This window comes from Schistocerca nitens, chromosome 6, assembly GCF_023898315.1.
Source record: "Schistocerca nitens isolate TAMUIC-IGC-003100 chromosome 6, iqSchNite1.1, whole genome shotgun sequence".
Lineage (NCBI taxonomy): Eukaryota > Metazoa > Arthropoda > Insecta > Orthoptera > Acrididae > Schistocerca > Schistocerca nitens.
Window position 1 is genome coordinate 751,745,612 of NC_064619.1, and position 72,089 is coordinate 751,817,700.

A 72,089-nucleotide genomic window follows, 5' to 3' on the forward strand; every position below is an offset into this window, starting at 1 on the left:
TATTTACCGATATTCCAGATTTGAAACAATTTCTGAGGCTCACTGTACGAAACTAGCTGGCTGACTCTCAGATCACAAAAAATGGCAAATTGCACAAATCTGAAGTTATCGTGAACAAATAAAGATTATCTCTGTCATTCTTATTATTAAAGCAGTATCGCGATGGTCTCGGGCGAACCCCTCGTCGTCGACGTGACACTGGGCCCGACAGTGAGGTGGAGAGCGTCAGACGGGGCAGGCGAGTTCTGCAGCGTGGCGGGGCGGGGCGCGGCACTCACCCGCCGCTCGTCTTCGGTGGAGAGTGGATCGCAGGTGCCGTAAGAATCCTCGCTGAACCTCCACATCTGAAACCAAAAACAGAGTCAGCAAACAGAGTTCGAAACAGTACGCAGCAGTCGGACGAAATGAGCGGGACATCCCGGCATATGCCGTGATGTGTCCGGAGCTCGTCTGCCGAATTATATGTGATGCAGTAAAGTCTTCTCGTACCTTCCCCGCACTCCCCATCACCTCTCGTAGTGCTCTGTGCCGAATGTAGTTCCGTACCGACAGACCTCTGAGGTTTTCGGTCGGAGCATTCACTTTAATCGTACACGGTGAAGCACTGGAGAGGGATGTCAAATCAGTCGGGTTCTACATTAACGGGCAGAAGTGACCTCTGCAGGCTACATTTGTAAAAAGTACACTAACCACAAATTATTACTAGCACTAATCTCCTCATGCTGGTGACTGTGGGAATTATTTGTGGATTATTTGCCACATACACTCCTGGAAATGGAAAAAAGAACACATTGACACCGGTGTGTCAGACCCACCATACTTGCTCCGGACACTGCGAGAGGGCTGTACAAGCAATGATCACACGCACGGCACAGCGGACACACCAGGAACCGCGGTGTTGGCCGTCCTGCCTCGGGCATGGATGTGTGTGATGTCCTTAGGTTAGTTAGGTTTAAGTAGTTCTAAGTTCTAGGGGACTTATGACCACAGCAGTTGAGTCCCATAGTGCTCAGAGCCATCTGAACCATCTGTTGGCCGTCGAATGGCGCTAGCTGCGCAGCATTTGTGCACCGCCGCCGTCAGTGTCAGCTAGTTTGCCGTGGCATACGGAGCTCCATCGCAGTCTTTAACACTGGTAGCATGCCGCGACAGCGTGGACGTGAACCGTATGTGCAGTTGACGGACTTTGAGCGAGGGCGGGAGGCCGGGTGGACGTACCGCCGAATTGCTCAACACGTGGGGCGTGAGGTCGCCACAGTACATCGATGTTGTCGCCAGTGGTCGGCGGAAGGTGCACGTGCCCGTCGACCTGGGACCGGACCGCAGCGACGCACGGATGCACGCCAAGACCGTAGGATCCTACGCAGTGCCGTAGGGGACCGCACCGCCACTTCCCAGCAAATTAGGGACACTGTTGCTCCTGGGGTATCGGCGAGGACCATTCGCAACCGTCTCCATGAAGCTGGGCTACGGTCCCGCACACCGTTAGGCCGTCTTCCGCTCACGCCCCAACATCGTGCAGCCCGCCTCCAGTGGTGTCGCGACAGGCGTGAATGGAGGGACGAATGGAGACGTGTCGTCTTCAGCGATGAGAGTCGCTTCTGCCTTGGTGCCAATGATGGTCGTATGCGTGTTTGGCGCCGTGCAGGTGAGCGCCACAATCAGGACTGCATACGACCGAGGCACACAGGGCCAACACCCGGCATCATGGTGTGGGGAGCGATCTCCTACACTGGCCGTACACCACTGGTGATCGTCGAGGGGACACTGAATAGTGCACGGTACATCCAAACCGTCATCGAACCCATCGTTCTACCATTCCTAGACCGGCAAGGGAACTTGCTGTTCCAACAGGACAATGCACGTCCGCATGTATCCCGTGCCACCCAACGTGCTCTAGAAGGTGTAAGTCAACTACCCTGGCCAGCAAGATCTCCGGATCTGTCCCCCATTGAGCATGTTTGGGACTGGATGAAGCGTCGTCTCACGCAGTCTGCACGTCCAGCACGAACGCTGGTCCAACTGAGGCGCCAGGTGGAAATGGCATGGCAAGCCGTTCCACAGGACTACATCCAGCATCTCTACGATCGTCTCCATGGGAGAATAGCAGCCTGCATTGCTGCGAAAGGTGGATATACACTGTACTAGTGCCGACATTGTGCATGCTCTGTTGCCTGTGTCTATGTGCCTGTGGTTCTGTCAGTGTGATCATGTGATGTATCTGACCCCAGGAATGTGGCAATAAAGTTTCCCCTTCCTGGGACAATGAATTCACGGTGTTCTTATTTCAATTTCCGGGAGTGTATATAATATTACGACGCAAGATAATTAAGACATTGTTAAAGAGCATCTGTGGATTTCGCGTCATGTAGAGCGAACAATTTTACTTAGCAACGGTGCAAACTGACGGCCCGGCCCCTCTGTCATCCAGCAGCAGCGGTACTGGAGTACTGGAGGCAGCCGCTAGGGACGCGCTCGTGGCGACACTGTCATCCGCTGCCTCCGTACGGAAGTGACAAAGTACTTTGACCACATTTCAACTACGCAGCTGCCAGTATGTGGACATTTTGGCTGTCAAACCTTTGACAAGAATTTATTCTACTAGCTGTGCGACATCTGATACTTACAATTTCCTCCTCGAGGAATGTCTCGTGGGGGCTCTGAACGTGACCCGGTTGTGTGCTGGTCTGAAAACATAAAATAATTCTTATCAGTTAAAAACGATGTAAAAAATGTTTGTGAAGTTATCTACTGAGATAAGCCACAAATAATTAAAACTTGTGACACACACAGGAGTCGAAAATTTATTTAGTGCTTTTCGAGAGCAGCCACATCGACTGTTACATTATAAACTTCCACCGTCACCGGTTCTGCTGTTTTTCCTTCTGAATCCGTGCCACCTAGGAGCAGAACATAACAGGATGTGGAACGAGTTCAGAAATACATGAAGAGAAGCAGTGGAAATTGTAGAAACTAAAGGTGAGCTGCGGTCCCCCGGCGGCTCTGTTCCCCCGGTGGAAGTACTCGTATACGGCACTCGAGCCAGGCCCAGAAGTGTGCTCGGACAGCTCGACAGTCAAGCTGGGTGCTCGTGATTGGCACAGAATCTGGGCTTGTGTCTCGTATGTTATTCTATCTGTATACTGACCCAGCAGTTATGATACACTCCTGGAAATTGAAATAAGAACACCGTGAATTCATTGTCCCAAGAAGGGGAAACTTTATTGACACATTCCTGGGGTCAGATACATCACATGATCACACTGACAGAACCACAGGCACATAGACACAGGCAACAGAGCGTGCACAATGTCGGCACTAGTACAGTGTATATCCACCTTTCGCAGCAATGCAGGCTGCTATTCTCCCCTGGAGACGATCGTAGAGATGCTGGATGTAGTCCTGTGGAACGGCTTGCCATGCCATTTCCACCTGGCGCCTCAGTTGGACCAGCGTTCGTGCTGGACGTGCAGACTGCGTGAGACGACGCTTCATCCAGTCCCAAACATGCTCAATGGGGGACATATCCGGAGATCTTGCTGGCCAGGGTAGTTGACTTACACCTTCTAGAGCACGTTGGGTGGCACGGGATACATGCGGACGTGCATTGTCCTGTTGGAACAGCAATTACCTTTGCCGGTCTAGGAATGGTAGAACGATGGGTTCGATGACGGTTTGGATGTACCGTGCACTATTCAGTGTCCCCTCGACGATCACCAGTGGTGTACGGCCAGTGTAGGAGATCGCTCCCCACACCATGATGCCGGGTGTAGGCCCTGTGTGCCTCGGTCGTATGCAGTCCTGATTGTGGAGCTCACCTGCACGGCGCCAAACACGCATACGACCATCATTGGCACCAAGGCAGAAGCGACTCTCATCGCTGAAGACGACACGTCTCCATTCGTCCCTCCATTCACGCCTGTCGCGACACCACTGGAGGCGGGCTGCACGATGTTGGGGCGTGAGCGGAAGACGGCCTAACGGTGTGCGGGACCGTAGCCCAGCTTCATGGAGACGGTTGCGAATGGTCCTCGCCGATACCCCAGGAGCAACAGTGTCCCTAATTTGCTGGGAAGTGGCGGTGCGGTCCCCTACGGCACTGCGTAGGATCCTACGGTCTTGGCGTACATCCGTGCGTCGCTGCGGTCCGGTCCCAGGTCGACGGGCACGTGCACCTTCCGCCGACCCGACCACTGGCGACAACATCGATGTACTGTGGAGACCTCACGCCCCACGTGTTGAGCAATTCGGCGGTACGTCCACCCGGCCTCCCGCATGCCCACTATACGCCCTCGCTCAAAGTCCGTCAACTGCACATACGGTTCACGTCCACGCTGTCGCGGCATGCTACCAGTGTTAAAGACTGCGATGGAGCTCCGTATGCCACGGCAAACTGGCTGACACTGACGGCGGCGGTGCACAAATGCTGCGCAGCTAGCGCCATTCGACGGCCAACACCGCGGTTCCTGGTGTGTCCGCTGTGCCGTGCGTGTGATCATTGCTTGTACAGCCCTCTCGCAGTGTCCGGAGCAAGTATGGTGGGTCTGACACACCGGTGTCAATGTGTTCTTTTTTCCATTTCCAGGAGTGTATTTAACTAACATCATTGTAAATGTTTCTGAAGTTTACACATTTTTGTTAACCCAAATGACCTGCAGTCGTATCTAGTTTGGAGGAATGAGGATCTACTGTACTACTGGTATTACGTATTAGTCAGTCCTATTCATCCAAATTGCATTAGGTACATTCAAATGTTGTTCCACATCACTTTTAATGGTATTACTATCAACTGACTGCTATATGTGAAACTGAAATTATCATCATCCATTCAGTATCTGTGGTGCAAAAATTACTGTAAGAGATGATCCGAAGGCCCTAATCTGATCAGGTAAACCAAGTAAACAAAATGTCAAAAATAATAGCAGAATGGAGGTTAGTCTCAAGGTTGCCAGAAGTTTCCGAAAGCAAAATTCACTAATTTCCAGATGCAGTTTTACCGTTCTACCCTGAAGGATGAGTTAACAGACATGTTGACAAAAAGAGGTAAGGAACATGTTATTAACTCTAATTCAGAATGAACAGGAAGTCACTGTCTTCTTTACGGGATTTACAATCTGAAGGGTGATGTAGCACAATGACCACGTTCGGTCAGAAATGTGCAAAGTAGGAAGTAGATTATAGCAGAGTGAGCCGCAAGAGAGCACAGACCTCCGGCCGGGTGAGGTGCAAGTGTTTATTATATACGCCGCAATTCACAAATTGCCCGAGTGAGCACAGCCCATTAGCGTGTAAATAACTAGCCACTTTACCTCTGAAATTAACTAGAGTTAGTATTGCAGCAGTACCACCTGGGTACCATAGCTTTTTGGCCTTCAGTTCATTAGCTCGCACGTAACTGGACCTCGTCCATCTAGCTATCTGGCTTATTCAACTTCTTCACATTGCTTTCATTTGAAAGCCTGACCATATCGATCTCGAGCATTGCAATAGTCCACAATGGTTCTATTGTTAACTTCGATGTTGAAGATACCGTCAGCTGATTTCAGGTCATCATATAGCTGACAAGTAGTTACCGATGACTTCATTTCTCGGTTAACTGTCATATACCCTTTATTAATGGAAAAACTATCCTCTACAAAGGTTCGACTGTGGCTCCGAATGAGAATCTTTTGAAGAAAGCTATATAAATGCTGACATGTGGTATCACCATCCAATAAGTCACTCCAAAAGTGATTGATTCTTATCTCATTTATCTTGTAGCTCTCACAGAAATTCAAAAATTCTTGATTACCAGGAAGTTGTGCAAATTCTTTCTCAACTTTATCACAGTCCCTAGCACTCACCCAATTCTGTGCAGACAATTTCTGCGAGGTATTTGAGTGTCTACTCTCATTAGTTCTCAAGCTACTATTTCTTGTAGCTGGATCGAAAAAGATTATGTTCCCTCATATGCTATACTACAAAGGTGACTTCAGTAAGAGGCTTGCTCAATGTCTTTCGCAGTCACTTTCATCTTTCTCAGATCAGACTGTACAGAATGGCGGAAGTTAACTTCTTTAGCAGGAATAAGACCAGTTCCATCATCAAGTTTTATATCACATACCGATTTTGCAGCACATAAGTCATCAAGATTAAGTACTTTTAGACACTGTATCGGCAAGTATAGAAGACAAAGCACTGTAAAGGAAAGGAGCCATAAGCGCCGCACATTGGAAGTATCTCAAAAAGGGCCCGACATACCTGAGGGCCTGACCTACCCTGAAGCAAAACCAAAAAAATGTTTTTAACTGGCAGCAGAGGATCTGTGAGGGACTTCAACATCGTTCACCAGCTGTAAGTACCTATTTTAATCTAATGCTCCATTACTTTGTCTGTGTAAGTCTTTAGAAAGAGAATGCCTTTACACCCCAATCGACCACATCCTCGTTTGCCAGCCTGCGCACGGAGCAAAACTTTTTAGGAAACGGCAGATTTTCAAGTTTATTAAATCTCTTACAGTGACCATTCAGACATAACGACATATGTTCAGACATAATGACCTTTCTAAACTCTGAGAAGCTCATCTGCAGAAACCAGCACGGTTTTAGGAAACAGCGGTCATGCGAGACCCAGCTGGTTCTCTTTGTGCACGATATACAACAAGCTCTAGATACCGGCTCCCAGGTTGATGCCATATTCCTCGACTTTAGAAATGTGTTCGACTCAGTTCCGTACTGTCGCTTGCTCCAAAAAGTGCACGCTTACAGTCTATCCGATGGCATATGCGGTTGGATAGAAAGCTTTCTAGCAGACAGAGAGCATTATGTCGTCCTGAATGGGGAGACTTCAACATAAACAAGCGTAAGATCAGGTGTGCCCCAGGGCAGTGATTTACATAAACGGTGGCATTGGACTGTTTGCGATAATGCTGTAGTCTACAGGAAAGTAGTATCACATGAAAGTTGTGAACAAATCAATGAGGATTTGCAGAAAATAAATGCGTGGTGTAATGACTGGCAGTGTAACCTACTGCGTATAACAAGACGGAAATCCCCATTAATGTACGAGTACAATATAAATGCCCAGTCTTTGGAAGCGGTAACATCCGTCAAGTATCTGGGTGTGACTATACTAAATAATCTGAAATGGAATGATCAGATTATACAAATAACGGGCAATGCGATATCTAGATTGCAGTTTATTGGTAGAATCCTGAAGCGATGCAGTCCTTCAGCAGAGGAAATTGTTCGCAATACTTGAGTTCGTCCAGTATTAGAGTATTGTTCGTCTGTGTCGGACCCTTACCAGTTGGGTCTGATTCAAGAGATTGAGAAGGCCCAAAGAAGAGCGGGAAGATTCGTGACTGGTACATTAAGCCATCGCGAGAGTGTTACAAATCTCATAGAAAGTTTGAAGTGGGACACACTTGCTGATACACGTTGCGCTAAACGGAAAGGGCTGCTCACTAAATTTCGAAATCCGATCTTTGTCGAGGATGTAGATCATGTATTATTACCACCAACTTTCAAATCGCGCAATGATCAACATTCATAGATAAGGGAAATTAGAGCCGTACTGAGGCGTTCAGATAATCGTTTTTCGCTCGCATGATCCGCGAGTGGATCAGAGGGGGGGAAATATGACTTTGGCACAAATTGTGCCCTCCGCCACACATCGCTTGGTGGCTAGAGGAGTAGATATGTAGACAATCAGCTCTTCTTGCAGTTACATTCTTTAACACATTACAAATCGATCTCAGAGAAGGTACAATGCCCCAGATAGTCTTTAATGTTGCATTCTTGAAATAGGCGCACTGTATGGAGACCGGAAGATCTCATATTAATAAAATCTGAGATGCACTGTCCCCAAGAATACTCTTCACATGAAGATGCAAGTCCTTCAAGAATGCCTAGTTGACGTCTGGACAAACCATTGACATTTGAAGCATGTTGGTAAGGTTCAGGTCATAAGATTTTTTCTTAAAACTGTTCAAAATATCAGCAGCAGTGGTATGGCCCAAAAATGCAATGAAAAGTAGTGCATTTCAACCTATTTGTTTATTCTGTAACAACAGTTGAGAGGAAAATCTATTTGCTGCAACTGAGTTACCTCGCTACGGGTCTCATCAAATGAGATTACAAGCAGAATTTCCCCTTCGAGACCTATGAGAACATTTTTTTAAAGTATGGATCTAACCTATAAATCATATAACAATGTCTCGGTCCACTGGAGTTGCACTGACTAGTTAAATTATCGTTCAGGAACACGACCTGAAACAAAGCAGTCTGCTTGCCCGTTGAGGAAAAGAACACGCAGTTTCCAATGGCCAGCAGAGTCCGTAATATTTCCAGCGTCGTAACGTTTTCCGGGACCAGGTACTTTGCGATACAAGTGTTAGCCAATGCGACGTTAGTGGCAGTTCAAATGGTTCAAATGGCTCTGAGCACTATGGGACTTAACATCTGTGGTCATCAGTCCCTTAGAACTTAGAACTACTTAAACCTAACTAACCTAAGGACAGCACACAACACCCAGTCATCACGAGTCAGAGAAAATCCCTGACCCCGCCGGGAATCGAACCCGGGAACCCGGGCGTGGGAAGCGAGAACGCTACCGCACGACCACGAGCTGTGGACTTAGTGGCAGTGGTGGAGACGGTACAGGGCTGCACTTGCTGGGAAGATGAAAAACGAATGGTAAACTGCGAGATCCCCGATTCACGAGTCGCCGCCATCTAACTGAGAGTGAACGGATTGTCTTTGTCACGTGCAGTTATCCCACCAGATGACAGGGACCACGATCCGGAAGTACCAGCAGCCTGAAGACAATCGAACATTCTAATAAGACAATACCATCATCTGTGTGATACTATCGAGCAAAGAACAGTGGTTGCCAATAGGTGGTATGCACGTGACCAAGGAGAGACTAATAAAACGGATCCCTTTGTCGAATGAAACCGACCTCATCCTCTAAAAAGGAAGTGAGAAGAACAAAAACACCGGGATATGGGGGCAGCAGGGTGTACCTCGCCACTCCTCTGTCACTGCACAACTAGTGGAAAATTTCCATAATGAGTGCCAAAACTTTACACTCGAAAAGGAAAAGGTAGGTTACATCGAACTGCTCAAGAGTAGGACGAGAGTGCGAAAGTACGATGATCACTATGGCGTGCCACCTCATTGGCAAGGATTTCCAGCTCACCCAACATTCCTGTTCTCCTCTCTTACTTCTTAAAGCACACGGCGTCATCAAACTGGCAGGTAAAGACAACGCAATTGTCCAGAAAATAAAATTCCATTAAGGTAAATGAGGGTATACAAAGCGCTAGATAAGAATAAAAACCCACTCTCAACTGGTTTAAGAAACTTAAGACCGTGAGAGGCCAAGCACATACAGAGTAATGTGAGGTGACAACCTCACTCAAAACACATCCCCAAAAGGTGACCTAGGTGTCATGTTACACAGTCAGCCTCTAAGAGTGTACGTGTCACTTAACGATCGCAGCACTCCATTTCCAAAAGTTTGACAAAAAAGATGAATTTTGCTGTCTTCTTGACTGCTACGTCTGCCTCAGAATGCTGAAGAGAGCCATCTTCCCCATGCTGGTGAGTGTGACAGACTTGCTGTACAGTGTGCAATACACCTGGAACTCTGTCATCTCGTTGGTCTCGGTACCCTCAAACCTCCAATCATTCTGCACTGGATTTCACTTTGTCCAGTTTCACTGCAATCTACAACCTCAACAACACAAGATCTGCCAAAAGACTGAGGATGGAAGTTTTCTGTTGACAAAACTCCCACAGCAAGCAAAAGGAGGTGCACCTTGGAAGGAGAATCGAAACACGAGTGAGTGAATAAATGCCGATCATTTTGAATGGGGTGTTGCAAAAAGCCTCGCAAGGGGCAACGGCTCCGGTTCAAGTTCGGGCCTATCTCCAAATTAGCTGGCCTGACGGGTCATGAGTTTCCAGTGGATTCTCGGATACCTGCAGTCTCCACCTGTGTGTTTGTGGAGCCCCAACTTTCATACCGTACCGGCAGTTCTCGGGACTGGCCATCTGGCATGACAGCTGGGTGCAAAACGTGTGAACACTGCAGCAGGCCACTGTCAGTCAGGAAGACCACCGATCAGACCTCTGCTCGGCACACCGGTTTCCAACTATCTCACATCAGAGCTCACATCGGCTACCGTGCATGCTTTCTCAAACTATTTTAAAGAAACAATTCGGTAAAGAAAATGATTTTTCATTAGTTATAGCTGTACACGCCCAGCTTCGTGATGAAGTGCCTATAATTTCGTTAATCATCATAGTGACTGTCATATTTCACACGTGCACGAAATTTGAATTTGTTGCAGTGAAAAATAGGGATCGCTATAAATTTGTGTCTGTGCATTTTAGACCATATATTACTGCGTATGAAATTTAGCTAATGTACTGAATTTTTATTTAAACTTGAGAGGATATCAATATCTAATTCCAAACTTGAGAAAACGAATTGTATATAATAGTTCACTTCTGCTCGTGCATGTGAGAATGAAATATTCACAACCAGGGTGGCTATTCAAACTTGAAACAAATTTCCCTTGAGATTTCTAGGGATGGGACACAAGGAGCAAGACAGCATCATAACAAGTCCCTAATAAATTAACACTGAGCGTGTGTTTCGGTGAGGAGGGTAGGGAACTCTGGGAGGGGGGTGGGGGGGGGTTGTAACATGGCCAATTATTACGAGTTGTCATCTTGCATTGAAAGCATAGCTTGCCGTGGACGCGGGAGAAGAGCAGATGTCAGTTTTTACACCGACACAGCTGACACTGGCTACTGGGCCGAGGGACCCGTGTACTTTCCTAACGCTGTCTGCAATACCTTACCTTTTGCATATTTAGCAAACCAAATTCTACGAACAACACAACCACACTTTTAAAATTTCAAAACAAAAACATAAATACTTGCAAAGATATATATTTTTACCTGAGACACTGCTGGAAATGAAAAACTGACTTAGGGACTGTAATATGTTCATCTATAGTACCTACTGAAACTAAATCCAAGAGGATAGATTCATATAAAATCTTCTGGAATTTTGTTTAGATTCATTGGCACAGATAACTGACGTTAGGAAAATTACGAGGGTAATCCCAAAAGTAAGGTCTCCTATTTTTTTTATAAGTACAGAACTCTGTGTGGCAGTTGGTCACGCTGTTATGAAGAGTGCTTAACGTGCTGTGTGTAAACATGCGCACGGCGCGCTGAGGCGCTCAGTCTTGGCTTGGCAGGCGCTGAGAATGGAGTTCCCGTTGGATGTTACCGACAAGTGCGAATTGCGCGCAGTTATTCGGTTTTTGAACGCAAAGGGCACTGCGCCGATTGAAATCCATCGCCAATTGACGGAAGTGTATGGTGAGTCCTGTATGGACGTCAAAAATGTTTCTAAGTGGTGTGGAGAGTATGCAGCTGGTCGGACTCAAACTCACAATGAACAAAGGAGCAGGAGACCGTCAATTTCTGAGGAGACAGTGTAGAAGGTTGAGCAAAGCATGTGCGAAGATCAGCGGATCACCCTGGATGCTCTCTGCACGTTGGTTACTGACGTTTCCCGAAGCACCGTTCACAGAATTTTAACGCAAACATTGAACTACCGGAAGGTGTGCGCAAGATGGGTGTCACGCATGCTGAGGACCACATGCGGCAACGAGTTGATGCTTCCCGCGCATTTCTTCACCGCCTTGTAGCCGAACAGGACAACTTTCTGGACTCAATTGTCACGCGTGACGAAACCTGGGCACACGACTTTACACCTGAAACCAAGCAACAATCACGCCAGTGGCGGCATCCTTCTTCGCAGCATGGCGGCGAGCTGGTATGACATGGGCATACAAAAGCTGCCACAGTGTCTACAAAAATGCATCGACAGAAATGGTGATTATGTCAAAAAATAGCTAAATGTTCAAAATGTAAACCACTGTATAAATATACAGGTCTATATACTTATAAAAAATAGGAGACCTTTCTTTTGGGATTACCCTCGTATTATTTCATTGTGTTTAGGTTGTGTGAGAGTGTTTGAGGGACAGAGACAGTGAATGCAGGACATACGTAAAGTGAGGATGTGATGTTATATGAAAACTATGTAAATGTATGTGTGAGAAGTTGTTGTGCAATAGGGGAATTTATGATGAATGTCCGTGTGAGCTCGATTTTGTAGAAGGTAGCCACAAGGGGCATTGAGTGTTAAATTTATTATTAATTTATTTTGTCGAAAGTAGTTGTACTTTGTTTTCATTAAATTTTATTTAGTTTCGGAACTATGAGAGTTCTAGTCTAAATTACTTGTGGTAAACTGATTGGCTGACATTAGAAACACCGCGAGTAGCGAAGTGCTCAATACGATCCGACTGGATGCTTAACACACTACACAATGGGAATTCAGCACTTCCCACGCGATCGAGTAGGGCTTTGTACCCTCATCTCTACGAGTCAATATAGTATCTCGGTAGTGAACGAAGAAATTCACACGTTCGATCGGTTCTCGTGTTGTTGACGAAATGCAACTACAGTGCTGAGTATTTTGTGAAAGTTTCAGCTTTGTGGGTGGTTTATTTTAGGAAATATTCACGTACCAACATTTTGTGTCATACATAAACTCTGCGTGCCGTGTTTCGTGTAGATTACAAGACATTATGGCAAGCATTTCTTTATAAGAAGTCTACTGAACAACTGAATGTGTTACTCACAAGTAGTTGTGGGTCAGTGACTTTGGGATGTTCAACATATTGGATCGGACTAAATATGTTCCGGATCCTTTCGGGTGTGAACTTTTAAGTGACAGTCAGCAACATCGCGTAATTGATGGCGGGATATTAAATACGAACTCGATAGACATTTTCTGTGTTTTAAAGACAATAAACCAACTTAAAGGAAGTTTCAGATATTTTTTTAAACAAGTCGTGCAAGAATCCCGAATGCTCGATAGTTTAACGAACTTTCAGCTACTGCCCACAGAATGGAGTTGCGTGGCTTTTGCGTGGTAGGTACTTGGTCAAATTTTTGTGAACACTGCTTTTGTCAGCTGAACTGGTACTAGCATCATAGAGTGAAGGGGCAGACAATGATGCTATAGAAGCTGGACTTACACCCAGTACAGATACTGTGAACAGTATTAGTGGAGGGTCAGGGTACAGCAGGGAGAGAAGTCGGTGGACTACAGGAACGACGATGGAAGCATCTCAGGGCAGTGAGCTGTAGCAGATGGGCAGTAAGAGCAGTTGGCAGCCGTGGACGGTGCTGTGCGATCCCAGAAACTGGACCGCAGCTGGCGGCCTCTGGCAGACGCACTCGCAGTAACATCTCGCCGTGCTGACAACGTGGAGCGTAAGCGAAGCAGTGTTTTGCTTCGTTTGGTGTGTGTGCGTGTATGTGTGTGTGGAAAGAAAATTGTCAACATGGAGAAAAGTGATAAGCCTGTAATAAGTGAAAGGAAGGAGATTGTAGATTTTGATGATCCAGTATTTGCAGATGACTGTATGAGAGGAAATTTTAGGTTTGATGTATGTCAAATTAATGACAAGAGGTTAGCCACATTAAGTATCTGATACTTATGGAGAATTAATGAGCTGCTGTTAAGTTGGCACCAGGTCTTGTAAAGGAATCAAAAACGGTAGGATGAGAAAAATATAAGCACTCCTATTCGAGAAATAAGTGGGGAACAGACATCTGGTTCCAATGTTAAATTAGAACCATTTACTGTTTGTTACTGAAGTGAAAACAGAGCAAGCATTGGAGGCTGGTGAGCAGAAAGTTAACATAGCAACCGTGCTCGAAAACATTATGAAACAGGTGGGTCGTATTAGCAGTAGTACAGTAGAGTCCCATTAATCCGAACTAATTCGGACCGAACCTTGTTCGGATTACCGATTTGTTCGGATTAGCAAGAATTACAGTAACGCATTTCTAGAATGAAGTATACCAAGCAGATACACCATGGTAACAAATGGGAACAAGTGTGGGAACAATGGCTCACTCTCACTCCCTGTCCTTGTTGTTGTGCATGGTTGAGACCTTTGTACTGTCTGAGGTCAGTGCACTGCCAGTTGGCTCATAAAGCGCTTGGTTATGTTAGTTATCGATCGTTGGCACGGTAACAGTTGTATTGTATTTGTTCAGGTGTAAATGGAAGCATACAACGTTCACTCTCAAAGAAAAACTGAATGCTTTGAAGCGGATAGGCAATGGTGAGAATGTATCTAAACTGGCAATGGAACTGGGTGTTGGTAAAGCAACCATTTGTGATTAGAAGAAGAACCAAGTGAAGCTTGAACAGTCCTGTGCAACGTCTTCGGGAAAAACATTCGAAATTCGGCAGACTTTGAAATAGTCCCAGTACAATAAAATGGATGAAGATCTTTTCCTTTGGATTATGCAGGAAAGAGAAAGGGGAACTCCTTTGAGAGGAGCACTGGTTGAGGACAAGGCTGTTTAACCGAACAAATTAATGAATGGTGATGAGTCTTTTGGTGCGATTACGGGTTGGTTGAACAGATTCAAAAAACATCATGGAATCCGTCAGCTAACAATTACTGGAGAGAAGCTTTCTTCTGACCATGATGCAGCGAAGGAATACTTGGGTGAGTTTGAAAAAATGATAAGAGAAGGAAAGTATTCTATCTAACAAATATATATTGCTGTCGAGACTGGCCTTAATTTTAGGGCATTGCCAACAAAAAGTCTGGCATCAAGAGCAGAAGACCATGCTCCTGGTTTCAAAATGTCCAAAGATTGTGTGACTTTATTAGAGTGCAGCAACTCTGCTGGTAATGACAAGCTGCATTTAATGCTGATCGTCAAATCTGCTAGGCCCAGGGCTTTTAAAAACTGCAACATGAAGTCCCTGCCCGTATATTATCGCAGCCAGAAAAAAGCACGGATGGATGGTAAGCTGTTCAAAGAATGGTTTCACAGCCAGTTTGTTCCCTCTGTTAGATGGTTTTCTAAGGAAAATCATTTGTCTCTCCGTGCAATCCTTTTGATTGATAACGCGCCATCTCACCCGATCACTGAAGAATTATGTGATGGAGAAACTGTGGCGAAGTTTTTGCCGCCGAATGTTACACCACTTCTAGAGCTGATGGACCAGGGCGTACTGGAAACATTAAAACTGATTTACAGAAAACAATTTTTAAGAATGCTGATCCAAGGTGATAGTATTCCTTTAGTGGACAAAATAAAAAAGACCAATGTGAAGAATGTTGTTTATTGCACCGCTGAGGCATGTCAGAATATTTCAAAAAATACTCTGAGAAAATGGTGGAGAAAATTGTGGACATCTCTTGAATTTCAAGACAACCCAGCTGAAAATGAAGAGGAAAATCTACTACAAATGATAAAGACAATCCCTGGATGTGAAGAAGCTAGTAAAGGAGACGTAGATGAGTGGACGGCAGCGGATGGGGCATGTGTGGAGAACCTTACTGACGCTGATTTAATTGCTGCTGTGACTCGAGACCAGGAAGAAGTGGACTGCTGTGACCGAAGTGCCAATGAGCCAGAAAGCGACGAAGGAGAGCTGGTGTCACACAGTGACGCAGCAAAAGCCCTTGACCTCGCGCTACGTTATTTGGAGCAACATCCCACTGCTAATTTGATGTCTATGAGACGAAGGCGCAACTATGCATCATATAACAGACTGTCTTCATTACACCAAAAAACAATGACTGAGTTTTTGTTATCTAAAAAGTAGGGATGAAATGTCCGCTTTTTTTAGTACGTATGACAGCTTTTCTTTCATTGTTATGGATTGTTTAAACCTAATGTTTTCTTGCCAATTTTTCCAATACATGTTTACTGTACTGAGTAAATTAAAATAATGAGTATTTACAGCAGCTTACTGCACAGTTATCCATACTTAGATTAACATTTTTCATTTTCGTGTTAACCGAACGTTCGGATTACCAGGGTTCGGGTTAGTGGGACTCTGCTGTATTATGAATGGAGTGAGATCTGAAATAAATGGACTAAATAATGAAATTAATAGTAAATTAAGTGAACCAGGTAATGAAATAAGTAGTAAGAGTACAAAAATAAATGAACTAGGGTCTGAGGTGGATAGTAAAATAAGTGGATTAGTTTCTGAAATTAATCAAGGGTTTATACAGCAGTCAAAACAGTTGGATAATAAACTGAAAAATTTTAAAGAGGACTTTCAGGAGGAATTGAATCACTGATCTTCAGGCTTAAATGAATTTGTAACTTAACAAAAGCATAAAAGGACAAATTTGCCAAGTGAAAAACAAGACTGTAAGAATGGTATTGTAACAGTAAAAGGTGAACTAACCACCATATAAAGCAAGTTGCTGAAGGTAGTAAACAGCTAGGTCAATAGATAAGTGCTGACTTGAATACAGTACAGGCCCAATTAGATCATGTAGAAAACTATGTAATGAGAATCATAAAATTTTCGCTGATAAAATTGAGGAGGAAAGCGACAAATGTAAACTGTATGGAGGGCAAGTGTGTGCAATAATAACTGATTTATAAACTGACTTGTCAGAACTTAGTACAGCATTAAGTGGTAATCTACAAGAGAATGACATTAGATTAACAAATGTATAACAGAGAATTACTAACAACAGTGGTCATGTAATAACACATACTGTTGCAGAATCATCTGAAATTGCCTATGTTAACCACAGACATTTTTGAGATCCCAATCAGAGTGTGCATCCCAAAGAGTTCTGGAGCGATTTTGAGGATGTGTTGCCTAGGTCGTGGAATGACAAACTGAAAATAGGCTTTGTGATATCTAATCGAGTATGACAGGACGGTAAGTTTTAAATAGGCTTTCTTTGAGGAATAACGGGGAAAAAGAAAACAGATGGAAGTATTAAATAGCTTTTGGACAGATAAAAAGTTTACCATAAAGAAAGACACTATTATGAAGTTGGTGCAGACATAGGTAACTACTTTGTCTTATATGACTTCCAACTTAGAAACAGGGAAAATTATAATGGATTAGAATCCAAGTTGCCTCTGTACTGGTGAAATTCTGCACCCAGAGAGGACATTAAATGTTCAATGGTTACTCAGAACGGGTAGAGGATCTTTTGAGGGAAGAGGGAAATAATGAGAGATTATAGAGATTCTACTAAGCAAAATGCAGAGCAAGTAAACAGAATAGTTGCAGAGATCTAACAATCAGAAAGGAATGTCCAGAGGATAAGGGAGTTTTACTGGAAATAGAAATTACGACAGGAACAAAAATGACAGTTATCAAAATCAGCAATCAGCTTAGAGAGCAGAACAGCATTTCAGACAGCCGAATGAACAGAACACTATGGCTAATGGCAGAGTAGGCGATGAGGAAAACTAACAGCAGTCTGTAAGGTTACTAGCACTTGCAGACAGCCAAAACAGAAGTTTAATCCACAGTAGTGGTACAGGTACTATATACATAACAGAGGAAAAGGGCGGAAGTGAGAATATTTACTTTTCAGGGAAATGTAGTAGAATTTTGTGAAAGATTAGATGAAAATCACGAATCTAGGTACCAGTTTAGCAAGGAACAGGAGTTATCTGATGAGATTCTGGAGCAGGATCTATGTCTAACTGAGCACTGCAGTACTAAAGAGCATCCTACAGGGAATGTGGAAGAAAGCCTTGCACATGGGGAAAGTGTAGTAGGGGAGATGAAATTTTAGGCAGAACAGATGAGATTCAGTCCAATAGTGATGGAGCAGTTTCAGATGTTGAAGAAGGTGAAGTTCATTGATAGAGAGCTCATCAGATAGTGACACAGCTACAAAAGTATATGAAGCTGGGGTTATTTTGAAAATTCTGACAACGTAGATGGAAGTTCCGCAGAATCTGAGAGCCTTAGAGAAGGTGAATTTTAGGAGAAATGTTTTGACTTGTCACTGATAGACAGGTTAATTAAAACAGCCACAATTAAAGAGGAAGAAAACCCCATAAATGTGTTTTCTTTTTTGGGGGGATTATGGTTTTAGGGCGCAAAGGCTGCTACGGTCATAAGTGCCCATTCGGTGGCTTAGTAAAGGGCAAAAAACCGAAATTTAAATCAGCAGCAATGGGAGCTAAACTCAAGAAGGAGGAAACTAAAACCGGAAGGAAATCTTAGAAAATTGCTAGTGAGGGGGGGGGGTTTGTTTTCCCCGAAAAGAGCTTCAAATGACCGATGTCATCTCACTGACACTGATAAATTCAAGGACACGATCGGCTGAGCGCGTGTCATCTGCTAAAAGGGAAGATATATCAGGCGACAACTGTAAATGGGCGCATAGCGGATGAAAATGGGGGTGCTGAAGTAAAAGGTGTCTCACCATCCATGACTGAGAGCAGTGGGGACAAAATGGGGGAGGATCGCCACTTAAAAGATGTCGATGGCTAAAAACACAGTGCCCAATCTGGAGTCTAGTTAAAATTACCTCCTCCCAAGCACAGGGAAGAGGTTTTATGTCCCGTAATTTATTATCGGGAAGTGCAGGCCAATGTGTGTGCCCTAAAAGAGCAACACGACATAAAACACTCTGTACATCAGCAAAGGGAACAATATGAACAGCGGGCTGAGGAAGGGAGACAGCAGCCTTTGGCGCTTTATCGGCTGCCTCGTTTTCGTGGAAACCAACATGCCCTGTGATCCAGAGGAACGCCACAGAGATGCCCCCTGCCCCCCCCCTCCCCCGCTCCCAACTGGAGCATGTGAAGGCAGTCCTGAATCTGGTTGACCAGAGGGTAGAGGGTGGACGGGATAAAGAGCTTATATGTTGAGAAGAGGGCTGAGCGAATTTAAGAATATAATATACTATATCCGTTTATGCGACGGATGTATTGGACAGCATGGAGAACAGTGTAGAGCTCCGCAGTAAAAACTGAACACTGGTCAGGAAGCCGAAATCTAATAGGGGTGTCATCAATAATATAGGCACTCGCAACACCAAAGGTGGTTTTGGAACCGTCAGTGTAAATAAATGTGGCATCCTCCATTTGTGCGCATAGAGCAGCGGATGCTCGACGATAAACTATAGGGGGGATATTATTCTTGCGAAGCTGACAAAGGTCATGGGGAAGGCAAGTCTGGGGGTGAAGCCAAGGTGGCACCGTACGCCCTTTTGTCGAGAAAGTTTTAGGAAAGTGGAAGGAAAGGGAATGTAGCAGTTGACGGAAGCGGACTTCCAGTGGTAGTAGAGAGAAAGGGTGGCCTGCACATCCTAAATCTAAGGAGGCGTCTAAAAAAAGGACATGGATTGGATGAGCAGGCATGGAAGACAGATGACTTGCGTAACGACTCAGGACACTTCGCCGAATGGACAGAGGAGGTTCAGCAGTTTCAGTGTGAAGGCTCTCCATGGGGCTGATGTAAAAAACTCCAGACGCTAAACGCACTCCACAGTGGTGAGCAGAGTCTTGACGCCGAAAACTATATGGCCGTGCAGAGGAGTAAACTATGCTTCCATCAATTTCGAGGGCATTAAGGCACGGTATAGGTGGAGGAGGACCACTCGGTCCGCTATCCAGGAGGTACCACTCAGGACACAGGGTGTTGGATCTCAGACACTGAGACGAAAGATATGAAACATGGGTAGGCCAGCATAGTTTTCTGTCAAACAGAAGTCCCAAAAATTTGGCGACGTCCGCAAATGGAAGGTGAACAGGGCCTAGATGTAAGGAAGGTGGATAAAATTCTGTATGACGCCAAAAATTTACACAGACAATTTTACTGACAGAAAATCGGAAGCTGGTTTCAATGCTCCATGAGTGGAAGCGATCAAGACGTCCGTGAAGACATCGTTCAAGAAAGCTGGTCTGTTGAGAGCAGCAGTAGATTGTAAAATCGTCGACAGAGAGGGAGCCCAAGGCTTGGATTCATGGCAATGGCAAACAGTACAATACTTAGCATAGAGACCTGGGGCACCCTGTTTTCTTGGGAGAGAGTACAAGGGATGGTTGGTTGATTGGTTTGGGGTATAAAGGGACTAAACTACATGGTCGACAGTCCCTTTTTCCTGATTCAGGCAAGGCTCAAGGTAAAGATCACCCAACACCCTACCTAAAAAGGAAACAAACGGAACGAACAAAACATGGGGAAAACATACACCACAAGGAAAAGTGGAAGAAGATATTAAAATCATAGAGCATATGGTCTGGGCTAGCTGATCACAATAATAAAAAGAGAATGAGCCAGCCACTCTGCAACACATTAAAATGTCCACCCCAAAAAGACAAGGCGAGATGAAAACATGTAGGGAAAACACGACCACCAAGATAAACAAATGCAAAGAAAGTGTGAGAGAGTTAAAATGGAGGGAGGGTGGCGGCCTCTGAGAGAAGGCTAAATGCCCACCCTTAGATGGTATGATTAAAACCCCAATCATGAATAAAACGTAAAACTAAATCTGGTGTTGAAGCACTTTCGCCCAACACCAAAGGTAGTGTGGTGGGAAGGTTAAAAGTCCGCCGCAGAGCGGCTAAAGGTGTGCAGTCCAGTAAGATGTGGACGACAGTCATATGTGAACCACAGTGGCACCGAGGTGTGTTCTTGTGACAGAGGAGGTAGCCATGTGTTAGCCACGCATGGCCAGTGCAGTGCCGACAGAGAACCATAGAGTCCCTGCGAGAGGCCTGTAAGGAAGTCTTCCACACATTTGTAGTCTCCTTAAGGGCATGCAGTTTGTTGTGTGTACTGAGATTATGCCATTCCGTGTCCCAAACCTGAAAAACTTTGAGGTGTAATAATGATTGCAGGTCAGTTACATGGATACCGATCTCTAGAATCGGTTTCCGTGTAGCCTGTTGGCAAGTTCATTTCCAGGGATTCCGACATGACCTGGGGTCCAGACAAACACCATGGAACGACTGGACCGTTCCAGGACACAGATGGACTCCTGGATGGTCACTACCAAAGGATGGCAGGGGTTGTACTGGTCGATAGCTGTAGGCTGCTCAGGGAGTCAGTAAAGAGAAGAAACGACTCACCACAGCATGAACAGATGTGCTCAAGAGCACGAGATATAGCCACCAGCTCGGTAGTGAAAACACTGCAGCCATCGGGCAAGGAATGCTTTCCACTTAATCTGACGAAGGTGAGGAAGCGAAGTCAATCGGGCATCAAAAACCAGTTCTAAGAATTGGTATGTCTGCACTACCGTGAGTGGATCGTCATTAAGGTAAAGTTTTGGTTACGGATGAACGGTATGACGCTGACAGTGGTAGATAACACACGACTTTGCGGCCGAAAACTGGAAACCGTGGGCTAGAGCCTATGACTGCGCCTTCTGGATGGCTCCCTGTAGGCACTGCTGAGCAACACCAGTACTGGTGGAGAAGTATGAAATGCAGAGGTCTTCTGCATACAGAGAATGTGAGATGGACAGCCCTACAGCTGCTGCTAGATCATTAATGGCCACTAAAGAGAGATATACACTCAGTCCTGCTGGACCCCATTCTCCTGGATATGGGGGGAACCATGGGAGGCACCAACTTGGACACGGAAAGTACGAAGCAACAGAAAATTTTGGATAAAAATCGGGAGGAGGCCTTGGAGGCCCCACTCGTATAATCTGGCAAGGATATGATGTCACCAGGTCATATCATACACTTTTCAATAGAAAGACGGCAACCAGTTGTTGGCGTCTGGAAAAGACTGTTTGGATGACAGACTTGAGGGACACAAGATTGTCAGTGGTAGAACGACGCTGGGGGAAGCCACCCTGACATGGAGCCACTGACCACGTGGCTCCAGGACCCAACCCAATCGGCAACACACCATGCGTTCCAGCAGGTTACAAAGAACGTTGGTGAGGCTGATGGGCCGATAGATATCCGAATCAAGTGGGTTTTTACCACGTTTGAGCACTGGAATGATGGTGCTCTCCCGCCATTGCGAATGAAAGACTCCTTCACACCAGATCCAGTTGCAGATGATGAGGAGATGTCGCTTGTAGTCAGATGAGAGATGTTGAACCATCTGATTGCGGATCTGATCTGCCTCATGAGCTGTTTTTAGGCAATGTGCAAGGGCAATCAGGAGTTACCACTCTGTAATCGCGGTGTTATAGGATTCACTGTGGTGCATAGTGAACGAGAGGACTTTCCCGTCCAGACGCCATTTGCGAGTGCGAAAGGCTGTGGGGGGGGGGGGGGGTAATTCTCTGATGCAGAAGATCGAGCATAGTGTTCAGCAAAGTGCTCAGAATTGCGATTGCATTGTAAAGGTAACACGCCATTTATGTTAACACCAGGAACACCTGTTGAGGTCTGGTACCCGAAAACACGTTTCATCCTTGCCCAAACTTGGGATGGTGCGTATGGCACCCAATGGTCGAGACATCTCTCTACTAACACTCCTGATTTCATCATTCGACAAGTTGCTGAACGCGGGCACAGAGCCATTTAAAGGCTACGAGGTGCTCCAGGGAAGGATGCCACTTATGCCACTGTAGAGCTCGCCAATGCTCCTTAATTGCCTCAGCGAATTCTGGCGACCACTAAAGGACTGCCTTTCGCCGAGGGCACCCTAAAGAGTGAAGGATTATCTTTCCTGCCTCTGAAACGATTGTTGTAGTCACTTGCTCAACCATCACATCAATTTTCCCGTGTGAGGGAGATTCAACGGTGACAGCAGAGGTGAAAGTTTCCCAGGCTACCTTGTTTAAAGCCCATCTGGGCACGCGTCGTTGTGCCTGATACTGGGGCAGTGACAAGAAGATGGGGAAGTGGTCAGTACAACACAGGTCGTCATGTGCTCTCCAGTGGATAGATGGGAGAAGTCCTGGGCTGCGAATTGATAAATCAATGGCCCAGTAACTACAATGAGCCACACTGAAATGTCTGGCGGCCGCAGTACTTAAGAGGCAGAGGTGGAACTGAGACAGTAAAGTTTCGACATCTCTGCCTCGGCCAGTAAGCAGGGTGCCACACCAAAAGGGGTTATGGGTGTTAAAATCTCCCAAAAGTAGGAAAGGTTTAGGGAGTTGATCAATCAGTGCAGTTAATACATTCAAGGATACTGCACCATTTGGAGGAAGATATACATTGCAGACAGTTGTTCACTGCATCATCGTCATTCTGACAGCCACAGCTTCAAGAGGGGTTTCAAGGGGTACAGTTTCACTACAGACTGAGTTTAGGACATAAACGCAAACTCCACCTGACACTCGATTATAGTCGCTATGGTTCCTGTAGTATCCGTTATAGCCATGGAGGGCAGGGGTCTGCACTGCTGGGAACCAGGTTTCCTGGAGACCAATGCAGAAAGCAGATGTAAAGTTTAACAGTTGCTGTAGCTCAGGCAGGTGGTGGAAAAAACCGCCACAATTCCATTGGAGGATTACGTGATGGTGAGACTGGGAAGGCATCAAACATTCAATGAGGCAGTCTACGCCTCAGGGTCACCTGCTGCCACCAGATGAGTACCTGTGCGATCGACATCCATTGTGTCTGAGGGCCGAGTGGGATCTAGGTCCTCAGCAGACGCCAGAACCTCCACGTCATCCTCAGACACAGAGCTTGTAGGTACTGGTGGTGTGGCTGCCACTGCAGTGCCTTTGTTCTTGGGGGTCTTTTCCTTTTTAGGTTTCTCTCGCTGCTCCTTAGGTTTGTCCGGCTGTGAGGGCTTCACTGATTCAGTCTCAGGGACTGAGGATGAGTGTCAAGCCCTATAACCAGCTGCTTTTGGGCTCTTCAGCCACTGGTGGGTGTTATCTTTCCCACTATCAGGAACATGGGAAGGGCTCCTAGCAAGAGGAGCCAAAGAAGACTTTATCCCTGATGGTTGGAGGGGGGGGGGTGTTGCTCCTGAAGTAGGTGCGCCAGGAGCAACAGGGAGGGAAGTGGCCCCCACCATCAAGAGGGCAGGTGTAGTCTTCCATCCCTGAGAGGTGACTGGGGTTGGCGGAGCTGATAGGGGCAGAACTGTTGTAGCGGCAGCGTAAGACGATTTCATATGTGCAGGATTTAGATGTTCACATTTCCTCTTAGACTCAGCGTAGATCAGTCGGTCAAGAGTCTTTTGCTCCAAGATTTTCCTCTCTGTCTGGAGAATCCTGCAGTCAGGCAAGGAAGGCGAATGGTGCTCTCCATAGCTGACACACATGGGACGTGGGGCACATGGAGTATTGAGATGTGATGGGCATCCACAATCTCGACGTGTGACACTGGAAGTACAGCCGGAAGACATATGGCTGAACTTCCATCATTTAAAGCACTGCATTGGAGGAGGGATATAGGGCTTTACATCACACCAGTAGATGTATCACCCTCGAAGTCCAAGCTGGTTGCACTGTTAGCAACCTGATTGTCCCTCAGACTCCAGTGGACATTACGAACCAAATGTACACCTCGCCGCTCTAAACTGATGCACAGCTCATCATCAGACTGCAAAAGAACGTCCTTGTGAAATATGGTACCCTGGACCATATTTAAGCTCTTATGGGGCGTGATGGTTACAGAAACATCCCCCAGCTTGTCACAAGCGAGTAACGCCCATGACTGGGCAGAGGATGCTGTTTTGATCAAGACTAACCCAGATCTCATTTTGGACACGCCTTCCACCTCCCCAAATTTGTCCTCTAAATGCTCAAGAAAAAGCTGAGTCTTCATTGTCATAAACGATTCCCTATCAACTCTCTAACATACAAGGTACTGGCATGAATAAGAGCTGCTGCCATCCTTAGCCTGATGTTCCTCCCATGTTGTGGCCAGGGAGGAGAACGATTTGGGGCCATACTTCTGTTCATTGAATTGAGCCTGTGAATGCTTAGAGATTGCTGGTGTTTGACCACCAGCAAGAGATGATGTACTGCACTTCGTCATGTGTCATCCACCCTGGTGCCATCCACTCAGACCAGGGGCCCTCCTTATGGGCGCCACCCAGCCACAGCAAAGGCCACCTGGCAGAATGACCATTGCTGAGAGTTGTGATGCCCCAGGGTGACAGGTGTCTACTCCTCAGGATACATGGGTAGTTAAAGGCGCAGGCATCACCAGAGCCCTGTGTGGACAGGGGGCTACAAGCGACAGGGTACATGGCGGCCCTATACAACGGACTGGCTACCATGCTGGATATCAGCTGGAACCAAGCAAACAAATCCATTGTCATCATCAGCATAGAAAATGATGCTGCCCAGTTGATGGAAAAATACGCACCCAGGAGGGTGACCTCGCGCAACAGTTGGAGAATGAGCAGAAGTGCAGATGCACATCGATGAAGGATGCGATAGGTCTCAGCGTATGATGGACATGATGCATCCTGTAAGGCGTCGTTCCCAAATTGGCTCGCTCTTAGGGAAAATTTCGAAAAACGGAGGTCAAACCCTAGAGGGGTTCATCACATAAATGCTGAAACATGTGAGACTCCTTTTAGTCACCTCTTGCGACAGGCAGGAATAATTCGGGCCCCCTGATCTGCATGGGGAAAGTACGAGAGAGAGTAATGTTCACCTGCACCTTAAATGTGTGCTCTGTCATAAATTCATGGATGAAAAGGGGTAGCCGACCACGAAAGCCCCAAGAGAACAGTGTGTGGAGGATGCCCGTCCCCTAACAGGTATCGTATGCCCTCTCCAGATCAAAAAATACAGCTGTCATTTCGTATTCCCTAAGAAAATCGTTCATCATATAAGTAGTGTGAACAAGAAGATAGTCAACCGTGGAGTGATGCTTTTGGAAACCGCAATGGGCAGGTATTTAAAGGTTTTGGGACTCCAGTCACCAGGCTAAACGGCAATTCACCATACGCTCCAAAACCTTACATGCACTACTCGTGAGAGAAATGGGGCGATAGCTAGGGAGGAGATGTTTGTCCTTTCCAGGTTTCGGAACACGAGTGACGATAGCTTCCCGCCATCTTCTGGGAAAGGTTTTGTTGGTCCAAATTCGATTATAAAGGTGAAGGAGGTAATACAGACTACAGTATGATAAATACAGCAACGTTGGGACGTGGGTGCCATCCGGTCCTGGGTGGAAAAGCGAGAGGAAGAGAGTGTGTTTTGGAGTTCCCACATAGAAAAAACGGTATTACTGCTTTCGCGATTTTGAGAGGAGGAAGCAAGAGGTCGTAATTCCGCTGCTCGTTTCTTTGGGAGAAAGGCTGGTGGGTAATTTGAAGAGCTCGAAATCTCAGCAAAGTGCTAACCCAATGAGTTAGGAATTGCGACTAGGTCCACTAAGGTATCTTCCGCAACAGTTAGCCCAGAGTTTGGGGATAACGTAGATGTGCCAGATAACTGTCGAATTTGACTCCAAACTACGGATGAGGGTGTGAAGGTTTTAAAGGAGTGCGTAAAGAATTCCCAGCTTTCCTTCTTGCTGTCGCGTATGATGCAACGGCATCGCGCACGTAACTGCTTATGGCATACACAGTTGGCCAACATACAATGATGGCGGGAAATGCAAAGAGCATGTCACTGCTTGCGTATTGCATCACAGCATGCCTCGTACCACCAAGGAACTGGGGGGCACCAGGGCAAAGGGGAAGTACAAGGTGTTGAATGTTCTGCGACTGTAAAAATAACTTCTGTAACATGGGTGACCTGATCGTCGATGCGAGAATATTGGCGGCTATCAAATGTTGCTAAAAAGGAGAAAAGTGTCCAATTGGCTTGGGAAAACTACCAGCGTCTTGGGCCCATAGATGGCAGTTGTGGCTGTAATCTTAGGACACATGGAAAATGACCACTCGAATGTGTATCAGCAAGAGCAAACCACTTGAAGCGCCAAGCTAGCTGAGCAGTACCAACAGAAAGTCCAAATGAGAGTAGGTTGACGTGGAGCCAGACAAAAATGTAGGATCCCCAGTGTTGAGGCAGACAAGATCCGCTTGGTGAAAGAGGTCAATCAATAGCGAGCCTCTTGGACAATGATGCGGAGATCCCTATAGTGAGTGGTGGGCACTGAAGTCCCCAACCAGCAAGGAGGGGGATGGGAGCTGACCAAGAAGATAATGGAGATCGACTCTTGCCATTTGTGTGGAAGATGGAATATATATGGTACACGCCGGCCGCGGTGGTCTCGCAGTTCAGTCCGGAACCGCGTGACTGCTACAGTCGCACGTTCGAATCCTGCCTCAGGCATGGATGTGTGTGACGTCCTTAGGTTAGTTAGGTTTAAGTAGTTCTAAGTTCTAGGGGACTGATGACAACAGATGTTAAGTCCCATAGTGCTCAGAGCCATCTGAACCATTTTATTTATGGTACAAAGAGAGAAGTTGTATCCAGAAATGGACAGACATACAGCGACAGCTTGGAAGGAACTATGTAAAGCGATTGGGTGATAATGGATAGTATCATGGAGAAGACTCATATGTCCCCCTTGGGCCGGAGCTCCATCGACAGAGGGGAGATCAAACCAGACTGACTGGAAATGAGGGAAGACAAAGGGATCATGGGGATGTAGCTTTGTTTCCTGTTACAGAAGATGACTGGGGAATAGGACAAGTCATCCTGATAGGAGTGAATTCTACAGATATTCCAATGGATAATTGACATAGGGTGGACGGAAAAGGGAAATATCTCACCATGGTTGCCGTCAACTCAGAAATCGTTGAGAGCCAGTGACCGATGGCATGAAATGGCATTCAGCCACTTGCAGAAGATAATGATCCATAGGTTGTTCACGGACAGCTCCTGCTGCAAGTGATCGGCTGGTTGATCAGCGACACGGAAGATGGCCGAGAGTGGCTACCACTGGTTGGCGCTGCAGAAGAGACATGCCATGGTGGAGAAGGAAAGAAACTTTGTTTCTTATGAGCCTTCTTGGAAGCAGGACGTTGCGAAGAGGGAGGAGTCGATGGTTGTGAGGTTCTGGTACATAAAAAATCTTCACAAGTAGGCTCTTTTTTTGGAAGTCCAGGCATACGATTTTGGGGCCGATTTAGCAGGAGCCCATGAAGGTTGAGCCTTAGAGTGAGCGGGTGATAATGGGGGGGTGAAACCATCAATCTTTGGACTGGCCGATTTGACGACTGTGGCGCTACAGGTGAGATCGCAATCTGTGTGGCTATCTCCTGAGTAGGCCGAGGAGAGGCAACGACAGTGCTATATTTACCTGCTGGGAGCACAGTGGGCTTTCTACTGGCAAATAACTTACGAGCAGCATTCCTTCACTTGGATTTCCTGAATAATTCATTCATCTTTAAATATAGGACAATCTCTACAGGAAGCAGCGTGGTCGCCTATACAGTTGATGCTGCGAGGCGATGGGGGTGGAGAATCACCCTCATCGGCATCCCTGCCACAGGTAACGCATTTGGCCATATTGGAACATGGGTTGGTGTTATGATTAAACATCTGACACCGATAGAAACGCGTAGGGTTGGGGATGTAAGGGTGAACTGAAATTATCTCATATTCCACTTTAATGTTCAGTCAAACATCAAGAAGAGAGTGCAGGTCAGTACCAATTCCTTTTCAATGCTTTTCAATACTCGATGTACGGCCGTTACTCACTCATCAGATAGGTAATGTTTAATGTCTTCATTTGATTAGCCGTCAAGAGGTATAAATCACCCTGTGTGGTGAGTTTAACATTGGCACCAGGACAGGGAAGGTGTGTAGCAGTGCAGTTTGAAGCAATTTTTGTGTCTGTTTGTGTCTGTTTCTAACAACAAGGTGCCATTTCGTAACCAGGAACAAGACTTTATAGGACCCGAAATTGCGTCGACATCTTTCTGAATAATGAATGGGTTTATTGTCGAGAAGTCTTGGCCTTCGTCAGACCAAGAAATAACTGGGAACTTGGGCACTGAGGCAAGAATTTTCTTTGGCTGAGACTCATCTAGCTTTCTTTTGTGGACAGAAGTTGTAGAAGTAGAAGAAACCATTGCTAAAGTATCACCCATGTTTATGGGCGTCTGGGATGGGGCGCTCTTTCCTATTGAGGGCTCTCTCTGGGGTCACTCCAACCTTAGGTGATTGTCCACACCACAAGTCACACCTACCAAGGAACAGACAGAAGGACCCATCGGCACGTTCGGAAGGTCCCAGCTCTTCTAATCACACCTCCTTGGGCCTGGCCTTTACCAGGGGGGTACATATGTGTCTTACTTGTCTACCTGGAGTGGCTACATGTGGGAACACGTGGGTCAGCCTTCAGACACGCACAGGGAGGAAAGAAAGAGAAAGGGGGCCACAAAGAAAAGGAAAGAATAGATGAATTCTGAAATGCCACAGTGGAGAAAAAGATAAAGAGAAGAATCAAGGAAAAAAGAAGGACAAAGTAAGGACAGAGACTTTCTGTTATAGAGATAAAGGAAGAGGAACCATGTCCTACATTCAGATGCGTCCGTCTCCGGATGTAGGCACAAAACATACTCGCAAAGAGAGGGAGAAGGGGAAGGGAAGGGGCAGGGAGAAGGGGGGGGGGCAGGATCGTGGTCGGGGACGTGGAAAAGGAAGGTATGCAGCCTGGAAAGGAAAGTGAGCTGCACTAGCTCGGAGTCCCGTGCTTGCCAAGCACGTATCCACAAAAGAGATGTGGACCCACTGGGGGTTAATGTGTGTGTTATTTCTGTAGAAGAAGGTATAGGATTTGACAGGTCTGAGGTATTGTGGGATTTATTGAAAGAACCAGATCCTAAAACTATTGAATCATTAGGACAACTGGTAATAGAGGTAGCACTTTTTGGTGAAAAAGTTCCTTATTTACTTGATAGTGGCTCAGATGTATGAGCAGTGTCAATAAATTTTGTAGATGCTATTCCTCACTGGAAAGAAACAGTTATTATGCCCATCTCCAGGATAAACATTTTAGCAGTCACACATAACAATAAGGAAACAGTAACTAATGAGCTTATGTTACCTATAAAAATTTGGGGTGAATATCTGTACCAGAGCCTCCTTATAACTTTTGGGTTAAGTGTGGAAACGTTGGCTGGGGGCAGATTTTTTGCAAAAATACAAAGGGAAGGTCGATTTTGGGAATAAAGAGGCTGTCATTACTGTAGATGAAAAACATTTAACAGTGACATTGGGAGGAAGTATGCAAATCTGGGAGGTGAGCAATGTGATGTACCTATATGTTGCTACAGAAAAAAAGAGTATATTATAGGGTACAATGAATTTGGAGAAAGGAAGGAAACATGTTCTGATGAAATAGAAAACATGAGGATCAGAACTGAAGAGAAAGTAAAGGAGTTATCAGCTTTGTCAGAAACCCAGAAAAAGAGATGAAGTGGGTTTTAAGTAAACACAAGGGCTTATTTTTAGACCAGCCATGACTAGTCAAAGATTGTGAATCAAACAATGGAAAATCGAGGATCGAATGTAACAGTATTGTGAAAAGGATAGCTGCAACTCACCATATAGATGCTGAGTTGTAGACAGGCACAACAAAAAGACTGTCACAAATAAAGCTTTTGGCCATTAAGGCAGATGTACTCTCTCTCTCTCTCTCTGTCTCTCTCTCTCTCTCTCTCTCTCACACACACACACACACACACACACACACAACTGCAGTCTCAGGTAACTGAAATCACACTGCAAGCAGCAGCACCAGTGCATGATGGGAGTCGCGACTGGGTGGGGGTAGGGGGAGGCTAGGGTGGGGAGGGGGAGGGATAGTATGGTATGTGTGGGGAACAGTGAATTGCTGTAGGTTAGATGGAGGGCAGGGGTGAGGTGAGGAAGGGGGGGGGGGTTAAGTAGCGGAAAAGGAGAGAAGTAAAAAAAACTGAGTGTGATGGTGGAATGATAACTGTGTGCTCCAAAGGGAACAGGGAAGGAGCTGTATGGGTGAGGACAATGACTAATAAAAGTTTAGGCCAGCACATGTGTGAAACAAGCTGGGATAATTTTAATTCCCATCTTCTTTTGCCATCTGTCTCCTTAAATTCATTTTTTCAAGTTTAACTAATTACCATTAACATATGTGAATATCATCGGCATTTTCATAAAAGAGAAAGCTTGGACCTTAGTTTTAAAGAATGGAATACCAGATAATTTTGTTTCTAATTTATTTCGGCTATTCCTAGTTAGTATCTTTAGTTATAAGGTGAAATCAGTAATTGTCTCGTAACTTAAATTCTGTTGTTGACATATAAACAAATATAAATTCTGTACTAATTATAAACATTTGGAAGATGATATGCTAGTAATGTTAAAGTATCTGTTTGGCTCTAACCGGAAACATGTTAGCTAAACCAGCCCCTTATTAATTCCAAAGTAATTAACAGTTTTGTCAAAAGTATTGTTTGTGTCTCTACATTTGTTAATTTCATGGTTTAAACAAATAATTCGGCCTAATTCTGGTAGTAGAAGAAACTGTTAAAAAGGCAGAAATTTGTGATGTATTCATTTAATTTAATGAGTTAAGTTTTAATTGTAATTTCTGTAAATTTAACTTCGAACAATATGTAGTTTCAGCACCTATTATTGTTAGACTATATGAGGGCCCGATTTTTGGTCCCAAAACAGTCAGTCCATGGCTGAGTTTCAGACGAGGAACCTGTGTTACTTGGAATGACACCAATGTATCAACTTAACAGTGAAATAAGTGTTACACCAATAGAACCGTGTGTTTAAGCAATGACAGTGACTGTTCAATTTATTTGATTTGACTGTGAACTATGTGGTTATGTTATTACTGCTCGTAAATGTTCAACAGTACACTATTGTACCAATAAGAGATGGTTCGCCTGCTAACTATTAACGAGGTTTATGGAAAGGTTAAACAATAGTGCACTTGACATAAATATACAAATGTATATTATTGGGGGATTGTGCAAAGTGAAAGTAAAAGGCAGTGAAACATAACTGCTCATGTGTCGGCTACATTATTCATCGTAGTCAGCGTCCAAATTACAAACCCCCTTTTTCAGCCAGTGTAGCAACGCAGTACATCGAAACCCAGAGAAACAATCAAAATAAACAAATCAGGTGAAACCGCATCATATGCTGCCCTGCTGGCTGAGAAGCATTGTACGTAACCACAATAAGCAAAGACTCACGAGCTTTGAAAGGTGAAATCAAGAGCGGTTTACAGTGTGGTGATGATACAGCCAATCAGTAGTGAGGTTTCATGGCCACAGTAGGATAGCAGCCGATCAGCGAGCGGGTTCTATAGAAGCAGCCATTGAGTACATGAGCAGGAGAGCAGCACACAGGTGCACACAGCTGATCGAGATGAACAAGATATTTCGCCGAAAGAATTATAACTTGCGGCAGACGAAAAATTGAGATGACAATTGCAACAACAGCGGCAGCAGAGCAGCAGAAGATGAGTAATTAAAACCAAGGTAATTCATCGCAAAAGCTGTTTTGTACCATGTGATACATAATGAGTGACTTTAACGAACAAGACAGTGTGACTGAGAACAAAGTTGTAGAGGTTAAGTTGTTAAATGAACAGAAAGACCTAAGTGGGACTGGTTCTGTAGACTATTATAAATCAAACCTGAATGTAACTTTGAAAGATAGGGACAAAAGTCCTATTGTAGATGAAATGATAAAAGTATCATACATTGCGTGGTGATATGAGTGAAATGGACAAAAACGATACTGAAGTGAGTGAAATCGTTAAGGCTAAGGAGGAGGAATCTAGTAGCGAAAGTCAGCAAGGGCAAAAGTTGGTGGAAGACGAAAATTTTGGAGCAATGTTAAGGCAAATTATGAGTTGTTTGAGTGATATGAGCACGATGGAAGACATTGAAAGTAATATGAATAGGCTGGAAAGTAGTATGAAAGAAGACATTAGTAGTGTGAAAAAAAGACATTAGCAGGGGGCAAAACAAAACTGATAGCATTAGAACTGACATGGTTAGCTTAACAGCTGAATTAAAGAAAGAAACTGAAAAGGTGATTAAGGTAGTCAGCTCTGAGATTTCAGAATTAAATAAGAAGGCTGAGGCAGTAGCTAAAGATTGTGTAGAAAAGATAAAGACAGTAGTACATAACACTAATGAGAAATAAGCATTGATGAGTAGCAAATGTGTAGAAGAGAGAAAAAAGCTTTGTGATGACTGTAATAGGAAGGTGGAGGCTTCTGAAAAACAGTATTGAAAACTGGGTTAAACTTGAGATCCAAATAGATCAGATTAAAAATTATTTTGAAGCGGAGGTAGAAACCACGGGTGCAGTAGTGGTAGAGAAATAACTGGTAAAAGTAAATAAAAAATGTTGATTCACAATTGGCTGAAATAAAGCAAAAGATGGAAGAGGTACAAAATCTAAAGCATAGAGTATGTAATGTCCCAAACAGTCCCTCATTTTCAGTTGTAAGAAATTTAATAATTTTGAACCATATGGGGAAGTGCATCCACTGGATTTCATTAGGGAATTTAGTGATTTGTCTGAAACATGGAATGACAAAAAGAGGTTTTTTGAAGGGAATGCTTATGGATGGGCACCTCACATAGCTGATAGTTATACTTCGTGGCAAAGGTCGGAGAAAGCATTTTTAGATGAATATTGGTCCAAAGAGAAGCAGCAGTGAATTTTGAATGAATTTTGGGGAGGAGGTGTGGCGAAAGGTTTCTGTCAGCTTTGGATAAAAAAACTGAAATGTTTGGACAAAGAGCTAGGTAGCGAACCAAAAATTATGGGTTTAGAAACTATGTTGCCTCAGAAACTTAGAGAATTGCTTCTACCTGGTCCTTGGGGTAATATTAGTGATTTCTTAAATTATGTTGATAAATTGGAGAGGATAAAGCCGTCGTAGGGGGAATTTTGATGACAATAATCAATCAGGGAGAGAATTGCAGGTAAACAGCATGAACAGGACTACTTATAGTAGGAATTCAAGGAATGGTGGGGTGGAGGATAGACAGAATGAACACGAAAGTGGTAGGAGAAAATTAAGTAAAAGGAATGGAGGAGATGACTTTCATTCTGGACCAAGCCATTTGAACTACATAATGGTCTCACACTCGAGCAGGTAGTGATGAAGAGCCTGTAATCACAGGTAAGTGTAATTGAAAATGATAATAGTAAGACGAATGTAATTTCTAATTCTAGTCAGGAATGATAGTGTGGGTAGTAATGTTTATCCCATAAAAGGTGAAGAGGAAGTTACTATAATAAAAATTAAGTGATGAAACAGAGTGTGTTAATCTTACTCAGGACGTCTAAAGTGTCGAAATGGATGTTAAAATATTAAAAGTACATAAGGAAGTCAGGTGTTTCGCTTTGTAGTGTAATACAGGAAACTAGGATCAACTAATTAGCAAAATATTTGAGGACAGTGAAAGTGACAATTGGCCTGATTTTGACAGTAGTTGTAATGATGACAGCAGTGATGAATCAAATAGTGATGATGATGAGGTATTTGAATTTATGATGGTTGGATTTTAATGGTGGCAAATATTTATTTACTCCTTATACAAAATAGATGCATGTTTCGAGGTTTTACTGACCTTCAAAGTAGTTGAAGCGGGAACGTGTTGTATCTCCGCTTACACTCACTCACGTGCAGTGAACCGGCTTTATCGCCGCGCCCACGCACTGCCGTTACAATAAATGACAAACACCATCGGTCGCTAATGTCCGTCCGTACAGGTGCGTTGCACTGGCGGCACGGCTCCGTCACCGATCGCGGAGGCTGTACACTCCAGTGGCGGGCCGTGGCGCGGCCGCGTGCACCGAGCGAGGCAAAAGGCCACGTCACCGAGTGTTCTCCTCCCGGCGCATAACGTCCGCGAAGGAGCGAAAGACACTTCAACGGCGACTGCGTTTACGACCGCGCGTACGCATTTACGGCGGAGTCACGTTGACTCGACGCACGTGGTCCGCGGCGGAAGAACTGGGAGACGTGTGTCGCGTCGCGTCGACTAGCTCGCGCTGTCCGCCTGCTTTGTCCCCGTGCGGTCCGGTGTGCCACGCACCGTTGCCGAAATTCGGCGTAACGGTACAGCTGCCCCTACTTGTGTCGGCAGTGCCGTAGTTCAGCCCTTCGTGCGTTGGACGGTGCTGCCGCCACATAGTCACCAGCATTGTGTATAACATGTTGTCAGCGATGTGGAAATTGTAGGATAGATACTCTTAGCAGTGCCAGTTGTGTTGACAGTTCGAGCCGCACGTTCTATTGCCCGACGAATTTGTAGCAGTTCTGAAGCGAATACCGTGAAGTGTTTCCTTCAGTTTATAAATCATGTTAAACTCACGAAGGGTTAATTCAGGGGAGTGCAGTAGGTGGTACAACACTTAGCAGCTCCATCAGTCAAACAAATCAGTAACAGCTTGCACTGTACGTGCTTGAGCCGCCTTAGCCAGAAGGTCATACTGGAGTCGGTACCGATGCCTGATCCCCACAATTGTTTCACTGGAGCACTCTGTTTTTCCGTTCTGGATTTAAATCAGGCCTGTTACCAGATATCACTTACTGAGGATTCTAAGCATGTCACCACCTTTGCAACGGATTGGAATCTCTTTGAGTTCAATCGCGTTCCCTTTGGACTTGCTAGTGGGGCAGCAGCGCACTCCCAACTTTTGGATAAAGTATTGGGTGATCTAAAATTTATCTGTGTTTACAATTATTTAGGCGACGTTGTAATCTACAGGCGTAGCTTTGATCAACACTTACAACATCTGGCATTGCTTTAGATCGCTTGAGTAAGGTGGGATTGACTGTCAAAACCGATAAAATTAAGTTTTTCGTGGAGAGATTTCCTTCCTTGGGCACTTGGTTTCAGCTGATGGCATTAGGATTGATCAGGAGCGTATTGTCACCTTAAGGGCTTAAGGCGTACATGGGACACAAGCACATCTCTCCAATATTTAAACAATTAAATATTATGAGTTTACATTAACCAATGCGTAGATAGGAAATCACAGGAACAACAGAAATAGCGCATTGCTTCACTGCAATTTGCATTTATTGTAACACTTGATAACAGGCCAAGAAAATGTCGCGTGTTACACTTGACCGATAATAGCACTAGAAAAATAATAAACACCTGATTCGGTTTTCTGCACTTTAGTTAAAGTTCAACAGGTGAACACATTTTAAGTTCTCCCATAAATATAAATAAGCGCGTAGGCGCGTTAAGGAACTGGTTATGAAACAGTCACATATAACATCAAGGCAGGCACGCTCCCATGTAAAGAGAAAATAGCAAGTTTACACATTGACTAGAACATTAAAATGAATAACAGGAAAGTGTACCGTCCCGAACACCATACGGCAACAGTTAAACGCCAACAAGTTCCTCTCTTCACAATATGACATTAATGTTTCAAATGGCTCTGAGCACTATGGGACTTAACATCAGTGGGCATCAGTCCCCTAGAACTTAGAACTACTTAAACCTAACTAACCTAAGGACATCACACACATCCACGCCCGAGGCAGGATTCGAACCTGCGACCGTAGCGGTCGCACGGTTCCAGACTGAAGCGCCTAGAACCACACGGACACACCGGCCGGCGATATGACATTAAGTACAGGTAACTAGTAATAAAAAAATTTAGAATCCACCCATACATGCATAAGCAAAATTAATGACTGTTGGAAAAGCAATGAATTGTAAACTGACAAATCTATACTCAAAGGAGCCGCACTCCATCTAAACAGCCCAAAAATGGCAACTTAATGGATACCTAAACAAATTAAGAACAGCATGCCTATAGATTGACTAGAATAAAGCAATAAATAAAACATACACGGTTTCTGACGGCTGACAAACTGTGTTGGGCTATCGAGCAGTGATTAATTTAAAATAGCCACAACATACGCTAAACAGGTTAGTGGCGTATTTAAAGAGAAGCGTCGAGCAAGGACCTTGGTCAGAAGGTAATCAAAACTAGCAGGATTCCCTTACACGGCAGACGTGCCAACACAGCCGTTCATAGCCCAGAATCAACTAGCGCAACATAAATCATTGACACATTTCAGATAATATTTTAAAACAACATACTTAAATAAGAATGTTTACCACAAACCTTAATTAGTTAACAGGCTAGTTTCTATTATTGAAGCCACGCAAATGAGGTAGCAATTTAAGGTCTACAATTCTTCTTTGACATTTAACACGCGTCTTGATGAGGAAAAGGAAGAATCCAGCTACTTAATTGAAAGTCACTACTTGAATCCAGATTTGACGATGCACTAAAAATCAACCAACAGAAGTGAGAGTCAAGTTTACACTCTCTAACAGTACACGCAGAACACGAGCATAAAATGAACATTAAATAAACTGCTCCTTGTTCAGTTATTTACACACCTACGAAACAAGTAATCTTCGCCGAATTATTGTAGAAACCAGAATGCCCAGTTGCCTGCAAATAACGCAAAATAATGGTTAAAACGTCTTACTTTAAGTCTGATGACATCCGTAAGACAGGAGTTTCAGTGAACAACCAGACCTCATCCCCGTTGATCCATCTGCGACCAAGACAGTAACACTGGCTCCTTTCACAGCCTTAACGATGCATCACACCTGACACTAGTCACGCCAAACGCCAACAAAACGGCGTGGCCTCTCCTGTACAGTCGGGCCCAGACATCCGCAATCAGAGTCCCTCCTCCAGACCGACGCTCCCTTGCAAACATGGCAGGCAGCCGGCTGCAGCGCCCTATGGCTAGGGTAAGTAAACAGCAGAGCGCCAAGTGGGAATTTCAAAAGGAACGCGCTACAGACAAGGAGGAAATGCAGAGAACCAACCGTGGCATTTCGTCACTGTTGAACCTCCCCCACCAAAACCTCACAACAGGCGGTAGCAAAAGTTTACCGAATTTAAGGCTTAATCTGATTTACATGGACCTTAAGCTCTTTACCAGCCTGAGAGTTTTTAAGCAAGAGGTTGACGGGACTTAAAATGTTGTGTATACAATATGGACCGGTGAAGGGTGGTGTAAACTTCCCACCAGCCTGGATCTGGAAGGGCTTTCCAAGATTACAATTCTTAATAAAAACTGTATCCCCAACCTTTCCCTGAAAGGAGCGTCGGCCACGATTGTAACGGAGCGCCTCCCAACGATGAGCGCGATGAATATTGGCTCTAGTACTCTCCCAATTGTTCTTGATCGAGTGAATTCAGGCAAGAGATAGTTGATATGCCATAAATTGGTAAGCGGACAATTCAAAAGATAGGTTAACATCAGGTGTAGCCCTAGAAGACTGGTGGCAGGCAGAATTAAAAGAAAAGTTTAACCATGGCACTTAGATGGAGAATGGGAATGATAAGTCACAAGAGCTGTCTTCAAATTATGGTAACCCGTTCCACGAAAGAAGGCTGCTGGTAATAGGGTGTCGTGGTGAAATGATGAACCCCGTTACTAAAACAAAATTGCTTAAACTGGTGAGATGTAAAAGTGGGAGCATTATCACTGACTAATGCTTTGGATCCCAAACATTTTGGTGAGATGGTGGACAGTGAGATTAGTTGTAATTCCCCCGACTGGGGAGAAGCCGAAGAAAACAACTAAAAGCATTGACAACCACAAATATATACTTATTCCCACAGCGTGACCAGGGAAGGGGACCCACATTATCAACAAAAAATCTGTCCATGGGATTTTCTTCCCTTTTAGACTGCAAAAGCCCTGCCTGTAACCTATTATTAGATTTATTAATTTTGCAGAGTGTGCAGCTTTTTACCTGCAGAGTTGGTAGCTATTTGCCAACTTCCTAATATCCTGACTCATAGAGGGCCAAGTTAACTGTTGACTAGCCTTTGCAATGTTTGCAGCAACCCCCAAGTGAAATCCCACAGGTGAATCATGGAAATAAGCAAAAACTGGATTACCAACTGTAGAGGGAGCCAAATCTTAAACTGACCAGTCTTCCCAACCCGCTTACACAAGATGCCTCTATTTATAACGTATCCAGGAATCTGCTTTCCGGAAAGAACAGCTTCCCTAATGGCGTTCAATCTGGGATCCTCTTCCTGCTTCTCCTTGATGTTGTTAAATAATTCCGTGATATCAGAGAGCACATTGGCCACAATAACTTCCTCAGAACGGAGGGGTTCCTGTTTCTCCTCAGAAAACATCCGACTGAGGGCATCAGCGACTTGATTGTCAACGCCACGTATATGGCGAACTTTGAAACGAAAGGCCGATATACGGACTGCCCAGCGAGCCACCCCACCAGTTCTCCTGGGTCGGGCCAAAACCCAACTCAATGCCTGGTTATCAGTCTCCAGTACGAATTCCCAATGTTCTAGATAAAATTTGAACTTTTCTAGGGCAAATAAAACAGCTAAGGCTTCACATTCAGAAACTGAATACCTTACTTCCACCTCAGACAAACACCTTGAAGCATAAGCAACCGGCCGCCTATCACCATTGAATTCCTGCATAAGAACGGCGGCGTTCGCAACTCTGGATGCATCGGTTTGGACAATAAAACTTTGACTAAAGTCAGGAACAACAAGAACCGGAGGATTGGTAAGAGCAGTTTTAATTGCTTCGAAAGCTGCCTGATGACTCTCGTCCCCTTGAAACACTTGGTTCTTGCCACGCCGTCAATTAAGGGGAGCAGCTAATTGCGCAAAATTAGGTACAAATTTAAGGAAATAATTGGCCATTCCAACAAATCTAGCAATCTCTTTCTTATTACGTGGCGGGCGAAAACGTCTTAAGCTGACAGTACGCTCCTGATCGATCCTAACGCCATCAGCCAAGACCAAGTGCCTAAGGAAGGAAATCTGTCCACGACATAATTTAATTTTATCGGGTTTGACAGTCAATACCGACTCAATCAAGTGATCTAAAACCAACACCAGGTGTTGTAAGTGTTGATCAAAGCTACGACTGTAGACTACAACGTCGTCTAAATAATTATAAACACAGATAAATTTTAAATCACCCAACAAATTCTCCGAAAGACGGGAGAGCACTGTTGCCCCAGTAGCTAGTCCAAAGGGAACGCGACTGAACTCAAAGAGATTCCAATCCATTGCAAACGCGGTAACAGGCTTAGAATCCTCAGTAAGTGGTATTTGGTAACAGGCCTAATTTAAATCCAGAACGGAAAAATAGAGTGCTCCAGTGAACCAAGTGAAATAATTGTGAAGATCAGGCAACGGTACCGACTCCAATATGACCTCGTTAAGGCGGCGGTAATCGACGACAGGTCGATAGTCTTTACCATGCTCCTTAGAGACCAAGAATATAGGCGAAGCATATAGGGAAGCAGACAGTTTGATAACCCCATTATTCAACATCTCATTGATTTTTCGATGTAAAGTCTGCAGCTTGGGAAGTGACAGGTGGTAATGGGCATGTCGGGCTGGAACATCATCTATCAAACAAATTTTGTAACAGGTACGATCGGTAACCCCCAAACGAGTAGTCAAAACGTGGGGAGACCGTTGTAATAATTGGAGCAAACGAGATGCTTGCACATCAGATAGATGACCAACATCAAACTGCGAAACGATATTATTAACGGCCTTAAGTGGAACAGATTTCGACAAGAACAGAATTCAAATTTCTATGCAGGACGAAACGCAAAGCTGAAGATATTACTCGCAAAATCGAGCACCAGACCAACCTTGCGAACAAAGTCACAGCCCAACAACAAACTAACTGAAAGGTTCTTAGTTACAAGCAAACGATTAGGCCAAGAAAAATCGCCTGCTCCAATGTTCCTCTCTAACTCCTCACCAGAGGTAACTTCTGTTCCGTTCACTGCCCGACATCCCTGCATGGAAGGAGACAAAGGGGGAAACCTGCATAGGGTACGATATTCAAGATATCAATCATAATCAAGCAACGAAACGGCGCTGCCAGAATCCAACAGGGCACAAACGGGTTCATTATTATGCGTGGTACGCAAACGGGGAAGCCGTGAAACCGATACAGATCTAATATGCGCACAGCCCTTGGGTGGACCATCCTTGCAAACGTTGTCTCTTCTCTTCTGATGTCATTTACTAGAACGAACTGCTCGCTGATGTGGACAGTTCCAAGCCAAATGACCGGTAACCCTACAATTAAAACATCAACGCTGCGCAGGAGAAGGAATAACTCCTTGCTTAGGCTCCATTACTACAGATGTCGATCTTTCATCCGATGAGCTTGCACAATTGTGTTCATCGGCAAAATGAAGCGCCTCAATAGAACTAGCAAGCTGAAACAACTCGGTATATGAGATCGTCTCATGAACAAACTGTTTCCGTAATCAATCCTCGGTCTCATCCCTTGGACTATGACTAGGACGGAGTCACGTGGTACCTTCATATCAAGAGCCCTTACCGCCATCTGAACCCGTTATATATATTCGGAGAGTTTCTCATCAAACCCCTGACTCGCCAATAATATTAGCTCTCTAAATGCTGCCGAACCCTTGGTGAAAGTTTACGCTTAATGATCAAGTTTCTTAATTCACCCAAGGTAGCCTGTCCGCATAAGGCCTCAGAAAGAATTTCACTAAGAAGCCCCTTACATAACGGATACAAAAGATGTAGCAAAACCACCTGGGGAAACTGCAGGGCACTAGTATGTACTTCCAGATTAACCGTAAACCACAAAACCGTTCGAACTTGACTTAAGTCATCAATCATTAACTGTGAAATCCCTAGCAACAACTTTACAATAGGATTGGGCTATTTGGAAAACACCTCCGATCCCTGACCCTTAAACTCTTGATTACTATTGTTACACAGGGAAGCCAAACTCTCATCATCTTCATCATGAACATCATACAATCCTAATACACTGGCCTTAATGTACAGTTCCTTTACTCTTTTGGTAAGTTGGCTAACCAATCCCTGCTGTTTTTCATTCAAAGACAATAACTGTAAGTCCTGTAAACGAGAGTGCCAATGGCACAATTGGGCGGCACCCATCCCCTCTGTCTCGAGGTAACACTAGTTCCATGAAGAAAGGTAATACTCTGGTTTAATTCATTGACAGCACTACTAATGACATGTAGGGCGTTTCTGACCTGCCCAGTGAGTTCACTGGAAACGACTACTGGACTGTTCAATGCACCACGCTACCAAATGACCAAATTCGCCACCTTACCCTGCGCATGCTGCTAACGAATGAGCAATTCGTAAACTAACTGATCCTTCTTTAAGAAGGTCAGACTGGGACAATCATGTTGCCCCATCAAGACACACGTCAAATTTACAAGTGACTGTAAAACATAGAAAACGTATCAAATTGAAAATCTGTACAGTAAATGAAAGACAGTGAAGCAAATGTAAACCTCCCCCCTTAACTAGGAAGGAAACAACCCCGCTCTGCTACCATCGGAACACACGCGCCTCCCTCCAATATTTAAACAATTAAATATTATGAGTTTACATTAACCAGTGCGTAGGTAGAAAATCACAGGAACAACAGAAATAGCGCATTGCTTCACTGCAATTTGAATTTATTGTAACACTTGATAACAGGCCAAGAAAAGGTCGCGTGTTACATTTGACAGATAACAGCACTAGAACAATAATAAATACCTGATTCAGTTTTCTGCACTTTAGCTAAAGTTCAACAGAGGAACACATTTTAGGTTCTCCATTAATATAAATATGCGCGTAGGCGCGTTAAGGAACTGGTTATGAAACAGTCACATATAACATCAAGGCAGGCATGCTCCATGTAAAGAGAAAATGGCAAGTTTACACATTGACTAGAACATTAAAATGATTAACAGGGAAGTGTACTGTCCCCAACACCTTACGGCAACTGTTCCTCTCTTCACAATATGACATTAAATACAGCTAACTAGTCATAAAAAAATTTCGAATCCACCCATATGCGCATAAACATAATTAAAAACTGGTGGCAAAGCAATAAATTGTAAATTGTCAAATCTATACTCAACGGAGCCGCACTCCATCTAAACAGCACAAAAACGGCAGCTTAATGGATACTTAGAGTAACAAATTAAGAACAGCATGCCTATAGATTGACTAGAAAAAGCAATAAATAAAACATACACGGTTTCTGACGGCTGACAAACTGTGTTGGGCTATTGAGCAGTGATTAATTTAAAATAGACACAACATACGGTAAACAGGTTAGTGGCGTATTTAAAGACAAGCGTCGAGCAAGGACCTTGGTCAGAAGGTAATCAAAACTAGCAGGATTCCCTTACACGGCAGACGTGCCAACACAGCCGTTCATACCCCAGAATTAACTAGATCAACATAAATCATTGACACATTTCAGATAATATTTTAAAACAACATACTTAAATAAGAGTGTTTACCACAAACCTTAATTAGTTAACAGGCTAGTCTCTGTTATTGAAGCCACGCAAATGAGGTAGCAATTTAAGGTCTACAATTCTTCTTTGCCATTTAACACGCGTCTTGATGAGGAAAAGGAAGAATCCAGCTATTTAAAAGTCACTACTTGAATCCAGATTTGACGATGCGCTAAAAATCAACCAACAGAAGTGAGAGTCAAGTTTACACTCGCTAACAGTACACGCAGAACACGAGCATAAAGTGAACATTAAATGAACTGCTCCTTGTTCAGTCATTTACACACCTACGAAACAAATAATCTTCGCTGAATGCCCAGTTGCTTGCAAATATTGCAAAATAATGGTCAAAACGTCTTACTTTAAGTCTGATGACAAATCGTCACGGTTATATAATGCTGCATCATTGGCTCTATAGGATATCGAAAAACTACTGTTTGTGTTCTGAGGAATCATAAGGTTGAGGTAGTAATACTGGAATGAAGAACAACAAGTTTGTTAATTAAATGATAACTGTGGTGCTAGACTGATGTGAATATTTCTGACAGATCAACTATTAGGTACCATTTTGTGATGATTTAATTTTCTGGTGGAATGCGAGTAGTTCTAAGAGTTGAGTAGAGAAGTGGGGCAATGATTTGGTACAACTTTCATCCCCTTAATTTTGACCTGAATAGTAATTAAGCTATGTAATGTCGACTCTATTGTGTTTCATAATGATCTGTCAATCTATGCTACTGCACATCTTACGTTTTTACTTCAGGTAATGCACATTTTGATTTTTTGCTATGATGAAAACGGAAGACAGATCCAAATCTTTCAAGTTTAACCAGTTTCAGTCAGAGGTATGACTAAGAGTAATGTTTTGTAGTGTAATGTGCACTTGATTTTTAAATTTTTACTAGTCCACACCTTTCTTACTATAGCCAATTTTAGTGATAATTATTGTAATGTTATGAGAACTATGTAAAGTATATACATGTATGAAGTAATGACCATCATTTGCCATTAGTGTTAAACAATTTTTTCTCAGACATGAGTTAGAGGTAAAAGTAAGTGTACTAAAATAGGGAATTTGGTCTAATTTTTTCATGTACTGTGGGGGAGGGGAACCAGCTCTAAGGAAACTGATCGCACCGCATTTCCTAACTAACTGCCACTTGGACCTGTTGAAGGCGTAGACAGGCGTGGACCCTCCACCACACACCGTCAAGTGGCTTGCGGAGTGTGGATGTAGATGTAGAAGTAGATGTAGAAAGTGTGAAAAAGCTCATTGAAAAAGTGAAAGTGCTAGTGAAAAATACTGAACATTGAGGAAGTGGACTGCAATGCACAGTTTAACTTTGTTTCTTTTTTTTTATACCAATGAGCATTTATTTTGTTTAGCGAGATAGAAATTGTACAAAGTGGTATGTGTTTTAAAATGTAATCCTTGTTTAACCCAAAAAGGACATCTCTTATGATAAAGATGCAAAAATTTTGTTAAAAGTAAAACTTGTAGATATTTTGTGATTTGTACCTAAATATTTTGATTTTCATATGGCGAGTTCATATAAGTTAGAATTTGAAAACATATTTCCTGTAGTTTTTGATAACATTTCTTATGTAATATTTCTTCTGTGTGTAGATTTTAAACCCAATTTCTGGCTTCGCTTGTGGTCACTGAATTGCCCATTTAGCTATTAGCAATATCTATCTGGTCAATCCAATGAGGGGGTGATGTGACAAAGCAAGCTGGGATGATTTTAATACTCCTGTGTTTTGTCATCTGCTTCCTTAAATTCATTTTTTTTCTGTTTAACTAATTACCATTAACATACATGAATATCACCTGCATTTTCATAAAAGAGAAAGATCGGACCTTGTTTTAAAGAATGGAATACCAGATCTAATTTTGTGCTTAGTTTTAAGTATGTAATTGATTTCCTAATTTATTTTGACTATTCCTAATTAGTACCTTTTGTTATAGGGTGAAATATAAACAAATATAAAAAATATAAATTCTGTACTAATTATAAACATTTGGAAGACAAAATGCTGGTAATATTAAAATATCTATTTGGGTCTATTCGGAAACATGTTAGCAAAACCAGTCCTTAATTAATTCCAAGGTAATCAACAGTTTTGCCGAAAGTATTGTTTGTTTAACTACATTTGTTAATTTCACAATTTAAACAAATAATTCAGCATAACTTTAGTAGTAGAAAAAACTGTTAAAAAGACGGAAATTTTAGATGTATTCAGTTAATTTAATGAGTTAAGTTTTAATTGTAATTCCTGTAAATTTAACTTTGAACAATGTATAGTTTCAGCACCTATTATTGTGAGGATATATAAGGGCCCAATTTTTGGTCCCGAAACAGTCAGTCCACGGCCGAGTTTCAGACGATGAACGTGTGATGCTCACAATGACAACAATGTATCAGCTTAACTGTGAAATAAGTGTTACCAAAAAACGTCCAAACGTTTGTGAAATCTTATGGGACTTAACTGCTAAGGTCATCAGCCCCTAAGCTTACACACTACTTAACCTAAATTATCCTAAGGACAAACACACACACACCTACTCGAGGGAGGACTCGAACCTCCGTCGGGACCAGTCCATGACTGCAGCGCCCTAGACCGCTCGGCTAATCCTGCACAGCTAAGTGTTACACCAATAGGCAGTGTGTTAAAGCAATGATAGTGACTGTTCAATTTATTTATTGGACTGTGAACTATGTGCTCTCTTCTCGTAGATGTTCAACAGTAAACTATTGTAGCACTATGAGGTGGTTCCCCCACAAACTATGAATGAGGAATAAACAATATCGCACTGGACATACATACAGGTACATAAATGTGTATCATTGGGGGGGGGGGGGCGGGTTGTGCAATGTGAAATTAAAAGGCAATGAAACATAATTGTGCATCTGTCAGCTACATTATTTACCATAGTGAGCGTCCAAATTACAAACCCAATTTTTCAGCCAGTGTAGCAACGTAGTATGTCGACATCGAGAGCACCAAACAAAATAAACAAAGCAGGTGGAACTGCTACAGAGGGTTACAGGAATGTAGGATGTATTGCAAAGGAGAGTTCCCACCTGCACAATTCAGAAAAGCTGGTGTTGGTGAGAAGGATCCACATGACACAGGCTGTGAAGCAGTCATTGAAATGAAGGACGTTATGTTTGGCAGAGTGCTCAGCAACCAGGTGGTCCACTTGTTTCTCAGCCTCAGTTTGTCAGTGGCCATTCATGTGGACAGACAGCTTGTTCGTTGTAGCTTAGCTTGTAGAGCAAATGACTGGTTTCACAGGTAGCCCTGCCTTTGGTGGTATATGTGATGTTTGTGACCAGAATGGAGTAGGTGGTGGTGGGAGGATGTATGGGACACGTCTTGCATCTAGGTCTATTACAGGTGTATGAGCCCTGAGGTAAGGGGCTGGAAGCAGGGATTATGTAAAGATGGACGAGAATATTGTGTAGGTTCTGTGGACTGCAGAATATCATTGTGGGAGGGATGGGAAGGATAGTGGGCAAGACATGTCACTGTCCTCACCCATCCAGCCCCTTACCTGTTCCTTCCACTACTCCCCCCAGCCACCAACCCCTGCCCTCTGTCTAACCTGCTGTACTTCACTGTCCGATACGTCCACCACACTATCCATCCCTCTCCCCATCCCAGCCTCCTCCTTACCCCCACCGTTGCCACTCCCATCATGCACTGGTCTGCTGCTTGAAGTGTGGTTTCAGACGCCTGAGACTGAAGTCATGTGTCTGTGTGCGTGTGTGTGTGTGTGTGTGTGTGTGCGCGCGCGCACGCCTGTGTCTGTTGTCGACAAAGGCCTTAATGACCGAAAGCTTAATTTGTGACAGTGTTTTTGTTGTACCTATCTGCGACTCAGCATCTCCGCTATACGGTGAGTAGCAGCTACCCTTCTCATAATATTGTCAAAGCTATAAATGTTATCTAATGGTAAAAGATGATGAACACTTGTGATTGTGGAGGTGCGTAAAGAAGTGGTAAAGGAAATAATTCTGGAAATGCTTAAAAAGGACATAATCAAAAAGGGCAATAGTGTATACAATAATCTCTTAGTTTTGGTCCCAAAGAAAGATGGATCGATTAGGCTTGTGCTTTGAACAAAATAATATTGCCAGAAAGTGACAGACCTGAAGACATAGTGGATCTATTACAGATATTTAAAGGCACGAAATTTTTTTATCTCTATGGATGTAAATTGTGGCTACTGGAATATTCCGTTACTAAAAGAATCATTGCAGTACACAGCTTTCCTATTTGAGAGACGGTGTTACCCTTATAAAGTAGTTAGTTCGCTTTGATTTGAATATCAGTGTTTGTGCTTTTGTCAGGGCATTGTTCCGAGTGACAAATTGTTGGAGCGAATAACTGTGCATGTGGACGATGCATTATTTTCAACTCTCGCTTGGGAAGAACATTCACAGAGCAATAAGGGGGTCCCTTTAGAATAGTGGACAAGCCACATGTGAATCAAAGCCTACAGGATAGAGTATTGTAAGACACACAGACCGCTAGAGACATACACAGAAAGACGATGAGGACAGTAGTAACTAACTGGAACCAGGGGATGTGCATTCTTAGGACATCAGGTGTCTGCCGAACACAAGGCATCACAGGTCATTTCGTTTTCATATTGTCAACCTACCTCATCCTCATTCAGTACTTTTGATATCATTTGTTCTTTCTTCATTATCTGGTGTATATAGTGTACATAGTGTTTTATAGGAGATAAGAGTTATTGACAAAGCATTTTTGAACTAATTTCAGTACTGAAAACGGTACTAATACACTAATTAGAGGATGGGGAATGAGTGAGGAGAATATGTGAAAATTTTGTAGAATAAGATAATTTAAAATGCAAACGTAATGAAATTTGCCTGTTTTTGTAACAGTTTCAGAACAGATGCGTTACTGTTATGGTTGTCAGTTTTCAAAGCCAAGAGATTTCGTACAGAGATGGACGTGAACAGGTCCTGCATTTTACGAAAACTACAAACTGAGACAGTTATTGTAAATGTTTACAGTAATTTTTAATTCCTTGTGTATTTGCAAAAATTATGTAAAGCTCTGAAACGGTGTTATATATATATATATATATATATATATATATATATATATATATATATATATATATATATATATATATATAGAGAGAGAGAGAGAGAGAGAGACAGAGAGAGAGAGAGAGATTTTATAAAGTCGAGAAATGTCTTTACTAGTATTTGAGAGTAAAGTTAGAAAGATTTATCATCAGCAGTAACTTGCTTGAGTGAATTTGCACTTGCAGTGCTTTTAATTATTGCTGTTTTGGAATTTGAATTGGGTGAAGATAGAGATAGTCAGAGTACCATTTACTTTTTATTAGTAAAGGTTAGTTTACGTTTTACTGAAAAAAATTTCTTATGAAAAAGAGTTTATACTGACGTACTAATATTACAACAGCAGATGTCAAGTAAATGAAATCCAGAAAACTGTCTTTCTAAATGTACCAATTATGACAAGAAACAAATAGTGTACATATTTGGAAGAAACATGTATAACCTTCTTCTTTTCAGGAAGCAAAGTAATGGTTGTTTAACGTACACATAGTGTATTTTGCAGGGACACCTATTATGTAAACTGGATACACTACTCACCTGTACCAAACGGATGAGGGAATGCTGATGTTTATAAAATACACAGGTGTGGTATTTGTGTAAGTGTAAACGTGAAAAGATGTTCTCATGCTGTTTCATCAAGAAGTAGAGGCTAAAAATATATAGATTTTATAGACACTCGCTACAGCAAAAAATTTTTGTGCAAGGCAGGAAATGGTTCTTCTCATACTATTGTCAAATAGGTATTTTTAAGAGCGTCAACCACAGCGCTTTTTGTGAAAAGTTTTTGATAAAGTGTACTTAGTTAAAAGAGACAGGTCCTCCGTAGCACCTCTACATAGTGCTGATTACATGTTATAAAAGTTGTCTTACGAATGCTCATTGTAGCAAATTTTGGCAACCGCTTACATTTGTAATGAACAACATCCACCAAAGAGGCTTTTATATAAAGATAGTTCCAGTGAAGTAATTTAGTAGGTTTTTTCACTATGATAGTTTCATTCTACAGTGAAAATAGGAAATTACATTGTTGGAAAGGAACAAAAATTTGAATTTTGTAGAAAACAGGTTTTTTTAAAGCAGTTTTTGTAAATAATTTATATGCCTTGTTATCAAGTCCAAATCATAAAAAATCGATGTAATACTGAAACAGAGTTGAATGTTTCATACATTTTCATTTTACAATCAATTTTTCGGCATTCAAAATTTTGTACAGAATCTGTAGGTAATTAGTTTCGGTTTGTCTGGTTCAAATTATGTCACAGTAATAATTTTGCCGTTATATGACCTCAAATGTACTTGACGGTAATTTTCGGCTCAGTGGAGGTATGTAACGTAGCTAATTATTACAAGTTGTCATCAAGCATTGCGAGCATAGCTTGCTGTTGAGGCGGGAGAAGAGCAGATTTTGGTTCTCACACTGGCACAGCTGACACTGGCAACTGGGCCGAGCAAGCTGTATACTTCCCTAACGCTGTGTGAAATACGTTACACATACTCCCTACAAATCTGAAGAAGTACTATTAAATATTAATCAATCTTTTCCATATTTAGCACACCAAATTCTATGAACAACACAACCATACTTACAAAATTTCAAAACAATAACAAATACTTTCAGAGATACAAATTTTTACCTAAAACACTTAAGAACAGTGCTGGAAATGTAAAACTGAATTAGGGACTGTAATATATTCATCTATAGTATCTACTGAAACTAAAACCAAGCGGATAGGTACATATAACCAGATTTTCAGAAATTTTCTTTTGGTTTCATTGCCACAGATTACTGACATTAGGAAAATTATTATTTCATCGTGTTTTGGTTGCGTGAGAGTCTTTGAGGGACAGAGGACTTACGTAAATTGAGAATGTGATACATTAAAACTATGAATGCGTGAGAAATTGATTTGCAATAGGAGAATTTATGACGGATATCTTTACAGACGAATGGAAAAACTGGTAGAAGCTGACCTCAAGGAAGTTCAGTTTGGATTCCGTCGAAATATTGGAACACATGAGGCAATACTGACCCTACGACTTATCTTAGAAAATAGATTAAGGAAAGGCAAACCTACATTTCTAGCATTTGTAGACTTAGAGAAAGCTTTTGACAATGTTGATTAGAATACTCTCTTTCATATTCTGAAGGTGGCGGGAGTAAAATACAGGGAGTTAACGGCTATTTACAATTTGTACAGAAACCAGATGGCAGTTATAAGAGTCGAGGGACATGAAAGGGATGCCTCTCCCAGATGTTATTCAATCTGTATATTGAGCAAGCAGTAAAGGAAACAAAAGGAAATTCCGGAGTAGGTATTAAAATCCATGGAGAAGAAACAAAAACTTTGAGGTTCGCCGATGACATTGTATTCTATCAGACACAGGAAAGGACCTGGAAGAGCAGTTGAATGGAATGGACAGTGTCTTGAAAGGAGGATATAAGATGAACATCAACAAAAGCAAAACGAGCATAATGGGATGTAATCGAATTAAGTCGGGTGATGCAGAGGGAATTAGGTTAGAAAATGAGACACTTAATGTAGTGAAGGAGTTTTGCTATTTGGGGAGCAAAATGACTGATGATGGTCGAAGTGGAGAGAATATAAAATGTAGACTGACAATGGCAAGGAAAGTGTTTCTGAAGAAGAGCAATTTTTTAACATCCAGTATAGATTTAAGTGTCAGGAGGCCGTTTCTGAATGTATTTGTATGGAGTGTAGCCATGTATGAAAGTGAAACATGGACGATAAATAGTTTGGACAAGAAGAGATTAGAAGCTTTCGAAATGTGGTGCTACAGAAGAATGCTGAAGATTATATGTGTAGATCACATAACTAAAGTGTAGGTATTGAATATAATTGGGGAGAAGAGGAGTTTGTGACATAACTTGACTAGATCGATTGGGAGGACATGTTCTGAGGCATCAAGCGTTCACCAATTTAGTATTGGAGGGCAGCGTGGAGGGTAAAGATCGTAGAAGGAGACCAAGAGATTCAGAAGGATGTAGGATGCGGTAGGTACTGAGAGATGAAGAAGCTTGCACAGGATAGAGTAGCATGGAGAGCTGCATCAAACCAGTCTCAGGACTGAAGACCACAACAACAACAACATCCATATGAGCTTGATTTTGTAAAAGGTAGCCAGAAGGGACATTGAGTGTTAAATTTATTAGTAATTTATTTTGTGGAAAGGAAATGTACTTCGTTTTCATTAAATTTTATTTGGTTTCAGAACTATGAGAGTTCTAGTCTAAATTACATGTGGTAATCTGATTGGCTGACATTAGAAATACCGCGAGTATAGAAGTGCTCAATACGATCTGACTGGCTGGTTAACACACTAGACAATAGGAATTCAACATTTCCCACACGATCGAGTAGGGCTTTGTGCTTCAGCTCTACGAGTCAGCACAATAGCTTGGTAGCGCACAAAGAAATTCACGTGTTTGATTGGTTCTCGTATCGTTGACGAAAAGCGACTGCAGTGCTGAGTATCTTGTTAAAGTTTGAGCTTTGTGAGTGTTTTATTCTAGGAGATATTCACGTATCAACATTTCATGTCGTACATAAACTCCGCATGGCACGTTTTGTGAAGATTACGAGACATTATGGCGAGCATTTCTTTATATGCAGTCTTCTGAACATCTGAATGTGTTACTCACAAGTGGTCATGGGTCAGTGATTGTTTAGGATGTTCAAAATATCAGGTCAGACTAAATATCTTCTGGCTGCTTTCAGGTGTGAAATTTTAACAGAGACAGTCGGTAACATTGCATAATTAAATACGAACTTGATAGTCATTTTGCGTGCTTTAAAGGCAATAAACCAACTTTCGTGCAAGAATATTGGACGCTAAATAATTTAACTAACTTTCAGCTACTGTCCATGTAGTGGAGTTATGCAACCTTTGTGTATTAGGTATTTAGTTGAATTTTTGTCAACACTACTTTTGTCAGCTAAACCAGTACCTAGCATACCAGAGTGAAGGGGCGGACAAACTGAAACCTATCCAAGTACGTGGACTGATTGTTTAAAGGAGAAACAAACCCACCCCACCGCAAGGAGTGGGTGTGGGTTGGAGTTGGGTGGGAGGTGGCTATTGCTGCACCTTGGGGGGGGGGGGAGGTGTAGGTGTGGGAGTGAGGGTTTTGGGGAGATTGGCTCGAGCATTTAATAGTGCCAATTTTTGTTTCCTCGCAGATAAGATATGTTAGCCCAAAGCAGTAATTTGACTGCAGTTTCTAAACATCCTTACCTTGTATGGAATAATATTCATATCTTTAACACACTTTGAAATATCAAATATTTTAAAACTTATGTTTTTAAAATTCAGTCAAACGTAATAATAGTTTTTTTAGTTAAACTGTAGACCCCTGAAAATTCCAGGTTTTCCAGGTATTCCAAAAGATCCACTATCCTGACACCATCTCTCATGTCATATAAAGTGTAAGAGATATCAAAACAAGATCTACTCGTACTGCAACTGTAGACTTTTGAATGGGATGCTATAATTTTGTTAAGAGCATTTGAAAGCTGGTGAAATGAGAATTAGTGTGGCTTTGCAGCAAAACATGTGAAGAAATCACACATTTATTTTCATATCAAGAATGTGATTTTTCATAAGCATTCACTTGAATTGTCCACGGTTCCTCCTCCTTCTCCTCTTTCAGAATTCTGTTGCAACTGCAACAGCATTACGACATTAGTGAGGTGACATAGTGAAAACTAGTCACACAAACAAAGAATGTATTTCTGAAACTTCATTTCAAATTTGTAGCTTAGTTTTTATAATACTTTGGTCCATAATTGGAAAATTTTTTAGAAATCTTTCAGTCATTTCTTTGTTCGCCCTATTTTTTATGCTTTTGTTTGCGTAATGTTCGTGTGTGTCTGTGACTCAGAATCTCCGCTATATGGTGAGTAGTAACTTTCCTTCTCAGAATAATGTGAAAACTCTCGCTTTTTTTGCGGGAAGATGCAAATTTTAACAAAGCAATAAGAGAAATGTGGGTGTTACTTGAAATTCACCATTGATGAGTGAGGGGCTTTCAAGTGAGAAGTTTTAGTTGCTACGAGTATAATGAAACCACTGGACCTATGACCACATTGAAATACGTATATACCTGTACTGTGAAACACATTGATTGTGATAACTGACACACGAGCATTACACAAACAAATGCATAAAAAATAGGGCGAACAAAGAAATGTCTGAAAGGTTTCTAGACAGTTTTCCAATTATGGACCAAAGTATTATAAAAACTAAACTACAAAATTTGAAATGAAGTTTCAGAAAAACATTCTTTGTTTGTGTGACTATATTACCCGTAGCTGCTTTATAAGGTATTTTAAACCTGTCTTCACAACAATGGTACAAGAAACAACAATATCAAACGACGGAATACCCAAAAACATGCAAGCAGAAGGCATTTCCTAATGTAACTGAAACTTGGCTGTTTACATATCATAAGTGACATCAACTTCTTCTTTAATGAACTGTTTCAGATGTAAAAAACAAGCCAGATTGTAAATATTTTTCATTACAGACCACTGGTGACATTTTATTTCAATACAATACAGCACATTTTATAACAAAAGTAAGCATTTTATCAGGGGACGGTGGAAAAATCAAGAAAATCTGCCAATTTATGCCACAAGCGATTGGACCCTGCCTCCAGGTAGATCAGAGAGACTAGATCAGACGTGTGGGGGGACGTACATCAGCTGGAAACGACGGATCCCGAGCTAGCCGGCCCGACCTATCAGAGATACCCGCGGAACAGGCCCATTGTAGAAGTACGTCCGTGTGTGGCCGGCTGTTTGCACCTGCAGTCACGAGACTCTGACGATACGTCGACAAACCGAGATGACACTGACTGGTCCACAGGTGCTCCCAGATGTGAACAAACCACTCCTCATGCCACCCTGCGCTCACGTCGGCAGCCGCTCGTCTAGCCGCCGAGTAGTGTGTCAGCAGTGGGCAAGTAGCAGCAAGTGGCTTCTTTAGTGCTCATATAAGTGTAGTAGTCAAGTTGAAAATTTGATTGAGTGTTCTTAGCGCACTTGTTTAGTTAAATCCGCCAAATCATTGTGTAGTTTCGTATTTAGCAGGGGCAGATTTGCATTTTAATAACTGCGACGTGTAAAGTCGCGTAGTCGTCTGTCATTTGTTTATGTCTTTCAAATAGTCTTTGTACGTTACTGACAGTAAAGTTAGCCTTCTGCCTCCGAGCAGTGCGTCAGCAGTGAGCAAATAGCAGCATTACTGCATTTACTAGGCAGTCTTGTATTTTAATAACCGTTTAAATTTTGTGTCGAATTGTGTGTGCTCTCTGTAGATTAGTTCAGAAGTTCTTTGCACAACAGTATTTAGCATGGATAGGGACTGCGACTGCTGTGTTCTGATGCTGGTTGAGTTGGCATCCCTTCGCTTTCAGCTTCAGGCAGTGTTGGCTTTGGTCACACAGCTTGAGGTTGTAGCCAATGTACATCACTGTGGGGGTCCGGATGGAGGTTTGACGGCGATGGCCAGCTCGTCCCACGCATCCCATGATCGGACTACGGCTGTGGCTGCCCAGGATACTGCCCACATTGAGGCTGACCCCTCACCAGTGGTAGAATAGGAGGTCGTCTCGAGGTGTGGTAGGGGGTGAAAGACATTCCGGAGTGCTGAACGGAAGGCCTCTCCAGTTTGTCTGACGAACCGGTTTCAGGCTCTGTCTTTGGCTGATACTGATCTTCGGCCGGACATGGCTGCTTATCCTGCTCCAGAGGTTGCCCCTCAGTCTGCAAGATCTGGGCGGTCGCAGAGGGTGGGCTTACTGGTAGTTGGGAGCTCCAGCGTCAGGTGTGTAATGGGGCCCCTTAGGGATGTGGCTGCAAGGGAAGTAAAGAAAACCAATGTGCACTCCGTGTGCATACCGGGGGGAGTCATTCCAGTTGTGGAAAGGGTCCTTCCGGATGCCATGAAGGGTACAGGGTGCACCCATCTTCAGATGGTCGCTCATGTCGGTAAGAATGATGTGTGTCACTATGGGTTGGAGGAAATCCTCTCTGGCTTCCGGCGGCTATCTGATTTGGTGAAGACTGCCAGTCTCGTTAGCGGTATGAAAGCAGAGCTGACCATCTGCAGCAACGTCGACAGGACTGACTGCAGACCTTTGGTACAGAGCCGAGTGGAGGGTCTGAATCAGAGGCTGAGGCAGTTCTGCGACCGTGTGGGCTGCAGATTCCTCGACTTGCACCATAGGGTGGTGGGGTTTCCGGTTCTGCTGGATAGGTCAAGAGTCCACTACACACAGCAGGCGGCTACACGGGTAGCAGTGGTTGTGTGGCGTGGACTGGGCGGTTTTTTAGGTTAGATGGCCTCGGGCAAGTACAGGAAGGACAACAGCCTCAAAGGGTGTGGGGCAAAGTCAGGACATGCGGGGACCAAGCAGCAATCTGTATTGTAATTGTAAACTGTCGAAGCTGCGTTGGTAAAGTACCGGAACTTCAAGCGCTGATAAAAAGCACCGAAGCTGAAATCGTTATAGGTACGGAAAGCTGGCTGAAGCCAGAGATAAATTCTGCCGAAATTTTTACAAAGGCACAGACGGTGTTTAGAATGGATAGATTGCATGCAACCGGTGGTGGCGTGTTTGTCGCTGTTAGTTGTAGTTTATCCTGTAGTGAAATAGAAGTGGATAGTTCCTGTGAATTATTATGGGTGGAGGTTATACTCAACAACCGAGCTACGTTAATAATTGGCTCCCTTTACCGACCTCAGCAGTACAACTGAGAGAAAATCTGGAATACATTTCACATAAACTTCCTCAGCATGTTATAGTCTTAGGTGGAGATTTCAATTTACCAGATATAGACTGGGACACTTAGATATTTAGGATGGGTGGTAGGGACAGAGCATCGAGTGACATTATACTGAGTGCACTATCCGAAAATTACCTCGAGCAATTAAACAGGGAAACGACTCGTGGAGATAACATCTTGGACCTACTGATAACAAACAGACCCGAACTTTTCGACTCTGTAAGCGCAGAACAGGTAATCAGTGATCATAAGACAGTTACAGCATCCCTGAATATGGAAGTAAATAGGAAAATAAGGAAAGGGAGGAAGGTTTATCTGTTTAGCAAGAGTAACAGAAGGCAGATTTCAGACTACCTAACAGATCAAAACGAAAATTTCTGTTCCGACACTGACAATGTTGAGTGTTCATGGAAAAAGTTCAAGGCAATCGTAAAATGCATTTTAGACATGTACGTGCCGAGTAAAACTGTGAGGGACGGGAAAACCCATCGTGGTTCAACAACGAAGTTAAGAAACTACTGCGAAAGCAAAGAGAGCTTCACTGCAAATTTAAACGCAGCCAAAACCTCTCAAACAAACAGAAGCTAAACGATGTCAAAGTTAGTGTAAGGAGGGCTATGCGTGAAGCGTTCAGTGAATTCGAAAGTAAAATTCTATGTACCGACTTGACAGAAAATCCTAGGAAGTTCTGATCTTACGTTAAATCAGTAAGTGGATCGAAACAGCATATCCAGACACTCTGGGATGATAATGGCATTGAAACAGAGGATGACACACGTAAAGCTGAAATACTAAACACCTTTTTCCAAAGCTGTTTTACAGAGGAAGACCGCACTGCAGTTCCTTGTCTAAATCCTTGCACGAACGAAAAAATGGCTGACATCGAAATAAGTGTCAAAGGAGTAGAAAAGCAACTGAAATCACCACTGGACCTGACGGGATACCAATTCGATTCTACACAGAGTACGCGAAAGAACTTGCCCCCCATCTAACAGCAATGTACCGCGAGCCTCTAGAGGAATGGAAGGTTACAAATGATTGGAAAAGAGCACAGATAGTTTCAGTTTTCAAGAACGGTCGTCGAGCAGATGTGCAAAACTATAGGCCTATATCTCTGACATCGATCTGTTGTAGAATTATAAAACATGTTTTTTGCTCGCGTATCATGTCATTTCTGGAAACCGAGAATCTACTCTGTAGGAATCAACATGGATTCGGGAAACAACGATCGTGTGAGACCCAACTCGGTTTATTTGTTCATGAGACCCAGAAAATATTAGATACAGGCTACCAGGTAGATGCCATTTTCCTTAACTTCCAGAAGGCGTTCGATACAGTTCCGCACTGTCGCCTGATAAACAAAGTAATTATTTGTTGCTCATGAACTAACTGCTCGAAATAATTTTCAGAGAAGTAGAAGTAGTAGTAGTAGCAGCTGCTGCTGCTGCTTCTTCATTCCATTGTAAATCACTTTTACATGGATATAGGACATGTGATGGTACTACAATTTAAGAATAGTAAAAAACCTAATACAAATACATGGTATCTCAGAAGGAATGGTCGATATTCAGGGGAATGACAGGAAGAACCATTCAAAGCAAAAACAGTCTAATGAACAGGGCCTCTAAAATAGGTAAACCTGAATTGCTACGAGCACCTCATCTCTGGCAAGACGAAGCAAATCTCTCCTACTGCTACCTCTTTGCTTTCCATATTTTGAGAGATGGTAGAGTGGACCAAAAGAAGGAAATAATGTCTACTAAATATGGGCTCTATAGTGTAAACCCTAAATACTATGAGCACTTGTTCATCTGCACTTCTGCAAAACACATCTCATCTACGGAACAAGAGCACACGGCTCTTACGGTGTGCATTTTAGATTGTGAGTTTAATAGACCATTTTCCCCTCGAACGATAAAACCCGTCGTATCCCCAAATACTGACCATTCCTCCTGGCACACTACGTATACAGGAAATTACATACATACTGATCTGATCTGACAAGGACGGGACAGGCATTTTTGTAGCAATCATCTTGGCGTGTGCCTGGAGTAATTTCGGGAAACAACAGAAAACTTAAATTGAGATGGCCAGATGACGAACGGATCCTCCACTCTCCACAAATACAAGGCCAGTCTGTTTAAACATTGCTGCACCATTCGGTCTGTCCCCGGTGCACAAACCGTTATTTAATTTCATTACTCACTCTGAGTCACACGTACAGTTTCATAATGCAACACTGTACATACTGTTAGGTCACACCGGCTCCATAGAGATGATGTTTGGTTTTCATTTTGCGTAGCACAACATCCCATTTGCTAGGTGTTAGTATTATGCCCTACATAGCTTCGGGAGCAAGGCTTTCCAAGAGGGCAGGGGGGATATAGTGTGTAAGCGTTATGAGACAAACTTGTACTATGAGTATTGTTATTATTTTTGCGCACTTAGTTATGTCACTTTTATTTTACCAAAGCCATACTCTGTGTTAGTTAAGCAGTCCTTCACTGTACAGAATGTATGACTTAATAAACCGAACAATCAACTGTAGTCCAGGGGACATCAAGAATCAATATTATTATTCCCCTTTCATATAAAATCAACCCTGAAATCTGGCATTTTGTGCCAGCAAGGTGAACAGTTGGATATGCAGAACTCAAGGAAGTTGCTTTCAGTACTACTTTCACCATGAATAGTGTTCTATCAGTCATCTCTTTCAATTACATTTCAGTGATTTTCTTCAGTAGTTTCTTGGAAGGATGATGTGGAAAAAAAATGTTCCTGCCAATAAGGAGAGAAATAAACCACTAAATGTCACATATGCTGCAAACTCGTGCAAGGCTGGAGTAATTTGTGCTTGTACACTGTTTGCTGGAAACACCCGCTCATGCAAATGCTCGAACCTGCTACAGTTTCTTTGTGCTATGCTGTCAGATGATTGTCCTCTTGCGAAACTCACTGCTGCTGCAGTTTGTGAGGACGACTTTGCACAAAGGGTACCCGACAGCGAGGCCATTAGAAATAACATTGTTTTAATTATAAGAAAAGTAATATTAACGAGATACACGTATACATAGAGATGGCAAAGTAGTTGTCGTTGCTTTAGGGTGCAAAGCAGCTGAGGTCGTAGGCACCTGTGTCACAACTTAGAGCAACCGTGTCACAACTTCAAACGGTCAATTATCAGACGAAGTTAAAGTCGACGATACTCAGAGTGTAATCGACTGGAGTACAGGGATAGCTAAGAATGCTCACCTCTCCTTTGAGGAGGGTGCTCAAAGGGTTGAAAATTAAATTTCCTTCTCCATATTATGACGACGAATAAAAAGTAAACAACAATATACAGTTCGTGCTGTGGGTGCTAAAATATATGTGATAATTCAGACCGCAAACGTACATTTGAAAGGAAATGGTTATAAAATCAACATGTGGCAGAAGATGGTGCACTGTCAATGGTAGACTGCAGTAAGCACAGAGTGTGGTGCGGGATCTCCACTTCACGATGACGGTGATCGAAATGATAGTGCCAGACACGCAGCTGAGCTGAAAGTATCTCCTCGCAATGAGAGGGGCGAAAGGAGTCGTCCGAGCCATCTGTTACTGTGAAGAGAAGACCAGAGTTCGTGCCAGAGTGACACAATGTTCCCAAGTGCAGCAACACAGAGCTCTTCTGAAGGGGTAAAATAGCTAGGTGGCCTAGGTACCCGCCCGCAGCCTCGGCAGCAGCTCCGTTCCCCGACACTCCGATATGACAGAGGACCTACACAAGTGTCACGTCTGTTCCACGATCGGCGAGCGGGTGGAGGAGTTTGTGGATTCGCTCTACTGAGGAGTGGTACCGGTACAGTACACAGAGGCTCTGGAGGGCACTAAGTGAATCGGAGCGTAATACACAATTGAGAAGCCCGCGTCGTTAGATGTACTGGGTGGTCCGATAGAGGGCAGAAAGCTCTGCAGGAAAAATCCATCACTGCTCTAAAAGCCAGTATCTAAAATGTTTGTCGCCAACGACAAAGGCGCATAGTCACTGCAGTCAGAGTTAGATTCGTCAGTGTAGACGAAGGTGCCATTTCCGAGTTGCGTGCAAAGTTTGAAAAACTTGCAGACATATGTCGAATCTAGAGAAGTGTCTGGTGAAGTGAACTGAGTCCCAGACGAACGTGGATTCCGTGCGGCGCCGAGGTGGTGAACGGCTCTCACACGTCAGGAACGTGGCAGTAACATAGGGTTAAGCATCCGAAGCAGTATACGAAAGCAAATTCTGAGAGGCAACAAAGAAGTTGTGCTTATCCCATATTTGTGGTCGATGGATACATCAAAAACGGACGCGCCTTAGGCAGCAGCGGCCGGCTGAGACATGAATACTGACAGGGAAGTAACTGATTTTGTGACATTTTACGGGTTCCTAACTGGGAGCAAATTGTATAGTTTCATCTGAGTACTTTGGTAGTTTAGTTTCTTGAATTTCTGCTTGTTTTAATATTTAATAGACACAGTTCTAGCATTTGTATTTGTATTGGGCAGTAAACTAATTTCGTGACCTATTACAAGTTCCTAATCGGGAGTGAATTATTTAGTCCCACCTGAGTGTTTTGGTAGTTACATTTTTTAATCTCTGTATTTTAATCTCATTTAAGAGACACAGTTCTTACGTTTTCATGAGTGTCTACAGTAGAGTTGCGCAGTACATGTCTGTAGTCCTTCGTTTATCTGTATAATGTAGTTTTCCATGCTCTTTAGTACGGATAGGGATTGTGACTGCTGTGTGCGGATGCAAGCCGAATTGGTGACGCATAGCTCTGAGCTCCAGCCAGTGATGGCTTCAGTTACCCAGCTGGAATTTGCGGAGGATGGGCACCACTGTTGGGTGGCGGCAGTGGCGATCCGACGAACGTCCAGTACGTCTGAGAGCGCCGAACCGTCTTCACTGGTGGTCGGCCGTGTTACTGCTCACACTGAGGTTGACCCCTCATCGGTCATGATCGACTGGAAAGTCATCTACCGGCGTGGCAGGTGGCGAAAGACTTCCCGAGGGGCCAAACGTAAGGTCGCCCTTGTTAATCTGACAAACACGTTCCAGGTGCTGTCCGTGGTTGACACTGTCCCTCAGCCAGATGTAGTCGTTTGTCCTGTTTCAGAGGAAACCTCTCAGCTTGCAAGATCCGGGCAATCGCAGAGGGTGGAATTATCTGTAGTTGGGAACTCCAATGTTAGGCCCATTATGCGGCCCCCTTGGGGAGATGGCTGCCAAAGACTGGAAGAAAGCGAATGTGCACTCCTAGTGCATACTGGGCGGAGTAATTCCAGACATGGAACGGGTCCTTCCGTATTCCACGAAGAGCACAGGCTGCAGCCAAGTGCAACAGGTGGCAGCTCACACCAGTATCATTGATGTGTGTCACTTTGGACTGGAAGTGATTCTCTTTGGTTTCGATAGGCGAAGAAGTGGTAAAGGCTATCAGTCTTTCTTGTGAGATAAAAGCAGAGCTCACCATTTGCAACATAGTCGACAGGACCGATTGCGATCCTCTGGTACAGACCCGAGTGGAGAGTCTGAATCAGGGGCTCAGACAGTTCTCCGACCATGTAGGCTGCAGATTCCTCTACTTGCGCCATATGGTGATTGGGCTTCGGGTTCCGCTAAACAGGTCAGGAGTCCATTACATACAGGAGCCGGCTACATCGGTAACAGGGGTTGTGTTCCGTGGACTGGGCAGTTTTTTGGGTTGGGGGTCTTGGAGAAACACAGAAAGGGCTTCGCTCTCAAAGGGTCAAACACAGGAACACCATAGATCCAGGAACCATAACAGTTGTAAATTGTCATAGCTGTGTTAGGAAAGTACCATAACTCAAAGTGCTAATAGAAAGTACATATGCTCAAATTGCTATAGCTAATGCTGGAGATAAGTTCAACCCAAATTTTAGTGTAGGACCTAACAGTGTTCAGAAAGGGTAGGCTAAAGACAGCCAGCAGGGGCATGTTTGTTTCTGTTAGAAGTAGTTTATCTTACAGTGATATTGAAGCAGATAGTTCATCTGAGTTAGTAATGGTAGCGGTCATTCTTGGCAACTGGAACAAATAATAATTGGATCCTTTTACCAACATACCAACTCAGATGACACAATTACTGAAAGATTCAAAGAAATCTGAGGTAATCAGTCCCGTAGAACTTAGAACTACTTAAACCTAAGCAACCTAAGGACATCACACACATCCATGTTCGAGGTACAATTCGAACCTGCGACCGTAACGGTCGCGCGGTTCCAGACTGAAGCGTCTAGAAACGCTGGGCCACACCGCCCGGCTCTCCAAGATTGGCGATCTTTTACAGAAGCTCGAAATTTAGTGCAGACTTCGATGCGAGATGTTTATAACAGTTTCCACTGCAAAACTGTCTCGAAACCTGGCAGAAAATCCAAACAGATTGTGGTCGTATGTGAAGTATGCTAGTGACAAGATACAATCAATGCCTTCTCTGCCCAATAGCAATGGAAATACTATCAGTGACAGTTCTGCTAAAGCAGTGTTACTAAACACAACCTTCTGAAATTCCTTCGCCAAAGCAGACAAAGCAAATATTCCAGATTTTGAATCAAGAACAGCTGCCAACATGAGTAACTTACAAGTACGTACCCTCAAAGTAATGAAGCAAGTTAAATCACTTAATAAAAGCAAGTCTTCTGGTCCAGACTGTATCCCATTTAGGTTCCTTTCACAATATGCTGATGCAATAGCTCCATACTTAACAATAATGTACGACTGCTCGCTTGACAAAAGATCCGTATCCCAAGACTGGAGAGTTGCACAGGTCACACCAATATTCAAGAAATGCAGTAGGAGCAATCCACTAAATTCCAGGCCCATATAATTAGCGTTGATATGCAATAGGATTTTGCAACATACATCGTGTTCAAAAGTTATGAATTACCCCAAAGAGAATGGTTTATTGACACACAGTCAACACAGATTTCTAAAACATGCTCCTGTGAAATATAACTAGCTTTTTACTCACACAACGTGTTGAGTGCTGTTGAGAAGGGATTTCAAAGTGATTCTGTATTTCTAGATTTCCAGAAGGCTTACGACACTGTACGTCACAAGCAGCTTGTAGTCAAATTGTGTGTCTCTGTTATGTGACCAGATTCATGATTTCCAGTCACAGATGTTATAGTTCGTTGTAACTGATGGAAAGTCGTCGAGTAAAAGGGATGTGATTTCTGACATTCCACAAGGAAGTGTTATAGACTCTCTGCTGTCGCTAACCTATATAAATCAGTTACGAGACAATCTGAGCAGCCATCTTAGGTTGCTTGCAAATGATGCTGTCATTTATCGACTAGCAAAGTCATCAGAATATCAAAAGAAATGGCATTGCAATCACGAAAAGATACCTGTACGGTGCAAAATTTGTCAACTGACTCTAAATAATGAGAAGTGTGAGGTCATCGTCACGAATACTAAAAGGAATCCATTAAACTTGGGTTATATGATAAATGAGTCAAATCTAAGGGCCATAAATTTAAATAAATACCCACAAATTACAATTACGAACAACTTAAATTGGAAAGAACACTTAAAAAATGTTGTGAGGAAGGCAAACCAATGACTGCATTTTATTGGCAAGGCACTTAGAAGCATTGCGCTTGCCTGTCCTCTTTCTGAGTACGGCTGCACAGTAGGGGATCCTTACAAGATACAATTAATGGAGTACATTGAGAAAGTTAAAAGGAGAGCAGTACGTTTTGTGTTATAGCAAAATAGGGTCGGAAGTGTCACTGACATGATACGGGATTTGTGGTGGACATAACTGAAGCAAAGGCGCTTATCGTTGTTGTAGAATCTTCTCACGAAATTTCAATCATCAACTTTCTCCACCGAATGTGAAAATATTTTGTTGACGCTAACCTACATAGGGAGAGACGATCATCATAATAAATACGGGAAATCAGAGCTCGCACGGAAAGATATAGGTATTCTTTTTTCCACGTTATGTTCGAGAATGGAATAATAGAGAATTATTGTGAAGGTGGTTCGATGAACCCTCTGCCAGGCACTTAAGTATGATTTGGAGAATATTCACTTAGATGCAGGTCTTTGGGCACAGAGGACGCACGGCACCCGTGTCTGCTGAGGAGGACATCCCAGCAGTATGACAGCGGTAGTTTGACAGCATCTGCATAGACTCCTAACTGGGCTAGTGAAGCAAGCTCCAGTCACACAATGTCTGCCTCAACAGAGGAATGTGTTGAGACGGCATAAAATAGACGGTCATGCAGATTGGCAGACCAGACAAATATAGTCCATTTTTGATCAGACAATGGGTCAGTATAAGCAGAGGACGGCTTCCCAATTTGCTCCTCATGAGGTACCACTTAAAACAGATCGGGTACAGTGTGCTGCCAGATAAGATACATGGAAGGACCGACAAAGTTTCCTATTGAGCGTGACCTAGAAGAATTTCGTGGATTCGACAAACGGACAAGAAGCAGGACTTTGATGTAAGGACGGTGGAAGAAAGAAGTTGAGACAGACAGTTTTTTCGGTGGAAAACTGGAAGCTGTTGTCAATGCTCCACAAGTAAACACAGTCGTGACATCAGCGAAGTCATCGCTTGAGTAAATATGTCCATCGAGAGCTGCAGTAGATTGCATCAACGAAAAGACAGCTCGAGATGCCTGGTGGAGAACAGTCCACAAGACTGCTGCGGCAAATAGGGATATGCTCAGCACGGAGCCCTGAGGCACACCGTTCTCCTGAATAGAAGTGTTCGGCAAAGCTGAAGCCACATGTATCTTGAAAACCCCATATTTTAGAAACTCCCAAATAAAATGGGGCAGGCAGCCGCAAAAGCTCCACGTGCACTCTGTAGAGAGGATGCCCATCCTCCAGCATGCATCGTAAGCCTTCTCCAAATCACGAAGCACAGCTTCTATCGTGAATTCCGACAAGAAATAGTTCATGTCAGCTGACAGAATGCCAAGATGATCAACTGCAGAGCAATGTTGATGAAATCCACATTGTGCATTTGTTAGCAAATTGTGAGACCCGAGCCACCATATCGGCCAACCACCGATCACGTGTTCAGTCACCTTGCAGACACTACTAGGGAGGGAAATTGATGGTAGCTGGACAGAAAATGTTTGTCCTTACCGGGCTCGGGTATGGGGATTACAGTGGCTTCGTCCCAATGTTTGGGAAATGCGCCACCCGCCCAGACACAATTCTACACACGAAGGACAGAGGGCTCCCGTTCCTGGTGTGGAGGATCGTGGCGATGTGAGAGCACGTTCGAGTTCCTCTGTAGTAAAAATGATACTGCAGCAGTCACAGTTCTGCGAGAGGAAAGGTATCTCCCGAGCCTCCTCTGTTCGCGAGGTAGGACGGCGGTAATGGGAGGAACTCGACATCTTTTCAAAGTATTGGCCCGAGTGTTGGAAATATTGACAGGATCTACAATGACATCATTCAGTACAGTCAGGCCACAAATACAGAGATCTATCTCGTTTCCAGGAATCTGACATAGATACCCCGAAGAAGAGAAGAGGAAGTAAAACGTTTAAAAGAGTTAGTACAAGAGATTGAACTAGCATTTTTACACTCTACGATAATGCGACGACACTTTGCACGCAACTGTTTATAACGAATATAGTTCTCCTTTGTGGGATGATGTTGAAAGACACGAACAGGATATATCTGCAAGCAGACTACATCGTGGCGTTCGTCATTCTACCAGGGGACTGGGACATGTAGTAGAGAAGAGGTTCAGGGGATGGATCATTCTCCAGTGGCAAGGATAACATTGTAAAGTACTCTTCCTGATCGTCACTGCTGTGGAAATGTCGTTCGTCGACGGTGAACATTACTGGGACGACGTGTCACCGTCACCAGGTGGCCGGCCCGGCCCGGCCTACCAGTTATTGTTTCTTCTGATTACTGGTCAGTCTGTGTCATGGACCTGCTGACTATACACATTGTTTTGTTTGTGAGAGCATTTTGTTGTTCACCACGGTTTCCAAAAGAAAATGTGCCACGTTATCGTTAGCAGATAAAGTAAAAATTATACAGCAATCCGATAAAGGGGGTATGAGTAAACAGTTGACTGAGATGTATGTTGTTGGACAAGCAATGATTTCAGACATAAAAAGGAGCAAAGTTACATTTTTAAACTTTGTGTCAATACTTGAAGATGAAAATGGCAGTTCTTAAAAAAACCGATGAAGGCGGCATCAAACAATAATCCAGAAGGTGCTCTTTTCAAGTGGTTTTTGCAGCAATGTTCTATGGAAAACCCAATTTCGGGTCTGATTTTTTGTGAAAAAGTCAGGTCAGAAGATTGGTTGTTCGTCCTTTACAGCAAGTAACGTCTGGCTAAGAAATTTTAAGTGCACGCACTGTGTCCTAGAATTAGATTTAAATGGCGAAAAGTTATCAGCAGACTCCAAACCTGCAGGAGATTCAATTGAAAAATTTAAAGATTTTAGCAGACTCCTATGTTACTAAGCTTTTGTACAACACTGATGAAAACAGTCTCGTTTGAAAAGATGTGCCTAAAACCACTTTAGCATCTAAAAGAGAGTTCAGTGCTCCACGAGAATGTTGTTAGTAAAGACCGAGTTACGGTGCTTACCTGTGCAAACTCTACGGGAAGCCATAAAACACCCGTTCTGTTGATAGGGAAGTCAGAAAGCCCGAGAGTATTTCAAAATGTGAAAAAGCTTCCCCCCTTTTTTCTTATAAAGACCAACACAAGGCTTGGATGACTGCAGCATTGTTTACTGAGTGGTACAATGAAATTTTCACCCCTGATGTGAAAAAGCATCAAAAACCTCTTGGAAAATAAGGCAATAAAGTGCTTTTGATTGTTGGTAATGCACCAACTCATCCCACCAGAGAATTGATAGGAAGAGGGAATGAACAGTTCACAACAATCTGTTTACTACCAAACGTCACAAGTTTGTTGCAACCACTAGTCCAGTCTGTTATCGAAACTATGAAACGACATTACTTGGTAGAGAGCAAAGATGAAGATGTGCTCAGTAACCACAAAAAAATCAATATGAAATATTTTGTTTACATGGAGGTGGAGTTCTGAGCTCGGTTAAGGCAGTCACATTAAAATGTGCGTGGAACAAGTTGAAAGGCATATCGACTGAAGAAGAAAAGAAAAAAGGAAAAAGAAGCTCCAGAAAAGCAAATGCAAGAGAAGGAGAGGATGAGGATGACATGTCATTTGAGGAATTAGGAAACATTCTTTTAAAAATTCTTTGACGTTCAATGTTAGCGCTGAAAATACAGCAGAATGGATGGCGTGTGATTTGTCAGATCCTGGGTTTCAAATTCTAAATGATGATGATGAACTTATTGAAAGTGAGAGAGAAGCAAGTGTTGAGCAAGATGATGACCTTAATGACTAAGTTGAAGCAGACATGGGACCATCAACTAATGAAATGTTTGCCAGCCTCAAAACTGCGTCGAAATCGATGGAGCATCAGACAGACTGTGACCACAAGCAACTTCTGACTGTCAAGCGGATGCTTGACTTGGTTGCCCGAGAACAGATGAAGACAAGTGGCTTACTTTGATCGAACAAACAATGACTTTCAGCACCTGTACTGTACAGTTCGCTATATAACATCTACGTAAAAGTGTTACATTTTCATTTTAATTCATTACAACCTCTTTTTTTAAAACTATTTTTCTCCAATTTTCAACAAAGTATTAAATTATTGTAATCAAAATATGTAGACACTTTATTTTTAAAAAAAATTCAATTATCTGAATGTTTTATTATCTGAATTGATCCAGTCTCAATTAATTCGGATAGCTGGAGTTATCATGTATATCAGAAATAGTGATTCTTCAAAGAAAAAACATCGATATCAACTTTATCTTCTTCTCCTCATTTTCAGTCCAGAGACTGGTTTGCTGCAGCTCTCCTCCAAGTCTGTTGTTTGTAAGCCTCTTGATTTCTGGATCACAACTGCTGCCTACCTGGTAACAGTAGTCAAGTCTCAGTCTCCCCTGCAGCTTTACCTCCCCCTCCCGCCACCCTCCACACCACTTCCCTCCAATACTGAACTGGTGATTCTTTGATTCCTCAGAATGTGTCTTGTCATCTACACCCTTCTTTTAGTCCATTTGTACCACGAATTTCTTTTTTGTCCAACTCAATTCGGTACATTCTCATTTGATACACCCACCCAGTCTCTGGCATCCTTGTTTAACACCACATTTCAAAAGCTTCTGCTCTCTACTTGTCTCGACTGTTTATCATCCACATTCCATTTCAGTATGAGGATACAGTCCAGAAAAATTCTTTCTGAAAATACTTCCTAAATTCAATATTAACAAACTTCTTTTCCAGAATTAATTTCGGCCCTATAGCCAGTCTGCAGTTTATAATCTCTTCACTTCATCCACCATCAGTTATTTTGTGCCCAATAATAAAACTCATCAATTACTTTTAAGGTCTCATTACCTACTCCATTTCCCTCGTCACCACCCAAACTGATTACATTCAATTACCCTCATTTCACTTTTATCGGTGTTCCTTTTATAAACTCATTTCGAGGCACTTTCCTTTCCATTCCACTTTCTCCCTAGTCTTTTGCTATTTGGGAGGAAATTACAATGCCGTCAGCAGTCTATAAAGTTCTATCTCTCCTCTCTAAATTTCAATACGTTTCCAAAATTTCTCCTAGTTTCTTTAACAAGTTGCTCAATGCAGACACTGAATAACTTTGGGTATGACTACAACCCTGTCTCATTCTATTTTCAACCACTGCTTTCCTTTCATGTCCTTCAAACTTATAACTGCAGTCCTGTTTCTGTACAACTAGTATATAACCTTTCAATACCGGTACTGAATTACAATGTCAACTTGCCTTACTCGGTGCAGCATGGATGATGATAAAAAGCTGACTAGAATAAGATTTTCACTCTGCAGCGGAGTGTGCGCTGATATGAAACTTCCTGGCAGATTAAAACTGTGTGCCCGACCGAGACTCGAACTCAGGACCTTTGCCTTTCGCGGGCAAGTGCTCTACCATCTGAGCTACCGAAACACGACTCACGCCCGGCCCTCACAGCTTTACTTCTGCCAGTACCTCGTCTCCTACCTTCCAAACTTTACAGAAGCTCTCCTGCGAAACTTGCAGGACTAGAACTCCTGAAAGAAAGGATACTGCGGAGACATGGCTTAGCCACAGCCTGGGGGATGTTTCCAGAATGAGATTTTCACTCTGCAGCGGAGTGTGCGCTGATATGAAATTTCCTGGCAGATTAAAACTGTGTGCCCGACCGAGACTCGAACTCGGGACCTTTGCCTTTCGCGGGCAAGTGCTCTACCATCTGAGCTGCCGAAGCACGACTCACGCCCAGTCCTCACAGCTTTACTTCTGCCAGTACCTCGTCTCCTACCTTCCAAACTTTACAGAAGCTCTCCCGCGAAAGGGAAAGGTCCCGAGTTCGAGTCTCGGTCGGGCACACAGTTTTCATCTGCCAGGAAGTTTCATATCAGCGCACACTCCGCTGCAGAGTGAAAATCTCATTCTGGAAACATCCCCCAGGCTGTGGCTAAGCCATGTCTCTGCAGTATCCTTTCTTTCAGGAGTGCTAGTTCTGAAAGGTTCGCAGGATAGTTTCTATAAAGTTTGGAAGGTAGGAGACGAGGTACTGGCAGAAGTAAAGCTGTGAGGACCGGGCGTGAGTCGCGCTTCGGTAGCTCAGATGGTAGAGCACTTGCCCGCAAAAGGCAAAGGTCCCGAGTTCGAGTCTCGGTCGGGCACACAGTTTTAATCTGCCAGGAAGTTTCAAAAGCTGACTAAACTGGTTGCCAGACAACATTCGGATCGCCTGACTAAAGCACACAACACCCAACACTAAAGAAAATATAATTTGTCCTTCTCCCATGTTAGCACCCACATATCACAATACTTATGGAGTTGCTAATACGTTTGCTTCTCTGCAGAATGTACCCAATTGGTTATGGCAGCCACTACAGACAACACTCATGAATTTATCATCAAACAGGGAGAAATAACTATCAGTTATATATATAAAAACCCCACCCTAACTGGACACCTGAAACTTGCCTCTACTGCCCTACTTAACAATCTATGTTGTGGAACTTCAACTGTTATCACACACAATGGAAATATAGGCCCAACAATAGCAACAGCGAAACACTGACTAACAGGGCCGATGGTAACTATTTTTACGATTTGATGCAAAAGAGAAAGACTCTTCTAAACCAGCAGCTAGGAGCCGAAAATACAATCCAGATTTATGCTTCGTAAGCAAAACAATGAGAACATACCACTGCAGAATACTCTGAGACTTCCCACACAGCCAAACCTGCCTAGCTGTAATTGAAAAAACAATAAGCATCCCCCTTATCTGGTCCTATTCCCATCTGTGATGGAATTTTAAGATGGCAGACTGGAACAATCTCTTCAACCATCTTGACAAATGCCAAGGGTGAATACCAGTTGCTGTTGAAAACTACCAACACTCACAAGAGCAATGACTGAAACAGCAATGGAGACCATCCCTATCCACAACGCGTACATACCAGGATCGAATGCTGAGTGTGAAAACTTATGCATACTGGACGATGCTCAACACAAGAAACAGATAGAATCAGTCATCAACCTGGATTTTGAGAGATATAGCAGACAAGCCTGGTCACCTTTAAAGGAATCAGACAGACATCTAAAGGATTCAAAAGATAAATTACCCTGCTCCCAGATGAGGCTGCAAAACAAGTCATGATTTCTTCCAGAACCCCACAGGACAAAGCACACACCACACATATCAAACACGAACATACAGTTCTGAAGTCATCTACTCCAGACTAGATTGTATTTTCCCAGTCATTCAGTATAAGAAAAGGACACTGGCACTCAAAGACATGAAAGTGGAAGAGGTACCAGGGCCTGATGGAATTCATCCTGAGTTACGGTAGTAGTAGTAGTATTAGTGGTAGTATGGTATTCTGCCTTATGGCAGGTCTTGTCATGGGTTAAGCTCCTTCCACTTTTGTCTGTCCATAACCAGTCTTTTCATTTCTGAATATTTGTCTCCTTTGATATTGTTCAGCATTTGATATCTTCCTTTTCCTTTTCCCCTTTTTCCCTCCGTCATTTCTTCTACTCCTTCCTTCAATAAACAGTCCCTCCTCAAACAATGTCCAGTGCACTTCTGTTCTCTCTTTCTGATGACTTTCAGCATGTTTCTTTCTTCTCCAACTCTTCTTAATGCTTCTTCATTCCTACTCGGTCTTCCCATTTCACTTTTTCCGTTCTTCTCCATATCCACATTTCTAGTGCCTCCAATCTTCTTTCATCTTCCTTCCTCAACGTCCAGGTCACCGCACCATATAGTGCAACGCTCCAGATGTAACATTTGGCAAGTCTTTTGCTCAGATCTTTGTTCAGTGAACCACAAAGTAATTTCTGTTTTCTCTTGAATCCTTCTTTTGCCATTGCAATTATTTTCCTAATTTCTGTTGAGCAATGCATATCATCCATTATTAAACTTCCCGATTAATTGAAGTTATTCACTTACTCCATTTCCTCTACCCCTATTTTCATGTGGCATTTTCTCCCCTTTCCTCCAATTACCATGCTTTTCGTTTTCTTCTTGTTAATCTTCATTCCATATTCTTCTAAATTTATGTTTAGATCATCCAACATTTGTTCCAGCTCTGTTGCACTCTCTGCCATCACAACCATGTCGTCTGCAAATCTTATACACTCCACTCTCCGACTCCCTATACAAACTCCTCTCCTTCCATCAAAACTTTCACTTACGGTGGATGTACCAAAAAATGGATGGCCGAATTCTGTAACAATATTGTCGCAGAAGAAGCTGAGTAGCACCGTGGTGTAGTGGATGTGATACTAAACTGTAGCATGAAGGGCCGTGAATTTAAAACTCACCTGGATCGTACAGTTTTAATTTCTATATTCGGTTCGAGTACATTCTAAAAGTATGCACAAATGTCAAGAATCATCATACTGGAATGTTCTGTAGCTGTATATATACAGTACGTGTTCTGGCCGGAGGCAGTTCACT